General features: G+C 39.8%; 4 non-coding genes across 4 annotated transcripts; 3 read left to right on the top strand and 1 right to left on the bottom strand.

Annotated features, from left to right (window-relative positions):
* Positions 1 to 3,081: 3,081 nt before the first annotated feature.
* On the top strand, positions 3,082 to 3,185 carry LOC112799491 (small nucleolar RNA R71). Its single transcript, XR_003201069.1, has one exon. It is a non-coding gene; the product is annotated as a small nucleolar RNA R71 (small nucleolar RNA).
* Positions 3,186 to 13,955: 10,770 nt separating this feature from the next.
* LOC112799263 (small nucleolar RNA R71) lies at positions 13,956 to 14,063 on the top strand. The gene has a single exon (XR_003200838.1). It is a non-coding gene; the product is annotated as a small nucleolar RNA R71 (small nucleolar RNA).
* Positions 14,064 to 34,099: 20,036 nt separating this feature from the next.
* On the top strand, positions 34,100 to 34,206 carry LOC112798840 (small nucleolar RNA R71). The gene has a single exon (XR_003200437.1). It is a non-coding gene; the product is annotated as a small nucleolar RNA R71 (small nucleolar RNA).
* A 6,001-nt stretch (positions 34,207 to 40,207) lies between these two features.
* On the bottom strand, positions 40,208 to 40,311 carry LOC112798368 (small nucleolar RNA R71). Its single transcript, XR_003199982.1, has one exon. It is a non-coding gene; the product is annotated as a small nucleolar RNA R71 (small nucleolar RNA).
* Between the last annotated feature and the right edge of the window lie 19,205 nt (positions 40,312 to 59,516).

The raw sequence follows: 59,516 nt of genomic DNA, 5'->3' as shown, positions 1-59,516 counted from the left end.
AAGTCCACAATAAAGAGCAACTTAGATACAGAACATTTAGTTATCCAAAGAGATGCTAGGCATCAATGATCCTAGGAAGAAATAGTGAGCCATGTGTCTGTGGTGGAAAGATGTTGAGTAAAAGAAAAAAAAAATTAAAGCCAAAGGCTACCACTGCAACATTAGACACCAAACCTCCAAAAGAATAAGCTTGTTAAGCATTATAAGAAAGAAAAGATAGCAATGGAGTAATTAAAAAGTAAGTCTTATAGCAGCAAGTTTAGCAAGCCTTTGAGGAAAGATGTATATTATGTAGCAGCAACAATAATTGAGTTATCATTGTCTGCATAAAGACTCCATAAATCAAATTCTGCTATATGCCTAATAAGGATATGTGTTCTTTTCTTGTTCATTTCATTTTCTCTTAGTTTTGATGCTTGCTTGGGGACAAGCAAGATTTAAGTTTGGTGTTGTGATGACAAGTCATCATATACCCATTTTTCAAGCTAATTTCACTTGTTTTATTAGTCTTTATGCACTTTCTTGCATCCTAAGTAAGTGATTTGGAGTGAAAATGCATAACATCTTTAGATCAAGCAACTACCATTAAATTGATGCTAACTCATGAGGTTTAAGCTAATTTTAATTGAATTTTAATTGAGTTATAAGCCTTGTGAATTTAGTGATACTTTGAGTAGTTGTTTTTGTTTATTATAGGTGAAGAAAAGAAGAAAAGAGGAAGCGTGGCTTAAGGAAGCGTGGCCCAAGGAGAAAAAGGCGTGGCACATAAAGGAGGAGTGCAAGCATTGCCCTCCACAAGGGCACACTGCCCTCTAGGAGGGCAACATAAGGAAACGAGTCTTGAGAGGCAACACTACCCTGCCCACGACGAGGGCAGAGCACAAATTGATGCCATGGATCAAGGGGGACAAAAACATTTCCCTGCCCTCCTCAAGGGCAGTATCGGGCTCACCAAAGGGAGAAATTCGAAGAAAAACCTCACCATTGCTTGCCACAAGGATCGAACACGGCACCATGAGGAAGCAAGGAACTAAGCCTTACTTTGGTGCCAAGAAAATCAAAGAAAAGAGGTAGCGTGCGCGTCACACAAGGATCGAACACGGAGCTTCAACCTTGGCACATTGCCCTGCCCTCCACAAGGGCAGGGCAGCATTTTGGTGATGCACACACACGCACCATTCTGGCGCACCAAGGGAAGGCTCGGCAGCATCATTCTAGCGCACAGGCATCACTCGGCAGCACCAGCAGCACGCACAGGCATCATTCTGGCGCACCAAAAAGTTCTGCCCTGCCCTCCGCGAGGGCAGGGTAGCATCCTGCACGCACCAACGCACCACACGCACGCACCATGGGCCAGATGCACAATTTTCTGCCCTGCCCTCCACAAGGGCAGGGCAGCCTCCTGGGAGCTATTTTCTTCATGGGCTAAAATTGGATTAAAAATCCAATAAAATTCATTTCTTCACCAAATCAAAAGCCCATCCAAATTCCAAAATCCAAGAATAGAAAGTGTATAAATAGGAGATAGTTTGATGTAATTAGGACCCTTTTCTTGACTTTTGAGTTTTGAACTTTCCCTTTGAGCTTTGAATCCTTTTCTTTTATTTTTGACTTCTGAACCTTCTCTTAGAGATTTCAGAGAATTAAGGAGGAGAATTGATCTCTCTTCTTCCTCGTTCTTGCTTGAGTATTTTTACTTTTCTTGTTTTGAGTTTTGGGTGTGAAGAATTGAGGAAATTCTGTCTCAATCTCTATTCAAAATCTCTTTAAATCCTCTTCTGCATAATTGAGTTTAATTTCATTTCCTTTACTGCTTCTTCTTCAATTTCTTGTTAATTGCTTTGTGAACTTGGATCTGGGAAGGCAATTGAGATCTAGAATTTGCTATCTAGTCTATTGAGTCCTGAGATCCCATTTTCCTTTTTGGTTCTTCTGTGAACCCCTGCTGCAATTAAATTTCATTTCCTGTTTGAATTCTATTTGCTCCCAATTCATCTTCTGCTTTATTAATTGTTGCAATTCACTTCCCCTTGCTGAAATTCTGAATTCCCAAACCTCAACTCCCATTTCCATTCAAGCAATTTACATTTCTTGCATTTTAAGTTACTGCAATTTACATTTCTTGCCCTTTAAGTTTCAGTCATTTAATTTCTTGTTCTTTAAGATTCAGCATCTTTACTTTCCGCTCTTTTTAATTTCTGCAATTCACCCCTCTCCCTTTACATTTCCTGCTATTTACTTACTATTGGCTACAAAATCACTCAACCAATACTTGATTCGCTTGACTAAATCAACCACTAAACTAAAATTGCTCAATCCTTCAATCCCTGTGGGATCGACCTCACTCCCGTGAGTTTTATTACTTGATGCGACCCGGTACACTTGCCAGTGAGTTTTGTGTTGGATCGTTTTCCACACATCACTTGTGCGTCCAAATTTCTAATGAAGGATCTTGTTTCACTCATGAAACTTAAAGTGGCCTTAGACAGATCAGAGACTATGTTTGATAAGTTAGAGGGGCTCTGTTCAGAATTCTCTGTCTGTTGCTGAGAAGATGATGGAAAAGGCTTGTTATTGCTTAGCCTGTTTCTTCCACCATTATTAAAGCCTTGTTGAGGCTTTTGTTGATCCTTCCATGAGAAATTTGGATGATTTCTCCATGATGAATTATAGGTGTTTCCATAAGGTTCACCCATGTAATTAACCTCTGCTATTGCAGGGTTCTCAGGATCATAAGCTTCTTCAGAAGCTGCCTCTTTAGTACTGTTAGATGCATTTTGCCATCCATTCAGACTTTGAGAGATCATGTTGACTTACTGAGTCAACACTTTGTTCTGAGCCAATATAGCATTCAGAGCATCAATTTCAAGAACTCCCTTCCTTTGAGGCGTCCCATTATTCACGGAATTCCTCTCATAAGTGTACATGAATTGGTTATTTGCAACCATATCAATAAGTTCTTGAGCTTCTGCAGGCGTTTTCTTTAGGTGAATGGATCCACCTGCAGAATGGTCCAATGACATTTTGGAAAACGCAGATAGACCATAATAGAATATATCTAATATGGCCCATTCTGAAAACATGTCAGAAGGACACTTTTTGGTCATCTGCTTGTATCTTTCCCAAGCTTCATAGAGGGATTCACCATCTTTTTGTTTGAAGGTCTGAACATCCACTCTAAGCTTGCTCAGATTTTGAGGAGGAAAGAATTTATCCAAGAAGGTCGTGACCAGCTTATCCCAGGAGTCTAGGCTATCTTTAGGTTGTGAGTCCAACCATGTTCTAGCTCTGTCTCTTACAGCAAAAGGGAAAAGCATGAGCCTGTAGACTTCAGGATCTACTCCATTCATCTTTACAGTCTCACAAATCTGCAAGAACTCAGTTAAAAACTGGTAAGAATCTTCAGATGGAAGTCCATGAAACTTGCAGTTCTGTTGCATTAGAGCAACTAATTGAGGTTTCAACTCAAAATTGTTTGCTCCAATGGCAGGAATTAAGATGCTTCTTCCATCAAACTTGGACATGGGTTTAGTAAAATCACCAAGCATCCTCCTTGCATTATTGTTGTTAGGTTCGGCTGCCATCTCCTTTTCTTGTTCGAAAATTTTAGAAAGGTGGCCTCTGGATTGTTGTAATTTAGCTTCTCTTAGTTTCCTTTTTAGAGTCCTTTCAGGTTCAAGATCAGCTTCAACAAGAATGCCTTTTTCCTTGTTCCTGCTCATATAGGGAAGAAGAGAACAAGAAAAGAAAGAGGAATCCTCTATGTCACAGTAAAGAGGTTCTTTATTGTTAGTAGAAGAAGAAAGGGAATAAAAAAAGGAGAGGGATGAATAGTCTGTATAGAGAGTAAGGATAGGGGAGCTGATAAGGGATGAAGAGAATTGTTAGTAAATAAATAAATAAATAGAAGAAGATGAGAGAGGGATTTTCAAAAATATTTTTGAAAATGAGTTAGTAATTTTCGAAAATTAAAGATAAGATATAATTAAAATAAAAAATTTAAAACAATTAGTTAAAAAGAATTTTGAAAAAGGGATGAGATATTTTCGAAAATTAGAGAGAGAAAAGTAGTTAGGTGGTTTTGAAAAAGATAAAAAACAAACAAAAAGTCAAATAGTTAGTTGAAAAAGATATTAAAGTCAAATTTGAAAAGATAAGAAGATAAGAAGTTAGATAAGATATTTTGAAATCAAATTTTTGAAAAAGATAAAATTTTGAAAAAGATATGATTAAAAGATAAGATGAAAAAGATTTAATTTTTAAAATTGAAGATTAATTACTTAACTAACAAGAAACTAAAAGATAAGATTCTAGAATTTAAAGATTGAACCTTTTTTAACAAGAAAGTAACAAACTTCAAATTTTTTAATTAATCACATTAATTGTTAGTGTAATTTCGAAATTTTGAAATAAAATTAAGAAAAAGATTTTGAAACTAAATTTTAAAAATTTCGAAAATTATATGGGTTCAGGAGATGTTGCATTCTCCAGATCAAGTTCATTCTCATCTCTTCCTCAATCAATGCATTCATTGATCTCCTTGGCAATCTTAAGTGATTGGATCCCAATTCCTTGGCAATCCAATCTCTCTAAGCTTGAACAATTTCCCAATTCCTTGATTTAATTGCTCATGGGAAGAGATGAAGTGTGGTCACTGATTATACCACATGTATTTCCAAATCAAAGTGTTGGGAGGATTACATGTCACTATATCCGCCCAAACCCCAATTTGGTCCAACATGAGAAATTATTTCTAGCATGATCTCCTCGTCCCTTTTCCAAGGCTCAAAGGAGATCCAATTATGGAGAGTTTCTTTTCCAAGACAACTAACCAATTGAATTAAGATCGAAAGCTTTCTAGTAAGATCAAGAGAAAAGAAAGAAGAAGAAGAATGAAAACTATAATTGATCCATCAAATTACAATAGAGCTCCCTAACCCAATGAAAGGGGTTTAGTTGTTCATAGCTCTAGAAATGAAAAATGCCAGAAAAGAAGAATCCATGCTAAAAGTGCAGAAAAGTAAATATACAGAGAGTAGCCCCCAAAAGTGCCAAGCTTCTCTATAGTTCAAAACTACTCCTATATATACTACTCCTCTTGATCTTCTAGTGAGTTCTTCAAGTCTTGGATGTGGGCTCTAGATCTTGAGTTGAAGCAGTTCTCATCTTGAGTAGGCCCAGCTTGCAGAGAAATATGAATTAGGCTTGGGTATTTAGTGAGATTAACGTTGAGTGCCATTGTGGGTTTGAGAACGTTAGTGGCATTCACTTTTTCCACTAACGTTCCACCCTTATGTACCAACGTTAACTCCAACGTTAGTGGTCTTAACGTGACCACTAACGTTGCCTTCTCAATTTTTGGCCAATGTTATTGGGACTCATTTTTCCCAATAACGTTGATTTATAGCCCTTCGCGAACGTTATTGGGAATCACTTTTCCCATTAACGTTGCTTGGTGCCTTTTGTTCCTACGTTAGAGTTCACGTTAGAGTAGCTAACGTGACTCTTAACGTGGATATGTCTCACCTTCGAGAGCGTTAGTAACATTCACCTTTGTCACTAATGCTCCAAATGCCCAAATTCACTACATTAGAACTCATGTTAACTAAGTTAACGTGGCTCTTAACGTAGTAGTGATGCCATCTTCCAACGTTAGTGACAAACGTTAGTGACAAAAGTGAGTGTCACTAACGTTGGCTCCTTAATCTCAACTCCACGTTAACTTTCACGTTAATGGTCTTAACATGAAAGTTAACGTAGGCAATGCTAGTTGGTCCAACGTTAGTGACAAAAGTGAGTGTCACTAACGTTGGCTTTCGTTGTCCTCTTCCACGTTAGAGTTCACGTTAACTAAGTTAACGTGACTCTTAACGTGGATCATTTCCAAGTTTTCTAACGTTAGTGGTGTTCACTTTTACCACTAACGTTGGAGAAAAACGTTATTGGTGTTCATGTTTTCTCTTAACGTTGGAGTTCTCTTTTGCTTCTATGTTAACTACCACATTAACTTAGTTAACTTAGTTAACTATCACTTTTCTCATTAACGTTGCAAGCTTTTTACCATTCCATGTTAGTATTCACGTTAACTAGGTTAACGTGAATGCTAACGTAGTTCTTCCTTGCTTCCTTTGCCCTGAAATCAAGCAATTAAAGTGCATCAAGCTCTAGCCAAAGTCATGAGATTAGGTATCATCAATTTATCATGCAATTCTAGCAAAATTCTCATCAAAATCATGCAAAGTTCACAATAGTTGCTTGAATCAAGGTGTGAGTGTATTTTTATCCAAAACTTGCCTTATTCACTAAGAAAATGCATGAAACTACCCTAAAACAGTAAAGAAAAGGTCAGTGAAACTGGCCTGGATGCCCTGGCATCACAACGCCAAACTTAAAGCTTGCTTGTCCCTAAGCAAGTACTGAAGCATAAGAAGAATGAAATGAAAGAACAAGAAGATAAAATAGAAGTAGAATTCCTGGTTTATGGGATTTCATGCATAGCAACTTAGGTTCCTCCCCTTTAGGTTTCAAGCCTTTATCAACTCCTTGGTCACTTTCTTGATTGCATCCTTTGAGACTTCTTTCTTATTGATCCTTCCTTCTTTTTTTCAAAGTTTATTTTTCTTTTTGCTAAGTGCGTTGTAAGAGGGAGACTCTTTATGATAAGCTTTCAGCCAACACTCTGGTGCACGAAATTGTGATCATCAATGGCGCCAACAACATGGTATGCTCAATTGCAATCTCAACTCTTTATCACAACTTCGCACAACTAACCAGCAAGTGCACTGGGTCGTCCAAGTAATAAACCTTACGCGAGTAAGGGTCGATCCCACGGATATTGTTAGTATGAAGCAAGCTATGGTCATCTTGTAAATCTCAGTCAGGTGGATTCAAATGGTTATGGATGATAGATAATTAAAAGATGAATAAAACATAAAATAAAGATAGAGATACTTATGTAATTAATTGGTGAGAATTTCAGATAAGCGTATGGAGATGCTTTATCCCTTCCGTCTCTCTGCTTTCCTACTGTCTTCATCCAATCCTTCTTACTCCTTTCCATGGCAAGCTGTATGTTGGGCATCACATTTGTCAATGGCTACAGTCCTGTCCTCTCGGTGAAAATGTTCAACGCGCTCTGTCACAGCACAGCTATTCAGCTGTCGGTTCTCGATCATGTCGGAATAGAATCCAGTGATTATTTTGCGTCTGTCACTAACGCCCCACAATCGTGAGTTTGAAGCTCGTCACAGTCATTCAATCCTCGAATCCTACTCAGAATACCACAGACAAGGTTTAGACCTTCCGGATTCTCTTGAATGCCGCCATCAATTCTAGCTTATACCACGAAGATTCCGGTTAAGAAATCCAAGAGATATCCACTCAATCTAAGGTAGAACGGAGGTGGTTGTCAGGCATATGTTCGTACGTGAGAATGATGATGAGTGTCACGGATCATCACATTCATCAAGTTGAGGAACAAGTGATATCTTAGAACAAGAATAAGTTGAATTGAATAGAAGAACAATAGTAATTGCATTAATACTCAAGGTACAACAGAGCTCCACACCTTAATCTATGGTGTGTAGAAACTCCACCATTGAAAATACATAAGAACAAGGTCTAGGCATGGCTGGGAGGTCAGCCCCCATGATCTAAGATAGCATAAGACTACTCAAAGATAGCTACCAAGATGAGAATACAATAGTAAAAGGTCCTATTTGTAGAGAACTAGTAGCCTAGGGTATACAAAGATGAGTAAATCACATAAAAATCTACTTCCGGGCCCACGTGGTGTGTGCTTGGGCTGAGCATTGAAGCATTTTCGTGTAGAGACTCTTCTTGGAGTTAAACGCCAGCTTTTGTGCCAGTTTGGGCGTTTAACTCCCATTCTTGTGCCAGTTCCGGCGTTTTACGCCAGAATTCTTGAGCTGACTTGGAACGCCTGTTTGGGCCATCAAATCGCGGGAAAAGTATGGACTATTATACATTTCTAGAAAGCCCAGGATGTCTACTTTCCAACGCAGTTGAAAGCGTGCCAATTGAGCTTCTGTAGCTCCAGAAAATCCACTTCGAGTGCAGGGAGGTCAGAATCCAACAACATCTGCAGTCCTTTTTAGTCTCTGAATTAGATTTTTGCTCACGTCCCTCAATTTCAGCCAGAAAATACCTGAAATCACAGAAAACACACAAACTCATAGTAAAGTCCAGAAAAGTGAATTTTAACTAAAAACTAATAAAAATATAATAAAAACTAACTAAAACATACTAAAAACAATGCCAAAAAGCGTATAAATTATCCGCTCATCACAACACCAAACTTAAATTGTTGCTTGTCCTCAAGCAACTGAAGATCAAATAAGATAAAAAGAATAGAATATGAAATGAATTCCAGAAACATCTATGAAGATCAGTATTAATTAGATGAGCGGGGCTTTTAGCTTTTTGCCTCTGAACAGTTTTGGCATCTCACTTTATCCTTTGAAATTCAGAATGATGGGCTTCTATAGGAACTCAGAATCCAGATAGTGTTATTGATTCTCCTAGTTAAGTATGATGATTCTTGAACATAGCTACTTTATGAGTCTTGGTCGTTGCCCAAAGCACTCTGTCTTCCAGTATTACCACCGGATACATACATGCCACAGACACATAATTGGGTGAACCTTTTCAGATTGTGACTCAGCTTTGCTAGAGTCCCCAATTAGAGGTGTCCATGGTTCTTAAGCACACTCTTTTTGCCTTGGATCACGACTTTATTTTTACCCTTGCCTTTTGGTTAAAAGGGCTATTGGGTTTTTCTGCTTGCTTTCTCTCTTTTTTTTTTCACACATAATCTGTTTTTTTTTTGAATTCACTGCTTTTTCTTGCTTCAAGAATCGTTTTTATAATTTTTCAGATCCTCAGTAACATGTCTCCTTTTTTTCATCATTCTTTCAAGAGCCAACATTCATGAACAACAAATTCAAAAGACATATGCACTGTTCAAGCATACATTCAGAAGTCAAAGTATTGCCACCACATCAAAATAATTAATCTGTTATAAAATTCAAAATTCATGCAATTCTTCTCTTTTTTAATTAAGAACATTTTTCATTTAAGAAAGGTGATGGATTCATAGGACATTCATAACTTTAAGGCATAGACACTAAGACACTAATGATCATAAGACACAAACATAGATAGACATAAGGCATAATTTTCGAAAAACAGGAAAATAAAGAACAAGGAAGTTAAAGAACGGGTCCATCTTAGTGATGGCAGCTTGTTCTTCCTCTTGAAGATCTTATGGAGTGCTTGAGCTCCTCAATGTCTCTTCCTTGTCTTTGTTGCTCCTCTCTCATGATTCTTTGATCTTCTTTAATCTCATGGAAGATGATGGAATGTTCTTGGTGCTCCACCCTTAGTTGTCCCATGTTGGAACTCAATTCTCCTAGGGAGGTGTTGATTTGCTCCCAATAATTTTGTGGAGGAAAGTGCATCCCTTGAGGCATCTCAGGGATTTCATGGTGAGGAATTTCCTCATGTCCATGAGTGGGATCTCTTGTTTGCTCCATCCTTTTCTTAGTGATGGGTTTGTCCTCATCAATGAGGATGTCTCCCTCTATGTTAATTCTAACTGAATTACAGAGGTGACAAATGAGATGAGGGAAGGCTAACCTTGCCAAGGTAGAGGACTTGGCCACCACCTTATAAAGTTCTTGGGAAATAACCTCATGAACTTCTACTTCCTCTCCAATCATGATGCTATGAATCATGATAGCCCGGTCTATAGTAACTTCGGACCGGTTCTTAAGCACACTCTTTTTGCCTTGGATCACAACTTTATTTTTTTCTTTTTCTTCTTTTTTTTCGTTTTTTTTTTGAATTCAATGCTTTTTCTTGCTTCAAGAATCATTTTTATGGTTTTTCAGATCCTCAGTAACATGTCTCCTTTTTCATCATTCTTTCAAGAGCCCACATTCATGAACAACAAATTCAAAAGACATATGCACTGTTCAAGCATACATTCAGAAGTTAAAGTATTGCCACCACATCAAAATAATTAATCTGTTATAAAATTCAAAATTCATGCAATTCTTCTCTTTTTCAATTAAGAACATTTTTCATTTAAGAAAGGTGATGGATTCATAGGACATTCATAACTTTAAGGCATAGACACTAAGACACTAGTGATCATAAGACATAAACATAGATAAACATAGGCATAAAAATTCGAAAAATAGGAGAATAAAGAACAAGGAGATTAAAGAACGGGTCCACCTTAGTGATGGCGGCTTGTTCTTCCTCTTGAAGATCTTATGGAGTGCTTGAGCTCCTCAATGTCTCTTCCTTGCCTTTGTTGCTCCTCTCTCATGATTCTTTCATCTTCTCTAATTTCATGGAGGAGAATAGAATGTTCTTGGTGCTCCACCCTTAGTTGTCCCATGTTGGAACTTAATTCTCCTAGGGATGTGTCGATTTGCTCCTAATAGTTTTGTGGAGGAAAGTGCATCCTTTGAGGTATCTCAGGGATTTCATGGTGAGTGGGATCCCTTGTTTGCTCTATCCTCTTCTTAGTGATGGGCTTGTCTTCATCAATGAGGATGTCTCCCTTTATGTCAATTCCGACTGAATAACAGAGGTGACAAATGAGATGAGGGAAGGCTAACCTTGCCAAGGTAGAGGACTTGTCCGCCACCTTATAAAGTTCTTGGGATATAACCTCATGAACTTCTATTTCCTCTCCAATCATGATGCTATGAATCATGATGGCCCGGTCTATAGTAACTTCGGACCGGTTGCTAGTGGGAATGATTGAGCGTCGGATAAACTCCAACTATCCCCTAGCCACGGGCTTGAGGTCATGCCTTCTCAGTTGAACCGGCTTCCCTCTTGAATCTCTCTTCCATTGAGCACCCTCTTCACAAATGTCTATGAGGACTTGGTCCAACCTTTGATCAAAGTTGACCCTTCTAGTGTAAGGGTGTTCATCTCCTTGCATCATGGGCAAGTTGAATGCCAACCTTTTATTTTCCAGACTAAAATCTAAGCATTTCTCCCGAACCATTGTAAGCCAATTCTTTGGGTCCGGGTTCACACTTTGATCATGGTTCTTGGTGATCCATGCATTGGAATAGAACTCTTGAACCATTAAGATTCCGACTTGTTGAATGGGGTTGGTAAGAACTTCCCAACCTCTTCTTCGGATCTCATGTCGGATCTCCGGATATTCACTCTTTTTGAGTTTGAAAGGGACCTCGGGGATCACCTTCTTCATGGCCACAACTTCATAGAAGTGGTCTTGATGCACCCTTGAGATGAATCTTTCCATCTCCCATGACTCGGAGGTGGAAGATTTTGCCTTCCCCTTCCTCTTTCTAGAGGTTTCTCCGGCCTTAGATGCCATAAATGGTTATGGAAAAATAAAAAGCAATGCTTTTACCACACCAACTTAGAAGGTTTGCTCGTCCTCGAGCAAAAGAAAAAAGAAGAGAGTAGAAGAAGAAGAAGAAATAGAGGAGATTAAGGTGGCTTTGTGGTTCGGCAAAGGGGGAGAAGTAGTGTATTGGTTGTGTGAAAATGAATGGGTGAAGATGGGTTTATATAGGGGTGGAGAGAGGGGTAAGGTTCGGTCATGTGAGGGTGGGTTGGGAGGGAAAGTTGTTTGAATTTGAATGGTGAGGTAGGTGGGGTTTTATGAAGGGTGGATGTGAGTGGTGAAGAGAATAGTGGGATTTGATAGGTGAGGGGTTTTTTTTAGGGAAGAGGTGTTGAGGTGATTGGTGAATGGGTGAAGAAGAGAGAGAGTGGTGGGGTAGGTGGGGATCCTGTGGGGTCCACAGATCCTGAGGTGTCAAGAAAAATTCATGCCTGCACCAAGTGGCGAGCAAAAATGCTCTTTATGCCAATTCTGGCGTTAAACACCGGGCTGGTGCCCATTTCTGGCGTTTAACGTCAGCTTCTTGCCCTTTCCTGGCGTTTAATGCCAGTCTGGTGCCCCTTTCTGACGTTAAACGCCCAGAATGGTGCCAGACTGGGCGTTAAACGCCCATTTGCTGCCCTTACTGGCGTTTAAACGCCAGCAAGTTTTCCTCCAGGCTGTGCTGTTTTTCTTTCTGTTTTTCATTCTGTTTTTGCTTTTTCAATTGATTTTGTGACTTCCCATGATCATCAACCTACAGAAAACATAAAATAACAAAGGAAATATAGATAAATATAACATTGGGTTGCCTCCCAACAAGCGCTTCTTTAATGTCAGTAGCTTGACAGTGGGCTCTCATGGAGCCTCCCAGATACTCAGAGCAATGTTGGAACCTCCCAACACCAAACTTAGAGTTTGAATGTGGGGGTTCAACACCAAACTTAGAAGTTGGTTGAGGCCTCCCAACACCAAACTTAGAGTTTGATTGTGGGGGCTCTATTTGACTCTGTTTTGAGAGAAGCTCTTCATGCTTCCTCTCCATGGTTGCAGAGGGATATCCTTGAGCCTTAAACACAAGGGATTCTTCATTCACTTGAATGATCAATTCTCCTCTATCAACATCAATCACAGCCTTTGCTGTGGCTAGGAAGGGTCTGCCAAGGATGATGGATTCATCCATGCACTTTCCAGTCTCTAGGACTATGAAATCAGCAGGGATGTAATGGTCTTTAACTTTTACCAGAACATCCTCTACAAGTCCATAAGCATGTTTTTTTGAATTGTATGCTATCTCTAGTGAGATTCTTGTAGCTTGTACCTCAAAGATCCCTAGCTTCTCCATTATAGAGAGAGGCATGAGGTTTATGCCTGACCCTAGGTCACACAGAGCCTTCTTGAAGGTCATGGTGCCTATTGTACAAGGTATTGAGAACTTCCCAGGGTCCTGTCTCTTTTGAGGTAGTTTCTGCCTAGACAAGTCAGCCAGTTCTTTGGTGAGCAAAGGGGGTCCATCCTTCCAAGTCTCATTACTAAATAACTTGTCATTTAGCTTTATGATTGCTCCAAAGTACTTAGCAACTTGCTCTTCAGTGACATCTTCATCCTCTTCAGAGGAAGAATACTCATCAGAGCTCATGAATGGCAGAAGTAAATCCAATGGAATCTCTATGGTCTCAGTGTGAGCCTCAGATTCCCATGGTTCCTCATTAAGGAACTCATTGGAGGCCAGTGGACATCCATTGAGGTCTTCCTCAGTGGCGCTCACTGCCTCTTTCTCCTCTCCAAGTTCGGCCATGTTGATGGCCTTGCACTCTCCTTTTGGATTCTCTTCTATATTGCTTGGAAGAGTGCTAAGAGGGAGTTCAGTGACTTTCTTGCTCAGCTAACCCACTTGTGCCTCCAAATTTCTAATGGAGGACCTTGTTTCAGTCATGAAATTTTGAGTGGTTTTGATTAGATCAGAGACCATAGTTGCTAAGTCAGAGTGGCTCTGCTTAGAATTCTCTGTCTGTTGTTGAGAAGATGATGGAAAAGGCTTGCCATTGCTAAATCTGTTTCTTCCACCATTATTGTTGTTGAAACCTTGTTGATGTCTCTGTTGATCCTTCCATGAGAGATTTGGATGATTTCTCCATGAAGGATTATAGGTGTTTCCATAGGGTTCTCCCATGTAATTCACCTCTTCCATTGATGGGTTCTCAGGATCATAAGCTTCTTCTTCAGATGAAGCGTGCTTAGTACTGCCTGGTGCAGCTTGCATTCCAGATAGACTTTGAGAAATCATATTGACTTGCTGAGTCAATATTTTGTTCTGAGCCAATATGGCATTTAGAGTATCAATCTTAAGAACTCCTTTCTTCTGATTCGTCCCATTGTTCACAGGATTCCTTTCAGAAGTGTACATGAATTGGTTATTTGCAACCATTTCAATGAGTTCTTGAGCTTCTACAGGCGTCTTTTTCAGATGAAGAGATCCTCCAGCAGAGCTATCCAATGACATCTTAGACAGTTCAGATAGACCATCATAGAAGATACCTATGATGCTCCACTCAGAAAGCATGTCAGAAGGACACTTTTTGATCAATTGTTTGTATCTTTTCCAAGCTTCATAGAGGGATTCACCTTCCTTCTGTCTAAAAGTTTGGACTTCCACTCTAAGCTTACTCAATTTTTGAGGTGGAAAGAACTTTGCCAAGAAGGCATTGACTAGCTTTTCCCAAGAGTTCAAGCTTTCTTTAGGTTGTGAGTCCAACCATATCCTAGCTCTGTCTCTTACAGCAAAAGGGAATAGCATAAGTCTGTAGACCTCAGGGTCAACCCCATTGGTCTTGACAGTGTCACAGATTTGCAAGAATTCAGCTAAAAACTGATGAGGATCTTCCAATAGAAGTCCATGGAACTTATAATTCTGTTGCATCAGAGAAACTAATTGAGACTTAAGCTCAAAGTTGTTTGCTCCAATGGCAGGGATAGAGATGCTTGTCCCATAGAAGTCGGGAGTAGGTGCAGTAAAGTTACCCAGCACCTTCCTTGCATTGTTGGCATTGTTGTTGTTTTCGGCTGCCATGTCTTTTTCTTTGAAGATTTCTGTTAGGTCCTCTACCGAGAATTGTGCTTTATCTTCTCTTAGCTTTCGCTTCAAGGTCCTTTCAGGTTCAGGGTCAGCCTCAACAAGAATGCTTTTGTCTTTGCTCCTGCTCATATGAAAGATAGGAGAACAAGAAAATATGGAATCCTCTATGTCATAGTATAGAGATTCCTTGAGGTGTCAGAGGAAAAGAAAAGTAGAAGGAAGAGGTAGAAGAATTCGAACTTAGAAAGATAGAGTTCGAATTATACATGTTAGTCCATAAATAGAAGGATGTGAGAAGAGGGGAAGAAGTCTTTGAAAATAAATTTAAAAAGATTTTAAAAACATTTTGAAAAATTGATTGATGATTTTCAAAAACTATGATTGGGAAAGATATAAAGTGTTTTTTGAAAAAGATTTTGAAATTAGAAGTCAAAAAGATATGATTGAAAACTTATTTTGAAAAAGATGTGATTAAAAAGATATAATTGAAAATATATAGTTTTAAAAAGAAATGATTGAGAAGATATGATTGAAAAACAATTTAAAAAGATTTGATTTTTGAAATCAATGAATTGGCTAACAAGAAAAGATATGATTCAAACATTAAACCTTTCTCAACAGAAAAGGCAACATACTTGAAATGTTGAATCAAATCATTAATTGTTAGCAAGTATTTTTGAGAATGGAAAGAAATTGATTTTGAAAATATATGATTGAAAAGATATGATTTGAAAAAGATTTGATTTTGAAAAATTTTAAAAACTTAAAAAAAATTTGCATTAAAAACAAAATCTCCCTCTTGTGCCATCCTGGCGTTAAACGCTCAGAATGGTATACATTCTGGCGTTAAACGCGCAGCCAGGTGCCATGGCTGGTGTTTAAATGCCAGTTTTCCTTCTTCACTGGGCGTTTTGAACGTCCAGCTTTTTCTGTGTAATTCCTCTGCTGTATGTTCTGAATCTTCAATTCTCTGCATTATTGACTTGAAAAGACACAAATTAAATTTTTTTTTGGATTTTTAATGATGAGGAAAAATCAAAATGCAACTAAAATAAAATAAACAATGCATGCAAGACACCAAACTTAGAAGTTTGTATACTGCTGACACTAACAAATTGAGAATGCATATGAGAAACAACAAAACACACAAAACAAGAGAATTTAAAGATCAGAGCAAGTAAATCATCAAGAACAACTTGAAGATCAATGAAGACACATGATAAATGCAAGAAGAACAGAAACATGCAATTGACACAAAACTTAAAATGAGACACTAGACTCAAACAAGAAATATTTTTGGTTTTTATGATTTTGTAATTTTTTGGTTTTTTCAAAAATTATATGGAGAAGAAAATAAAGAGATTCAAAATTTTTAATAAGAATTCCAGGAATCATGCAATGTTAGTCTAAAGCTTTAGTCTAAAGGAATTAGACATGGCTAGCCAAGCTTTAGCAGGACATTACATTCAAGAGCTAAATTGATGAAGATCAATCAGATTTGGTGATGATAAGAACATCACCTTGAAACACTAGAATTCATTCTTAAAAATTCTGAAAAATACCCAATCTAAGCAACAAGATTAACCGTCAGTTGTCCAAACTCAAACAATCACCGGCACCGGTGCCAAAAACTTGGTGCACGAAATTGTGATCATCAATGGCGCCATCAACATGGTACACTCAATTGCAATCTCAACTATTTATCACAACTTCGCATAACTAACCAGCAAGTGCACTGGGTCGTCCAAGTAATAAACCTTACGCGAGTAAGGGTCGATCCCACGGAGATTGTTAGTATGAAGCAAGCTATGGTCATCTTGTAAATTTCAGTCAGGTGGATTCAAATGGTTATGGAGGATAGATAATTAAAAGATGAATAAAACATAAAATAAAGAAAGAGATACTTATGTAATTCATTGGTGAGAATTTTAGATAAGCGTATGGAGATGCTTTATCCATTCCGTCTCTCTACTTTTCTATTGTCTTCATCCAATCCTTCTTACTCCTTTCCATGGCAAGCTGTATGTTGGGCATCACCGTTGTCAATGGATACAGTCCTGTCCTCTCAGTGAAAATGTTCAACGCGCTCTGTCACAGCACGGCTATTCAGCTGTCGGTTCTCGATCATTCGGAATAGAATCCAGTGATTCTTTTGCGTCTGTCACTAACGCCCCACAATCGCAAGTTTGAAGCTCGTCACAGTCATTCAATCCTCGAATCCTACTCAGAATACCACAGACAAGGTTTAGACCTTCCGGATTCTCTTGAATGCCGCCATCAATTCTAGCTTATACCACGAAGATTCCGGTTAAGAAATCCAAGAGATATCCACTCAATCTAAGGTAGAACGGAGGTGGTTGTCAGGCACACGTTCATAGGTGAGAATGATGATGAGTGTCATGGATCATCACATTCATCAAGTTGAGGAACAAGTGATATCTTAGAACAAGAATAAGCTGAATTGAATAGAAGAACAATAGTAATTGCATTAATACTCGAGGTACAACAGAGCTCTACACCTTAATCTATGGTGTGTAGAAACTCCATCGTTGAAAATACATAAGAACAAGGTCTAGGCATGGCCGAGAGGCCAGCCCCCATGATCTAAGATAGCATAAGACTACTCAAAGATAGCTACCAAGATGAGAATACAATAGTAAAAGGTCCTATTTGTAGAGAACTAGTAGCCTAGGGTTTACAAAGATGAGTAAATTACATAAAAATCCACTTTCGGGCCCACTTGGTGTATGCTTGGGCTGAGCATTACAGCATTTTCGTGTAGAGACTCTTCTTGGAGTTAAACGCCAGCTTTTGTGCCAGTTTGGGCGTTTAAAAACAATGCCAAAAAGCGTATAAATTATCCGCTCATCACACTCCCAAACCAGTTGGTTTAAGATGCTAGGTGTTAAGACACCAATAAGGACTTACTTCCTCAAGTCTCTTTCCTTCATACATACACACCACAAGCACATGGTTTGTTATTTTCCTTTCTTGAGACCTTGGTGTCCAGCACCTCTTTGGGTTACTAAGTCTTCTATAGCAAAGGTTACTCTTGATAGTGGACTTTCAGCTGATAATCTCGGATTAGTTAATCCAAGTTACCAAGTCATAAGGCACCCCTAAGAGCTTATTCATCCAAGTATATCTCTTGTACATAAACACCACAGACACATGCCTCAATTTTGAAGCCCTTGGTGCCTAGCATTGTTTCTTATTGTGTTTCTTTCTTTTTCACTTTTATTGCTCTTTCTCTTTTCTTATTGGGATCTTATTGTTTAGTTAGTCTCAAAGGATGTGTCTCAAACATAGGACTTAGGATAGATAGTTACTTTCTTTCCTTATTTGGTGAACCAACTTAGCTTACTAATTATCCTACCACAAACATTCAGAATGCACTTCACAAAATAACTCCACTCTTGTTCTTTTCATAACATTTTCTTTTTGATTAACTTAAAGAGACAAGCATACCAGTAAGAAAGATGAAAGTGAACACTCAAGATATTAAGCTAGCACCATTAACCTAAGCAACGAAACTTAAATGCAGAATTGAAAGCCCTAAACTACTCATGGAAGCATGTTCTATTTCATACATGATTTTCCTTATTTAAAGCTTTGAAAAAGGTAAACTAAGAAGGAACTTCACCACCTTTAATAATCATGTTCCTTTGTCTTGGGGTCCTCCTTGACTGCTTGAATCTCAATTCCCCTTGCTCTTTCCTATCAGCTTTTTCCAGAAACTAGCATCCTCCATCTTCTTCTTTAACGCTTCCATTTGCTGTTTCACCTTTCCCTCTTCTTGCTCTGTTAAGTTCTTGCGAACTGCCTCATAACTTGGGATGTCAGGGTGCATGTTATGCATATGCTCAATCATATAGTTTAACCTTGCCTGAGTGTTGATGCTGAATTCTTCTCGATGTAGTTGCCTTCCTTCATTGGGCACACTGAATTCGTTGAATGCTTTCATCTGAGCCATCTGGCGTTGATTGAGTTCCTGGAGGCATTTTTCTTAGCTTTCTTACCTTTCAGACACTTGATTGATGGCTTGAGTCAGCTGAGAGTAGTGCTCTTGTTGTTGCTCCCTTAGCTGTTTCTGCCATTTCCCTTGTTGATTCATCCAATTTGTTAGCATTTCCTCTTGACGATCCATTCTCTGAGATTAAAATTGTAACTGTTGTTCTTGTCCTTCCATGTATATTCTTGATAAATCGTCAATGGCTCCTCGGATGTGACCCAAATTGATGTTGGTTGGGTCATAATACCCTTCTTGATGATGTTTTGTTGGTTGGGGTTCTTCTTGGAGAGGTTATTTTCCTTATGTCCTCTTCCTTAGATGGGGTCTTTTCTGCTGTTGAGTTGGTGTCAAATGCATTATGCGTTGAAGTGTAAGTGACCTCCCAAGACCTACCCACATTGGATTACTGTCCTGGAAGACTACTGATGTGTGGAAAACGATCCAACACAAAACTCACCGGCAAGTGTACCGGGTCGCATCAAGTAATAATAACTCACATGAGTGAGGTCGATCCCACAGGGATTGAAGGATTGAGCAATTTTAGTTTAGTGGGTGATTTAGTCAAGCGAATCAAGTTTTGGTTGAGTGGTTTGTGTTTAACAGAAAGTAAATGACAGTAAATGTAAAGGGGAAAAGGAGAAGTGCAGTAAATTGAAGAACAGAATTGTAAATGTGCAGAATCTTAAAGAGCAAGAAAGTAAATGACTGAAACTTAAAGTGCAAGAAACTTAAATTGCGGTAACTTAAATGGCAAGAAAGATAAACTGCTAGAAAGTAAAAGGGAATTCAGGAATGGGATTGCAAGATCTAAACAAAGCAGAAGTAAATTGTAGCAAGAGATTGAGCAGAATTTAAAGCAGAAGCAAGTAGCATTCAAACAGAATTGAAATAAAATGCAGCAGAGGTTCACAGAAGAACCAAGAGTGAATTATGATCTCAGGATCCCAAGGGCTTAGGTAGCAGAGCCTAAAACCCAATTTCCTTCCCAGATCTGAATTAACTAAGCAATTGACAAAAAAATTTAAAGATAAAGCAGTAGAAGAACAGAATTGAGATTCAATTATGCAGAAAATAAAATGCAAAGAGCTTGAATGGGATTTGGGACAGAATTTCCCCAATTTCACACACCCAATGCTCAGAAAACAGAAGAGTAGAATTGCCCAAGAGAAGTGAGGAAGGATATCAATCAATTCTCCTTTGATCCTCTTGGTGCTCGGACAAATCTCTCAAGAAAGCTCAAAGACAAAAGTTAAAAGCTCCAAATGAAAGCAAAATTTCAAAGCTCAAAGTAAAGGTAGCTAAAGGTCCTAATTACATCAAACTAAGTCCTATTTATACACTTTCTATTCTTGGATAATGGGATTTGGATGGGCTTTTGGATTGGTGAAGAAATGAATTCAAATGAATTTTTAATTTGAATTTTGGCCCAAAAACCACTCCCAGGAGGCTGCCCTGCCCTTGTGGAGGGCAGGGCAGAAAAATGAAGCTTGGTGCATGGATTTGGTGCGGCCATGTGCGAGTTGGTGCGGCGTGTTGTGATTCTGGCGCGTCCTGGTGCGAGTCTGGCACGAGGTTGGTGCGCCAGAGGCTGCCCTGCCCGCGCCAAGGGCAGGGCGGGAAAGTTTGGTGCGCCAGGGAGCGTTAGTGCGTGCGGATGGTGCTGCCAGGAATGAAAAACGCTGCCCTGCCCGCGCCAAGGGCAGGGCAGGATCGGTTTGGTGCGCCAGGGAGGAAACGCGCGCGCCAGATGCTGCCAGGACGAGGAAATTGGTGCGCCAGAGTGAGAAATGGTGCGCCAATACCGTGCCAATTCAAATGCTGCCCTGCCCGCGCCAAGGGCAGGGCAGGGTTGCCATATTGCACGCCCGTGTTCGAACCTGGGCCGATGCAAACACGCTTCTTTTTCTCTTGGCTTTTTGGCACGCTAGTCACCCTTAGTCTTTGGCTTCCTCATGGTCCCTTACTCGAGCCTTGTAGCATGCATAGTTGATATTTTCTTCTTGATTTTCTTCCTCATGGAGCCCGATTCTGCTCTCCACAAGGGCAGGGCAGAGTTTGCTTCTCTTGGTTCCAAGGCATCATTTTGTGCTCTGCCCTTGAAGTGGGCAGGGCAGAGTTGCCTTCCTTGGCTTGGTCACTTAATGCTGCCCTCCTAGAGGGCAGTCTGCCCTTGTGGAGGGCAAGGTTGCTTCCCTCATTAGTTGCGGCACGCTTCTCTCCTCTTTGGCCACGCTTTCCTTTTCTTGTGTCACGCTTCTTAGGCCACGCTTTTCATTTTCTTTTCTTTTCTTCACCTAAAATAAACCAAACAACCACTCAAAGTATCACTAAATTCAAGAGGCTTATAAATCAATTAAAATGCAATTAAAATTAGCTTAAACCTCATGATTTAACATTAATTTCATGGTGGTTGCTTGATTTAGAGAAGTTGTGCATTTTCACTCCAAATCACTTACTTAGGATGCAAGAAAGTGCATAAATGCTAACAAAACAAGTGAAATTAGCTTGAAAAATGGGTATATGATGACTTGTCATCACAACACCAAACTTAAACCTTGCTTGTCCCCAAGCAAGCATCAAAACTAAGAGAAAATGGAATGAATAAGAAAAGTGTATATATCCTTATTATGCAGATAGCAGAACTTGATCTATGGGGCATTTATGCAGACAATGACACTCATTTATTGTTGCTGCTGCATAATACACATTTTGCATCAAAGGTCTGCTAAGCTTGCTGTTATAAGACTCTTCTTTTGATTACTCCCTTGGTAACTCTTTTTATAATGCTTTAACAAGCTTATTACTTTCTTATAGGTTGGGTGTCAAATGCTGCAGCATAGCCTTTGGCTTTATTTTCTTTTCTTTTGCTCAACATCTTTCCACCACAGACACTTAGCTCATTAATTCTTCCTAGGATCATTGATGCCCAGCATCTCTTTGGATCACTAAGTGCTTTGTATCTGAGTTGCTCTTTATTGTGGATTTTCAATTGGCCATCCCAAATCAGTTGATCTAAGTGACCGGGTTTCAAAATACCCCTTAGAATTTACTCATCCAAGCAGATCTCAGTACAAGAACACCACAGACATTTGTCCTAAGGTTCAAGCCATTGGTGTCCAACCTTTATTCTTTGTTTTTCTTGCCACTTTGGCTTTTTCTTTCTTCCTTTTCTTTCTGTTTTTGTTACCAAGGGTTGTTTCATTCTTGATATGAGTTTTTATGACAGCAAGCTAACTCACAATTGAATGAGAATGATATTATGCAACACTTATTTCATGAGTTATGCATTTAATCAAACACATGTGCCACCACCAACTTCCATTCATACTCATGCAACATTGGACATTTTACTTTTCAATTCAAACCAAACTCTTTTATTTAAGCAATTGGGAAACAAAGCAATATTTAAAGCTAAATGATGGATACAAGCATTATGCAGACTTATCATTTTTAACAAACCATTTCACTTGTAGCTAAATGAACACTTTAGCAAGAAATACAATGACTTCCAGTTTCGAAACATCACACAGCAGCAAGGATTAAGTTCAGATACAACCTTTGAAGTTGCAGCTCTTTGATTTTTCCTTCTGTTGTGTCCTCTTTGAGTTAAGATGCATAATGTCTTCAATTATTGACTCTGTCCTGCATAATCCTCAAAGTTGCTTGCTTCTCAAGCCCTTAATTATATGGTTAGTAAGCATAATACTGAGTGTGGTTTTAGGATTTGTTTTGGTGTGTGAACACCAAACTTAATTGTTTTGCCACTGTCTCAGATGTACCAAGTTAACCATATTTGAAACCATGTATTCTTGCTAAAGGTTAATGGAATTAGAGCTAGAAAATAATTCAACAGTTGAATAATAGGTTTGATTACTTGGAGCTAGAATCATGCAAGAGGTGAGAATGTGTTAATTGATATTTTTGGTGGAACACCAAACTTAGACGTTTTCATTCTCCCTCAAATTGTTTTTGGTGTGCAACACCAAACTTAGCTCCTTGCAATGCACAACAATTACTCAACATTTTTATTGAAAAGCTATGAAAAGAAACTACCTCAGGTTGGGTTGCCTCCCAACAAGCGCTCTTTTATTGTCATTAGCTTGACATCTTCATTTTTGCTTCAAGAGGGATTCAGGTTCTGGACCTCCTTCTCTTTGTTCCATTGCCCTCCTAGGTACAATTTTGCTCTATGACCATTTGCTGTAAATTGATTCTTTGTTGCTTCATCTAGTAATTTAATGCTCCCATAAGGAAAAACCTTAGTCACCAAATATGGACCAGTCCATTTAGACTTAAGCTTGCCAGGGAATATCTTGAGCCGTGAATTATACAAGAGTACTTGTTGTCCTGGTTTGAACTCTTTCTTCAAAATCTTCCTGTCATGCCATTTCTTAGCTTTCTCCTTGTATATCTTGGTATTTTCATAGGCTTCTAGCCTAAACTCATCTAGCTCATTCAGCTGCAACAATCTTTTCTCTCCTGCTGCTTCAGAATCCAAATTTAGAAGTTTAGTGGCCCAAAAGGCTTTGTGCTCAAGCTCTACAGGGAGATGACAGGCTTTGCCATATAACAGTTGAAATGGAGACTTCCCAATAGGAGTTTTAAAAGCTGTTCTATATGCCCAAAGTGCATCTTCCAACTTCCGAGCCCAATCCTTTCTTGTGCTACCAACTGTTTTCTCTAGGATCTTCTTTAGTTCCCTGTTTGCTAATTCTGCTTGACCATTAGTTTGGGGATGATATGGTGTGGCTACCTTGTGAATAACTCCATATTTGTGGAGAAGCTTCTCCATTTGTCTATTACAAAAATGGCCACCACCATCACTGATGAGACCCTTGGGCACCCCATATCTAGTAAAAATGTGCTTCTTTAGGAATTGAAGGACAACTTGTGCATCACAGGTAGTTGTGACTATGGCTTCCACCCATTTTGAAACATATTCTACTGCTACCAAGATGTATCTAAATGAATAGGAGGGAGGAAAGGGTCCCATGAAATCAATGCCCCAAAGATCAAATAATTCTACTTCCAAAATGAAGTTTTGTGGCATTTCGTTCCTTCTTGTTAATCCTCCTGCTCTTTGACATTCATTACATTGGTGGACAAACTCCCTGGTATCTTTGAAGATGGTTGGCCAATAGAAACCACTTTGTAGAATCTTTGCTGCTGTTCTTTCTGGACCAAAGTGTCCACCATAAGCTGAGCCATGGCAATGCCATAATATATCTTTTGTTTCACTTTCAGGAATACATCTCCTGATTATTCCATCAGAGCATCTTCTGAACAAATAGGGTTCATCCCATAAGAACTTCTTTGCTTCATTGATTAGTTTCCTCACTTGTTGCTTAGTGAATTCTTGTGGTATCTTTCTCCCTACTTTGTAGTTTGCTATATCAGCAAACCATGGTGTTTGTTGGATTTGCATGAGATGTTCATCTGGGAAGCTTTCATTCACAGGTAATGCAGCCTTTTGAATTGTCTCTGGTGGCAGCCTTGACAAGTGATCAGCAACTAGATTTTCAGTGCCTTTCCTGTCCCTCACCTCAATATCAAATTCTTGTAAGAGTAGAATCCATCTGATAAGCCTTGGTTTAGCATCCTGCTTTGACATCAAATACTTGAGAGCAGCATGATCAGTATAAACCACAATTTTAGATCCTATCAAGTACGATCTAAACTTATCAAATGCATAAACCACAGCTAACAATTCCTTCTCTGTTGTGGTGTAATTTTTTTGAGCTTCATTTAATACTTTACTTGCATAATATATGACATGATGCAGGTTTCCCTTTTTCTGTCCAAGTACAGCACCAATTGCAATTTCACTTGCATCACACATAAGTTCAAATGGTAAGTTCCAATCCGGGGGTGTGATGATTGGTGCTGTTGTGAGTTTCTGTTTTAAAGTTTCAAAAGCATGCTGGCAATTTTTATCAAAAACAAAAGGTTGATCATTCATCAAAAGGTTACTCAAAGGTTTGGCTATTTTAGAAAAATCTTTGATGAACCTTCTATAAAATCCTGCATGCCCCAAGAAACTTCTAACAGATTTCACATTAGTTGGTGGAGGGAGTTTTTCTATTATTTCAACTTTTGCCTTGTCAACCTCTATTCCTCTTCTTGAAACTTTATGACCAAGAACAATTCCCTCAGGTACCATGAAATGGCACTTCTCCCAATTCAAAACCAAATTAGTTTCTTGGCACCGTTTCAAAACAAGAGTTAGATGGTTTAAGCAAGTATTGAAATTATCACCAAAAACAGAGAAGTCATCCATGAAAACCTCTAAGAATTTTTCAACCATATCTGAGAAAATGGAAAGCATACACCTTTGAAAAGTGGCTGGGGCATTGCATAATCCGAATGGCATTCTTCTATAGGCAAAAACCCCAACTGGGCATGTGAATGAAGTCTTTTCTTGGTCTTTTGGATCCACCACTATCTGATTATACCCAGAATAGCCATCAAGGAAGCAATAATAAGCATGGCCAGCCAACCTTTCAAGCATTTGATCAATGAAAGGAAGTGGGAAGTGGTCTTTGCGTGTGGCATCATTCAACCTTCTATAGTCAATGCACATCCTCCACCCTGTCACCGTTCTGGTGGGAATGAGCTCATTCTTTTCATTAGTAATGACTGTCATCCCTCCTTTCTTTGGTACCACTTGGACTGGGCTTATCCATGAGCTATCGGAAATGGGATATATAATTCCTGCATTCCATAACTTCATCACTTCCTTTTGGACAACTTCCTTCATTGCAGGGTTTAATCTTCTCTGAGGTTGAATTACTGCTTTGGAATTGTCTTCCAAAAGAATCTTATGCATGCATATTATAGGGCTGATGCCTTTTAGGTCATCAATGGTCCATCCTAAGGCATCCTTGTGGGCTCTGAGAACATCAAGAAGCTCTCCTTCTTCTTTCTTTGTCAAGGATGAATTGATGATCACCGGGAGGCTTTCTGAAGTCCCAAGAAATGCATATTTGAGATGAGAAGGTAATGGCTTCAGTTCTTGCTTTTGCACCTCTTCTTTCTTGCTTGGTTCCACTCCTTTGTTTATGAAAGCTTCAGCCACATGTTCCTCTATTGTTTCTTGGTTGTCCTTTTCTTGCTCATGTTGATCAATGTCTAACATTTCTTCTACCAAGCTTTCTATCATATCCACCCTCAAATGATCTTCCTTCTCTGGGGGGTGTTGCATTGACTTAAAAACATTGATGATCATTTGCTCATTGTGTACTCTGAAAATCATTTCCCCTTTTTCCACATCAATAATGGCTCTTGCAGTTGCTAGAAATGGTCTGCCCAAGATGATTGAATTGTTGCCTTCCTCATCAGTATCAAGGATTACAAAGTCTGCAGGGAAGATAAACTCTCCAACCTTTACTAGCAAATTCTCCACAATTCCACTTGGTATCTTGATTGACCTGTCTGCCATGACTAGTGACATCTTGGTGGGTTTGAGTTCTTCTATGGCAAGCTTTTTCATCATGGACAAAGGCATCAAGTTAATACTAGCTCCAAGATCACAAAGGGCTTTATCCAAGGATAGTTTGCCTATAGTGCATGACACTACAAAACTCCCTGGATCCTTGAGTTTTGGTGGGATTCCCTTTTGGAGCACAGCACTACATTCCTCATTGAGCATCACTGTTTCCTTCTCATTCCAATCCCTTTTCTTGTTGATGAGCTCCTTTAGAAACTTAGCATACAAGGGCATTTGCTCCAAAGCCTCTGCCAAAGGTATGTTAATTTCCAATTTCTTGAAAGTCTCAAGAAATTTGTGGAAGTGCTGGTCCTTTGTTTCCTTGTGAAATCTTTGTGGGTAAGGCAGTGGTGGTGTTGAGCTCTTCACCACTTAATGCTGTTTTGGAATTGGTTCCTCCATGATTTGCTTGCCTTTCTTTAAATTCTGTGGCTTGTTGTCTTCCTCTGTGAGCTTTTCTGAAGCACTCTTGCTTATCTTGTCTTGGTTGATGGTTTCATCCTTCTTTGTTGGCTCAGTGTCATTCTCCATAAGCTTCTTTGTTGCTCCTTGGTTACCATCTGTCAACACCCTTCCACTTCTTACTTGCACAACCTTGCATTCTTCCTTTGGGTTGGGAATGGTGTCACTAGGTAGTGAACTTGATGGCTTCTCAACAGAGATCTTCTTAGAGATTTGTCCAATCTGCCTCTCTAGGTTCTTCATGGAGGCTTCTTGATTTTTGTTTGTCAATTCTTGGCTCTTCATTAGTTTCTCCAAGAGTAGCTCTAGATTGGTGATTCTCTGTGAGTCTTGGGAGATGGTTTGATTTTGGGGTGTTGATGGATGAATATAAGTGTTTTGGTTAGTTGGGTGGTTATTGGGTGGGTATTGGTTAGAATTTGGGTAGTTGTTTTGTGGTTTTCTGTATGTGTTTTGGTTAGTGTTTGGCTGGGAGTTATGGTTTGTGTTTTTCCAATTATTTTGGCCTGTGTTTCTTTGCCATGGTTGTTGGTTTTGGGTATGGTTGTCTCCCCATCTAAGGTTGGGATGGTTCTTCCAAGATGGGTTGTAGGTATCACCATAGACTTCATTTGTTCCAGGATTTTGGTTGTGCATGTATTGGACTTGCTCTTGTTGTTGCTCCTCTTGAGTTTCTTCATTTTGCACCCAAGTGGTTGGAGGTTGGCTTGTGGTGTTCACTGCTGCCACTTGCAAGCCATCAATTCTCTTAGCCATTTGCTCAAATTGTTGTTGAATCTGTTGCTGCATCATCTTGTTTTGAGCTAAGATTGAATCAACTCCTTCCAACTCCATGACTCCTCTTCTCTGTGATGGTTGGCGTTGTCTTTGATGAGCAAAGAAATATTGGTTGTTGGCCACCATCTCAATGAGGTTTTGAGCTTCCTCTGTGGTCTTCATGAGTTGTAAAGAGCCTCCGGCAAAGTGATCAAGAGCTTCTTGAGCTTTAAGGGTGAGGCCTTCATAGAAGTTTTGCAGCTTGTCCCACTCAGTGAACATCTCTGGTGGACACTTCCTCAATAGAGCCTTATATCTCTCCCATGCTTCATATAAGTTCTCGGCCTCCATTTGAGTGAATGTTTGAACCTCTGTCTTCAACCTTAGGACTCTTTGAGGGGGGTAGAATTTGGCAAGAAACTTGCTCACTAAGTCATCCCAAGTGTTGATGCTTTCTTTTGGAAAAGTCTCTAGCCATTGAGTGGCTTTATCTCTGAGAGAGAATGGGAAGAGTAGCAACTTGTAGCTATCAGGAGGCACACCATTTGTCTTCACTGTGTCACAGATTCTCAAGAAAGTGGACAAATGTTGGTTTGGATCCTCCAAAGGCCCTCCTCCAAAAGAACAATTGTTTTGAACCAGAGTGATGAGTTGTGGCTTGAGTTCAAAGTTGTTTGCATTGACATTGGGAGGAAGAATGCTACTCCCACAATGCTTGGCATTTGCAAATGTGTATGAAGCCAAAACTCTTCTCTGTTGTTGATTATTGTTGGCTCCGTCTCCTGGTTGATTGGTATCTCCTTCCATATCTTGGAATTCCTCCTCAGATTCTTCTTCTTCTCCAACAATGTACTTCCCTCTTTCAGCTCTTCTTATTCTCCGAATAGTCCTTGGATCAATTTCAGTGATGATAGGAGAGGATCTCCCTATACCTGACATACAAACACACAACAATAAACACACAAACCCAGAAAGCCAATGAAACTTCAATCTATAGCTAGAATGAAGGTTCAGTTAGTTTAAGCAAAAATTCAAACAGTTAGTGTGTTAGTGAGAGTTAGAACAACAGAAAAGAAAAATGCTTAATCTAGACCTCCACTTCACTTAATCATTGTCAATCTATTTCAATCCCCGGCAACGGCGCCAAAAACTTGATGTGTGGAAAACGATCCAACACAAAACTCACCGGCAAGTGTACCGGGTCGCATCAAGTAATAATAACTCACATGAGTGAGGTCGATCCCACAGGGATTGAAGGATTGAGCAATTTTAGTTTAGTGGGTGATTTAGTCAAGCGAATCAAGTTTTGGTTGAGTGATTTGTGTTTAACAGAAAGTAAATGACAGTAAATGTAAAGGGGAAAAGGAGAAGTGCAGTAAATTGAAGAACAGAATTGTAAATGTGCAGAATCTTAAAGAGCAAGAAAGTAAATGACTGAAACTTAAAGTGCAAGAAACTTAAATTGCGGTAACTTAAATGACAAGAAAGATAAACTGCTAGAAAGTAAAAGGGAATTCAGGAATGGGATTGCAAGATCTAAACAAAGCAGAAGTAAATTGTAGCAAGAGATTGAGCAGAATTTAAAGCAGAAGCAAGTAGCATTCAAACAGAATTGAAATAAAATGCAGCAGAGGTTCACAGAAGAACCAAGAGTGAATTATGATCTCAGGATCCCAAGGGCTTAGGTAGCAGAGCCTAAAACCCAATTTCCTTCCCAGATCTGAATTAACTAAGCAATTGACAAAAAAATTTAAAGATAAAGCAGTAGAAGAACAGAATTGAGATTCAATTATGCAGAAAATAAAATGCAAAGAGCTTGAATGGGATTTGGGACAGAATTTCCCCAATTTCACACACCCAATGCTCAGAAAACAGAAGAGTAGAATTGCCCAAGAGAAGTGAGGAAGGATATCAATCAATTCTCCTTTGATCCTCTTGGTGCTCGGACAAATCTCTCAAGAAAGCTCAAAGACAAAAGTTAAAAGCTCCAAATGAAAGCAAAATTTCAAAGCTCAAAGTAAAGGTAGCTAAAGGTCCTAATTACATCAAACTAAGTCCTATTTATACACTTTCTATTCTTGGATAATGGGATTTGGATGGGCTTTTGGATTGGTGAAGAAATGAATTCAAATGAATTTTTAATTTGAATTTTGGCCCAAAAACCACTCCCAGGAGGCTGCCCTGCCCTTGTGGAGGGCAGGGCAGAAAAATGAAGCTTGGTGCATGGATTTGGTGCGGCCATGTGCGAGTTGGTGCGGCGTGTTGTGATTCTGGCGCGTCCTGGTGCGAGTCTGGCACGAGGTTGGTGCGCCAGAGGCTGCCCTGCCCGCGCCAAGGGCAGGGCGGGAAAGTTTGGTGCGCCAGGGAGCGTTAGTGCGTGCGGATGGTGCTGCCAGGAATGAAAAATGCTGCCCTGCCCGCGCCAAGGGCAGGGCAGGATCGGTTTGGTGCGCCAGGGAGGAAACGCGCGCGCCAGATGCTGCCAGGACGAGGAAATTGGTGCGCCAGAGTGAGAAATGGTGCGCCAATACCGTGCCAATTCAAATGCTGCCCTGCCCGCGCCAAGGGCAGGGCAGGGTTGCCATATTGCACGCCCGTGTTCGAACCTGGGCCGATGCAAACACGCTTCTTTTTCTCTTGGCTTTTTGGCACGCTAGTCACCCTTAGTCTTTGGCTTCCTCATGGTCCCTTGCTCGAGCCTTGTAGCATGCATAGTTGATATTTTCTTCTTGATTTTCTTCCTCATGGAGCCCGATTCTGCTCTCCACAAGGGCAGGGCAGAGTTTGCTTCTCTTGGTTCCAAGGCATCATTTTGTGCTCTGCCCTTGAAGTGGGCAGGGCAGAGTTGCCTTCCTTGGCTTGGTCACTTAATGCTGCCCTCCTAGAGGGCAGTCTGCCCTTGTGGATGGCAAGGTTGCTTCCCTCATTAGTTGCGGCACGCTTCTCTCCTCTTTGGCCACGCTTTCCTTTTCTTGTGTCACGCTTCTTAGGCCACGCTTTTCATTTTCTTTTCTTTTCTTCACCTAAAATAAACCAAACAACCACTCAAAGTATCACTAAATTCAAGAGGCTTATAAATCAATTAAAATGCAATTAAAATTAGCTTAAACCTCATGATTTAACATTAATTTCATGGTGGTTGCTTGATTTAGAGAAGTTGTGCATTTTCACTCCAAATCACTTACTTAGGATGCAAGAAAGTGCATAAATGCTAAGAAAACAAGTGAAATTAGCTTGAAAAATGGGTATATGATGACTTGTCATCAACTACCTTGGCTTTCATGCATAATCTGAAAATGGTGCTAGGATACCAAAGTCTAGCACCCGAATCACTCTTCTCTGCTGATTCTTGAATTCCCTCAGCTATGATTTCGTGCACATTGATGCCCCCACCCTGTATTAAGCAATGTACCATAGTGGCTCTAGCGATGTTGACCTCAGAATTGTTTGCAGTTGGGAGGATGGATCGTCTCACGAACTCAAACCATCCCTTGGCTTTCAGGGTGAGGTCCCCTCTTTTGATGAACCGGGGCCTCCCATCCGAATACCTTTCCCAGTCAGACCCCAAAAGACACATGTCGCCCACAATTTCTTCCACTTCATCATCGTTAGGGCCATTATTTATTCTTTCTTGATAGCTGAGCTCAACAAAACGTGGTGATTTCAGCTGGAGAACCCTTGTTATGGCATCAGGGCTGAAATCCACCTCTGTTCCTCTTAGTAACTCTTGAAGGTGGGGTTCTTGGTCTTATCTTCTCTAACCACATTTGCATAGAATTCCTTAATGAGGTTTGCATTAATTCTTGTTTCCGGATTGATGAGCCTTTGCCAACCTCTTTGCTCAATCTTCTCCCAAATTTGTGGACATTTATCTTCGTTGAACTGGAATGTTGACTCAGGCAGTATCTTTTTGTCCTTTATTCTTTCAAACTCGAGCTCATGGAAAGCTGTTTTGAATCTCCTTCCGTCAAAGGGATTGCTCTCCATTGGTTCCTTCCTCTTTTGTTTCTTGGAGCTTGATGATGCCATGAGTGAGAATTGAATTATGAAGATAGTAAAGGCTAGGAGTTTGAAGATATAGTTCGGTTGGGTTGAGGCAGAATGTGTCTTGGAGGAATGTGTTTTGAGAGAAGAAAAAGGGTGAGTTGGATGAATATTTGAGAGGGGGCTAGAGTAGTGAGGGTTCCTTATATAGGCTGGTGGTGATAGTTGAATGGTGTAAATCAATGGCACGACCTTGATAGTGGACGGTTGGGGTTTGGTACAAGGTGAGCACAAGGATCATCATATTTATGAACTGATTGCTTTGGTTTCCATGATGACCCTTTTTCATCATTTTATGACAACATTTTCCAAAGGGGTCTCCTTGAAGACAAGTGTATAACCCTCTTGACTAAAGTGGTCAAACCTCTTTCCATTAGTTGTTCCATCAATCTACTCCAATCCCCCTTTTTCATTTCCTATATATGACAAAAGGAATACAAAAAGTTAATTGAAATTTTGGTGGGAAGATTTAAAATATGACAAAAGAAAAATATTTTATATTTTTTTTCGATGATCTTCGTGAAGGCAAAACAACTGACTCCCTTAATGTTCATATATGCACATTGGTGACACCAAATTTAGTTTGTGATCATGTGGTGTTCAAGGATTTAAATCAAGATTCTTAGCCCAAAATGACATAATTTGTGTTCACGCCATCTTGATGTGCCTTGAACACCAAACTTGTTGTTCACTATATGTTGCATATAAGAATTTTGTTAAATGTTTGTCAAAGTTATTTTGAAATTCATGATCTTACTTTATTAACTAACACTAAAGAATTTAAAAGAAGGCATAAGAATCATGGGTTACCTCCCATGAAGCACTTCTTTAACGTCATTAGCTTCACGGTTGGCCCTTATTAGGGTGGTTGGTGGTGCTTGGAATCCTCCCCTCTTGCAGTGTGTTTGTCTCCAGTGGATTTGTTGAGAAGTTCATCTCCTGGGGAGAAATCCTCGATAGGGGTCTTCTTGTTTCTCCATCTTCTGGGTACTTTCTTCGTTGTATCTCTTGATGCTCTCTTGCTTTCTATAGATTCTTTCTCTAAGGGATTCTTGTTGTTGACTCTGCATGACTCTGGTGGTTTTGGTTCCCTTCGGGTCAACTTTGAATGTGGTTCTTCCTGAATATGTGGCTTTCCAACCCATGGGATTTCCAGTTGTGTTGTTTGTGCTTCACTGCTTGTTTCTTGCATTAGTGCTTCATTTTGCTCTTCTTTTGATTCTTTGTTTTCTTGACTTGCTTCTTATGAGAGGTTGAAAACATTGAAAGTGATCTGCTCATCATGTATTCTCAGTACTAGCTCTCCTCGCTCTACATCTATGAGTGCTCTGGCTGTGGCTAGGAATGGTCTTCCCAAAATGATGGGGTAAATAGGATTCTCATCCATTTCCAGAACAACAAAGTTTGTGGGAAGATAGTAGCTCCGAACCTTCACCAGCACATTTTCAACCACTCCAATTGCTTGTTTTTGAGTTTTGTCAGCCAATCTGATATTTACATCAGAATGAGTTAGTTCATTGATTTGGAGCTTCTTCATGAGGGAGAGAGGCATTAAGTTGATGCTTGCTCCCAAGTCACAAAGCCCTTTGTCAATCATTGTTTCTCCTATGGCACAAGGAATGTGGAAACTCACTGGATCCTCCTTCTTTGTGGGCGGCTCTGGTCGAATGAGAGCACTGCAATCCCTGTTCATCTTTATTGTTTGTCCACCCTTCAATGGACTTTTTCTGGCTAGTAGCTCCTTTATATACTTGATGTAGAAAGGCATTTGCTAGATGGCTTTAATGAATGGTATATTTACATCAAGAGATGCAAACATATCAAGGAACCTTGAATACATTCTCCCTGCTACACCACCTTTAAGTCTGTGGGGGAAAAGGTGCATATGGGTTCAATACCTCCTTCTTCTTCAGCTCTTCCTTGGATGTAGGTTAGGGTGTATAGCTTCCTTCCTCTTGGCTTTCCTTTTGATTATTTTGGAGGTGTTCTACTCCATTCATACTCCCCTCATCACTTGTGGTTATCATTTTGCATTCTTCCCATCTCACTTTCTTTGTTTTTCCTCTTGGATTCTTCTCTGTATCACTGGAGAATCCATCAGTGGGTTTGGGAATTTGTTGAGATAGATACCCTACTTGGGACTCCATTCTCTTGATGTTTTCTCCTTGGTTCTTGATATTGGCTCACACTTCTTCCTTAAACACTTTGTTGTCTTGGACTTCTCTACATAAGTTTTCAAGTAGAGCCTCAATCTTTGAGAGACTATCATCTGTTAATGATGGTGGGTTGAGATTAGGTGGTTGAGAAGATTGGTTAGATGGATGTTGGTAAGATCTCTGTGAGGTGTGTTGATGAGTTGCATTGTTGTTGGAGTTGAGGTTGTGGCGTCTCTGATCTTGCCCTTGGTCTTGTTGGTGTCCCCATCGAAAGTTAGGGTGATTTCTCCATCCCGAGTTGTAAGTTTTGGAGTATGGATCATGGACTTGTCTAGGTGAGTTTCCAACATAGTTGGCTTGCTCCCAGTCACCTTCTTCTCCTATGTTCGCTCCTTTTTGAGCTGATGATGAAGTGATGGCTGCTGCAACTTGGTTTTCCTCCACTTTCTTGGTAAGATCTACTAGCTGCTTGGTGATCATCTTATTTTGAGCTAACAATGCATCCATGTGGTTCAGCTCCATTACTCCTCTGGTGTTGCTTCTTTTGGAGGCATAGAAGTAGTCATTCTCAGCAACTGTTTCAATAACATCTATGGCTTTTTCAATGGTTTTCTTCTTGTTTAGAGAGCCTCCTGATGAATGATCCACAACCTTCTTTGACCCATAGGAAAGACCTTCATAGAAGATGTGAAGTTGAACCCATTCATTGAACATATCTGGTGGGCATCTTCTTGTTAGGTCTTTGAATCTCTCCCATGCTTCATAAAGAGTCTCACCATCTTCTTGCCTGAAAGTTTACACCTCAGCTCTCAGCCTGTTGATCCTTTGAGGAGGGTAAAATCTTGCCAAAAACTTGTTCACTACATCTTCCCAATTTGTTAAGCTCTCCTTTGGGAAGGATTCAAGCCATTTGGATGCCTTGTCCCTGAGTGAAAAAGAGAACAAGAGCAGCCTATAGACATCCAGATGGACTCCATTAGACTTCACAGTGTCACAAATTCTCAGGAAGGTGGTTAGATGTTGATTGGGATCTTCTTGAGCACTTCCTCCAAATGAACAATTGTTCTGAACAAGGGTGATGAGCTGGGGTTTTAGTTCGAAATTGTTGGCATGTATGGTGGGCTTCTGAATGCTACTTTCACAGTTTCCTGGATTGGGATTGATATAGGAGCCTAGAACTCTCCTTTCTTGCCCAGCACGATTTGCATGGCCTTCTCTAGCATGGTTGTGAGCTTCTTCTTCATGATTGTTCTCCAAATTCTCTTCCATATTGGGTTCAAAGTATTATTCCTCTTCCTCAGCACCAATAATTCTTATCCCTATTGCTTCCCTTCTTAGTCTCCAAAGGGTCTTTTCAGGTTCTGAATCGAAGGATGTTGAAACTCCTTCTCTTCTCCCTGTCATACAACAGACAGATTGCACAACAGTAGATAAAATAAAAAAACTATTCTTGTAAGAGTAATTGTTAGTGTGAGTGATGCAACTTATCAAACAGTTAGTGGGTTAGTGAGCAGAATTGTAATTATCAAAGAAAGAAAGAACAAAAAAAAATAAAAAGGGTGAAGGGGTAGAGGAAGAAATTGAAACAAACTAAAAGAAATTGACTGAATCAAATAAAAAAAAAAGAAAAATGCTCAATCTAGTGATCTTCAAACTTAATCATTGTTGATTCAAAATCAATCCCCGGCAACGGTGTCATAAACTTGATGCATGAAAACTTGTCTCTCAACAAATTTCCCTTCGGCAAGTATACCGAATTGTCGTCAAGTAAAACTCACAATAGAGTGAGGTCGAATCCCACAAGGATTGATTGGTCAAGCAACTTTAGTTAGAAGAATATGCTAGTTGAGCTAAACAGAATTTAGATTGGGAACTTGCAGGAATTTAAATGACTGGAAAGTAAATAACAGAAATTAAAGTGCAGAATCTTAAATGGGGATTTGGGGTAATGAGCATGAAAATAAATGACAAAAAGTAAAGAGAATGGGTAAGATCAGAAATGGGGTAATCGTTGGGTTCAGGAGATGTTGCATTCTCCGGATCAAGTTCATTCTCATCTCTTCCTCAATCAATGCATTCATTGATCTCCTTGGCAATCTTAAGTGATTGGATCCTAATTCCTTGGTAATCTAATCTCTCTAAGCTTGAACAATTGCCCAATTTCTTGATTTAATTGCTCATGGGAAGAGATGAAGTGTGGTCACTGATTATACCACATGTATTTCCAAATCAAAGTGTTGGGAGGATTACATGTCACTATATCCGCCCAAACCCCAATTTGGTCCAACATGAGAAAGCTTTTCTAGCATGATCTCCTCATCCCTTTTCCTAGGTTCAAAGGAGATCCAATTATGGAGAGTTTATTTTCCAAGACAACTAACCAATTGAATTAAGATCGAAAGCTTTCTAGTAAGATCAAGAGAAAAGAAAGAAGAAGAAGAATGAAAACTATAATTGATCCATCAAATTACAATAGAGCTCCCTAACCCAATGAAAGGGGTTTAGTTGTTCATAGCTCTAGAAATGAAAAATGCCAGAAAAGAAGAATCTATGCTAAAAGTGCAGAAAAGTAAATATACAGAGAGTATCCCCCAAAAGTGCCAAGCTTCTCTATAGTTCAAAACTACTCCTATATATACTACTCCTCTTGATCTTCTAGTGAGTTCTTCAAGTCTTGGATGTGGGCTCTAGATCTTGAGTTGAAGCAGTTCTCATCTTGAGTGGGCCCAGCTTGTAGAGAAATATGAATTAGGCTTGGGTATTTAGTGAGATTAACGTTGAGTGCCATTGTGGGTTCGAGAACGTTAGTGGCATTCACTTTTTCCATTAACGTTCCACCCTTATGTACCCACGTTAACTCCAATGTTCGTGGTCTTAACGTGACCACTAACATTGCCTTCTCAATTTTTGGCCAACGTTATTGGGACTCACTTTTTCCAATAACGTTGACTTATACCCCTTCGCGAACGTTATTGGGAATCACTTTTCCCATTAACGTTGCTTGGTGCATTTTGTTCCTACGTTAGAGTTCACGTTAGTATAGCTAACGTGACTCTTAACGTGGATATGTCTCACCTTTGAGAGCGTTAGTGACACTCACCTTAGTCACTAATGCTCCAAATGCCCAAATTCTCTATGTTAGAACTCACGTTAACTAAGTTAATGATGAGCGGATAATTTATACGCTTTTTGGCATTGTTTTTAGATAGTTTTTAGTAAGTTTGAGCTACTTTTAGGGATGTTTTCATTAGTTTTTATGTTAAATTCACATTTCTGGACTTTACTATGAGTTTGTGTGTTTTTTTGTGATTTCAGGTAAATTCTGGCTGAAATTGAGGGACTTGAGCAAAACTCTGAAGAAGGCTGACAAAAGGACTGCTGATGCTGTTGGAATCTGACCTCCCTGCACTCAAAATAGATTTTCTGGAGCTACAGAACTCCAAACGGCGCGCTCTTAATGGCATTGGAAAGTAGACATCCAGAGCTTTCCAGCAATATATAATAGTCCATACTTTATTCGTAAATTGACGACGTAACTTGGCGTTGAACGCCAAGTACAAGCTGCTGTCTGGAGTTAAACGCCAGAAAAACGTCATGATCCAGAGTTGAACGCCCAAAACACGTCATAACTCGGAGTTCAACTCCAAGAGAAGCCTCAGCTCGTGGATTAATCAAGCTCAGCCCAAGCATACACCAAGTGGGCCCCGGAAAGTGGATTTATGCATCAATTACTTACTCATGTAAACCCTAGGAGCTAGTTTATTATAAATAGAACATTTATCTATTGTATTAGATATCTTTGATCACTTTAGGTCTTTGATCAGTCGGTCTTGTGACCACATGGGGGCTGGCCATTCGGCCATGCCTAAACCCTTTGCTTGTGTATTTTCAACGGTGGAGTTTCTGCACACCATAGATTAAGGGTGTGGAGCTCTGCTGTACCTCAAGTATTAATGCAATTCTATTCTCTTTTATTCAAATCTCTCTTATTCTTATTCCAAGATATTCATTCGTACCCAAGAACATGATGAATGTGATGATAAGTAACCCTCATTATCATTCTCACTTATGAACGCACGTGATTGACAACCACTTCCGTTCTACCTGCAACAGAGCTTGAATGTGTATCTCTTAAATTCTCCAACAGAATCTTCGTGGTATAAGCTAGATAGATGGCGGCATTTATGAGGATCCGGAAAGTCTCACCTTGTCTGTGGTATTCCGAGTAGGATCCTGGGAATCCGGAAAGTCTAACCTTGTCTGTGGTATTCCGAGTAGGATTCCGGAAATGAATGACTGTGACGTGCTTCAGACTCGCAAGTGCTGGGCGTTAGTGACAGACGCAAAAGAATCAAGGGATTCTATTCCAGTAGGAGCGGGAACCAACCAGTGATTAGCCGTGCTGTGACAGAGCGCGTGAGCGTAGTTTTCACTGCGAGGATGGGATGTAGCCATCAACCATGGGTGATGCCTCCAGACGATTAGCCATGCGAGTGACAGCCGCAGAGGATCATTTTCCCGAGAGGATTGAAAGTAGCCACTGCTGATGGTGAACCCCTATACACAGCTTGCCATGGAAAGGAGTAAGAAGGATTGAGTTGAAGAAGTGGGAAAGCAGGCGTTATTGAGCCATACAGTATCTCCATTCGCTTATCTGAAATTCCCAGTACACTTGCTGGTTAGTTGAACGGAGTTGTGTTCACTCGTGCCAATTTCAAATTCCATAATTTTACAATGAGTACAACTTAAAGAATATGGATCACAATTTCGTCCACCAAGTTTTTGGCGCCATTGCCAGGGATTGTTCGAGTATGGACAACTGACGGTTCATCTTGTTGCTCAGATTAGGTAATTTTCTTTTCAAAAACTTTTTCAAAAATTTTTCTTTTCTTTTTCGTTTTTCCAAAAATGTTTTTGAAAAAAATCAATAAAAATACAAAAAAATTAGAAAATCATAAAAATCAAAAATATTTTGTGTTTCTTGTTTGAGTCTTGTGTTAATTTTAAGTTTGGTGTCAATTGCATGCTTTTAAAATTTTTCTTGCATTTTTTCGAAAATCTCATGCATTCATAGTGTTCTTCATGATCTTCAAGTTGTTCTTGACAAGTCTTCTTGTTTGATCTTGATGATTTCTTGTTTTATGTCTTTTGTTGTTTTTCATGTGCACTTTTGCATTCATATTTTCCATGCATTAAAGATTTCTAAGTTTGGTGTCTTGCATGTTTTCTTTGCATAAAAAAAAAATTTTCAAAATTATGTTCTTGATGTTCATCATGATCTTCAAAGTGTTCTTGGTGTTCATCTTGACATTCATGGCATTCTTGCATGCATCCATTGTTTTGATCTAAAAATTTCATGCATTGAGTATTTTTGTTGTTTTTCTCTCTCATAATTAAATTTTCAAAAATCAAAAAAATATCTTTTCCTTATTTTCCTCCAAAATTTTCGAAATTTTGGGTTGACTTGGTCAAAAATTTTTAAAATTAGTTGTTTCTTACAAGCAAAGTCAAAATTTCAATTTTAAAAATCTTATCTTTTCAAAATCTTTTTCAAAAATCATATCTTTTTCAATTTTTTTTATAAATTTTGAAAATTTCAAAAATCTTTTTCAAAATATTTTCAAAATCTTTTTCTTATTTTTATATCTAATTTTCGAAAATATGCTAACAATTAATGTGATTGATTCAAAAAGTTGAAGTTTGTTACTTTCTTGTAAAGAAAGGTTCAATCTTTAAATTCTAGAATCTTATCTTGTAGTTTCTTGTTAGTTAAGTCTTTTTAAAGATTAAATCTTTTTCAAAATATCTTTTTATTAAAATTTTTATCTTATCTTTTTATCTTTTATCTTGTCTTTTTCAAAAATTTTATCTTTTTCAAAATTTGATTTCAAAATATCTTATCTAACTTCTTACCCTCTTATCGTTTTCAAAATTTGATTTCAAATCTTTTTCAATCAACTAACTAACTTTTTGTTTGTTTCTTATCTTTTTCAAAACCACCTAACTACTTTTCCCTCTCTAATTTTCGAAAATTCTCCCTCTCTTTTTCAAAAATTCTTTTTGTTTTAAATTTTAATTTTAATTATATTTTGTCTTTGATTTTTGAAAATTACTAATCTCTTTTTCAAAAATTATTTTCGAAATCTTCCTTCTCTTTTCTTCTTCTATTTAATTATTTAATTACTAACACTTCTCTTCACCTCTCTTCATCCAAAAATCCGAATCCCCATCTCCATTCTTCTAACCCCTTTCTTCTTCTACTAACATAAGGGAATCTCTATACTGTGACATAGAGGATTCCTCTTTCTTTTCTTGTTTTCTTCTCTTTCCTATGAGCAGGAACAGGGAAAAAGGCACTCTTGTTGAAATTGATCCAGAACCTGAAAGGACTCTGAAGAGAAAATTAAGAGAAGCTAAATTACAACAATCCAGAAACAACCTTTCAGAAATTTTCGAACAAGAGAAGGACATGGCAGCCGAAAATAATAATAATAATGCAAGGAGAATGCTTGGTGACTTCACAAAGCCAACGTCCAAGTTTGATGGAAGAAGCATCTCCATTCCTGCCATTGGAGCCAATAACTTTGAGCTTAAGCCTCAACTAGTTGCATTAATGCAACAAAACTACAAGTTTTATGGACTTCCATCTGAAGATCCTTATCAGTTTTTAACTGAGTTCTTGCAGATCTGTGAGACTGTAAAAACGAATGGAGTTGATCCTGAAGTCTACAGACTCATGCTTTTCCCTTTTGCTGTAAGAGACAGAGCTAGAATTTGGTTGGATTCACAACCTAAGGATAGCCTGGACTCCTGGGATAAGCTGAGAGTAGATGTTCAAACCTTCAAACAAAAAGATGGTGAATCCCTCTATGAAGCTTGGGAAAGATATAAGCAGTTGACCAAAAGATGTCCATCTGACATGTTTTCAGAATGGACCCTATTAGATATATTTTATTATGGTCTCTCTGAATTTTCGAAAATGTCATTGGACCATTCTGCAGGTGGATCTATTCACCTGAAGAAAACGCCTGAAGAGGCTCAAGAACTCATTGACATGGTTGCAAACAACCAATTCATGTACACCTCTGAGAGGAATTCCGTGAATAATGGAATACCTCAGAAAAAAGAAGTTCTTGAAATTGATGCTCTGAATGCCATATTAGCTCAGAACAAAATGTTGACTCAACAGGTCAACATAATCTCTCAAAATCTGAATGGATTACAACATGCATCCAACAGTACTAGAGAGGTAGCTTCTGAAGAAGCTTATGATCTTGAGAACCCTGCCATGGCAGAGGTTAATTACATGGGTGAACCTTATGGAAACACCTATAACCCATCATGGAGAAATCATCCGAATTTCTCCTGGAAGGATCAACAAAAGCCTCAACAAGGCTTTAACAATGGTGGACGCAATAGGCTGAGCAATAGTAAGCCATATCCCTCATCTTCTCAGCAACAGACAGAGAATTCAGAACAAAACACTTCTAATTTAGCCAATATTGTCTCTGATCTGTCAAAGGCCACTTTCAGTTTCATGAATGAAACAAGATCCTCCATTAGAAATTTGGAGGCACAAGTGGGCCAGCTGAGTAAGAAAGTCATTGAAACTCCTCCCAGTATTCTCCCAAGCAATACAGAAGAGAATCCAAAAGGAGAGTGCAAGGCCATTAATGTGATCAATGTGGCCGAATGCACTAGGGAGGAGAAGGACGAAAATCCTAGTGAGGAAGACCTCCTGGGACGTCCTTCAAGCAAGAAGGAGTTTCCTATTAAGGATCCAGAGGAATCTGAGGCTCATATAGAGACCATAGAGATTCCATTAAATCTCCTTCTGCCATTCATGAGCTCTGAAGACTATTCTTCCTCTGAAGAGGATGAAGATGTGACTGGAGAGCAAGTTGCTCAATATTTAGGAGCTATCATGAAGCTGAATGCCAAGTTGTTTGGTAATGAGACTTGGGAAAGTGAACCTCCCTTGCTCATTAGTGAACTAGATACTTGGATTCAGAAAACTCTACCTCAAAAGAAACAAGATCCTGGCAAGTTCTTAATACCTTGTACCATTGGCACCATGAGCTTTGAAAAAGCTCTATGTGATCTGGGGTCAGGGATAAATCTTATGCCACTCTCTGTAATGGAGAAGCTGGGGATCATTGAGGTACAACCTGCCTTGTTCTCATTACAATTGGCAGACAAGTCATTGAGACAAGCTTATGGAATAGTAGAGGACGTGCTAGTAAAGGTTGAAGGCCTTTACATCCCTGTTGATTTCATAATCTTAGACACTAGGAAGGAAGAGGATGACTGCATCATCCTTGGAAGACCTTTCCTAGCCACAGCAGAAGCTGTGATAGATGTCAACAGAGGTGAGTTAGTCCTTCAATTGAATGGGGACTACCTTGTGTTTAAGGCACATGGCCATCCCTCTGTAATAAAAGAGAGTAAGCATGAAGAGCTTCTCTCAGTTCAGAGTCAAGAAAAGCCCACACAGTCAAACTCTAAGTTTGGTGTTGTGAGGCCACAACCAAACTCTAAGTTTGGTGTTCAAACCCCATATCCAAACTCTAAGTTTGGTGTTGGGACTACACACTAACATTGACCTGATCATCTTGTGGCTCCATGAGAGCCACTGTCAAGCTATTGACATTAAAGAAGCGCTTGTTGGGAGGCAACCCAATTTTAATTATCTAATTTTTATTTTATTGTTATTTTGTGTTTTTTATTAGGTACATGATCATGAGGAGTCACGAAAAAAATAAAAAAAAAATAAAAACAGAGTCAAAAACAGAAGAAAAAAAAAATTTTCACCCTAGAGGTCGCGTAGACTGGCGTTCAACGCCAGTAAGATGCATCTGGCTGGCGTTCAACGCCAGAACAGAGCACCATTCTGGCGCTGAACGCCAGAAACAAGCAACATCCTGGCGCTGAACGCCAGGAATGTGCCTAGAGGAGACAAACTGGCGCTGAACGCCAGTAACAAGCATGAAACTGGCGTTCAAAGCCAGAAACATGCATTACATGGGCGTTGAACGCCTAGAACGTGCACCAATGGGCGTTTAAACGCCAGAATGATGCACGAAGGCATTTTACATGCCTATATGGTGAAGGAATGGTATTTCTTTTCACCTCAGGATCTGTGGACCCCACAGGATCACCTCAGGATCTGTAGGACCCCACAGGATCCCCACCTACCATATTCCCACCTTACCTTTTAATCCTAATCACACTCTCCTAATCCTATTTCACTCTTCCCCATATCACACTTCCCAAAAACCTTCACCAATCACCTCAATTCCTCTTCCCAATTACCCCATTCACCATTCACATTAAACCACTCTTCCCCATAAACCCCACCTACCTTCATAAAATTCAAATTCAATTCCCCACCCATTCCCACCCAAAATAGCCGAACACCCACCCTCCCCTCTTCCTATAAATACCCTTCCATTCTACTTCATTTTCACACAACACAACCTCTTCTTCTCCCCCTTAGCCGAACCTACCTCTCTCCCTCTCTACCATTCTTTCTTCTTCTTCTTCTTTTCTTTTTTTCTTTCTTGCTCGAGGGCGAGCAAAATTTTAAGTTTGGTGTGGTAAAAGCATAAGCTTTTTGTTTTTCCATTACCATCAATGGCACCTAAGGCCGGAGCATCCTCTAAAAAAGGGAAAGGGAAGACAAAAGCTTCCACCTCCAAGTCATGGGAGATGGAAAGATTCATCTCCAAGAGCCATCAAGACCACTTGTATGATGTTGTGGCAAAGAAGAAGGTGATCCCCGAGGTCCCTTTCAAGCTCAAAAAGAATGAGTATCCGGAAATCCGACATGAAATCCAAAGAAGAGGTTGGGAAGTCCTAACCAACCCCATGCAACAAGTCGGAATTTTGATGGTTCAAGAGTTCTATGCCAATGCATGGATCACTAGGAACCATGATCAAAGTATGAACCCGAATCCAAAGAACTATCTCACAATGGTTCGGGGGAAATACTTAGATTTTAGTCCGGAAAATGTGAGGTTGGCGTTTCACTTGCCCATGATGCAAGGAGATGAACGCCCCTACACTAGAAGGGTCAACTTTAATCAAAGGTTGGACCAAGTCCTAATGGACATATGTGTGGAAGGAGCTCAGTGGAGAATAGATTCCAAAGGCAAGCCAGTTCAACTAAGAAGACTGGATCTCAAGCTTGTGGCTAGAGGATGGTTGGAGTTCATTCAACGCTCCATCATTCCTACTAGCAAACGATCTGAAGTTACTGTGGATCGGGCCATCATGATCCATAGCATCATGATTGGAGAGGAAGTAGAAGTTCATGAGGTCATCTCCAATGAACTCTACAAAATAGCCGATAAGTCCTCCACCATGGCAAGGCTAGCTTTTCCTCACCTTATTTGCCATCTGTGTTACTCAGCTGGAGTCATCATAGAAGGAGATACCCCCATTGAAGAGGATAAGCCCATCATCAAGAAGAGGATGGAGCAAGCAAGAGAAACCATGCACGGTTCTCAAGAAGTGCATGAGGAAGCTCATTATCAACAAATTTCATGAGATGCCTCAAGGGATGCACTTTCCTCCCAACAACTATTGGGAGCAACTCAACACCTCCTTAGAAGATTTGAGCCACAATGTGGAACAATTAAGGGTGGAACATCATGAGCACTCCATCATTCTCCAAGAAATAAGAGAAGATCAAAGAGCAATGAGGGAGGAGCAACAAAGGCAAGGAAGAGACATAGAAGAGCTTAAGGACATTGTTGGTCCTTCAAGAAGAAGACGCCACTAAAAGGTGGATTCATTCCTTGTTCTTTATTTCTTTCTGTTTTCGGTTTTTAATATTGTGTTTATCTATGTTTTGTGTCTCTACTTCATGATCATTAGTATGTAACCATGCCTTAAAGCTATGAATAAAATCCATTAATCCTTCACCTCTCTTAAATGAAAAATGTTTTAATTCAAAAGAACAAGAAGTACATAAATTTCGAATTTATCATTGAATTTAATTTAATTATATTGATGTGGTGACAATACTTTTTGTTTTCTGAATGAATGCTTGAACAGTGCATATGTCTTCTGATATTGTTGTTTATGAGTGTTAAAATTGTTGGCTCTTGAAAGAATGATGAACAAAGAGAAATGTTATTGATGATCTGAAAAATCATGAAATTGATTCTTGAAGCAAGAAAAAGCAGTGAAAAAGAAAGCTTGCGAAAAAAAAAAGTGGCGAAAAAAAATAGAAAGAAAAAGAAAAAGCAAGCAGAAAAAGCCAATAGCCCTTAAAACCAAAAGGCAAGGGTAAAAAGGATCCAAGGCTTTGAGCATCAATGGATAGGAGGGCCCAAGGAAATAAAATCCAGGCCTAAGCGGCTAAATCAAGCTGTCCCTAACCATGTGCTTGTGTCATGAAAGTCCAAGTGAAAAGCTTGAGACTGAGTGGTTAAAGTCGTGATCCAAAGTAAAAGAGTGTGCTTAAGAGCTCTGGACACCACTAACTGGGGACTCTAGCAAAGCTAAGTCACAATCTGAAAAGGTTCACCCAGTTATGTGTCTGTGGCATTTATGTATCCGGTGGTAATACTGGAAAACAAAGTGCTTAGGGCCACGGCCAAGACTCATAAGTAGCTGTGTTCAAGAATCAACATGCTTAACTAGGAAAGTCAATAACACTATCCAAACTTCTAAGTTCCCAGAGACGCCAATCACTCTGAACTTCAAAGGAAAAAGTGAGATGCCAAAACTGTTCAGAAGCAAAAAGCTACAAGTCCCGCTCATCTAATTACAATTAATATTCATTGATATTCTGGAATTTATAGTATATTCTCTTCTTTTATCCTATTTGATTTTCAGTTGCTTGGGGACAAGCAACAATTTAAGTTTGGTGTTGTGATGAGCGGATAATTTATACGCTTTTTGGCATTGTTTTTAGATAGTTTTTAGTAAGTTTAAGCTACTTTTAGGGATGTTTTCATTAGTTTTTATGTTAAATTCACATTTCTGGACTTTACTATGAGTTTGTGTGTTTTTCTGTGATTTCAGGTAAGTTCTGGCTGAAATTGAGGGACTTGAGCAAAACTCTGAAGAAGGCTGACAAAAGGACTGCTGATGCTGTTGGAATCTGACCTCCCTGCACTCAAAATGGATTTTCTGGAGCTACAGAACTCCAAACGGCGCGCTCTCAACGGCGTTGGAAAGTAAGTAGACATCCAGAGCTTTCCAGCAATATATAATAGTCCATACTTTATTCGGAAATTGACGACGTAACTTGGCGTTGAACGCCAAGTACAAGCTGCTGTCTGGAGTTAAACGCCAGAAAAACGTCATGATCCGGAGTTGAACGCCCAAAACACGTCATAACTCGGAGTTCAACTCCAAGAGAAGCCTCAGCTCGTGGATTAATCAAGCTCAGCCCAAGCATACACCAAGTGGGCCCCGGAAGTGGATTTATGCATCAATTACTTACTCATGTAAACCCTAGGAGCTAGTTTATTATAAATAGAACATTTATCTATTGTATTAGATATCGTTGATCACTTTAGGTCTTTGATCAGTCGGTCTTGTGACCACATGGGGGCTGGCCATTCGGCCATGCCTGAACCCTTTGCTTGTGTATTTTCAACGGTGGAGTTTCTGCACACCACAGATTAAGGGTGTGGAGCTCTGCTGTACCTCAAGTATTAATGCAATTCTATTCTCTTTTATTCAAATCTCTCTTATTATTATTCCAAGATATTCATTCGTACCCAAGAACATGATGAATGTGATAATAAGTAACCCTCATTATCATTCTCACTTATGAACGCACGTGATTGACAACCACTTCCGTTCTACCTGCAACAGAGCTTGAGTGTGTATCTCTTAGATTCCCCAACAGAATCTTCGTGGTATAAGCTAGATAGATGGCGGCATTTATGAGGATCCGGAAAGTCTCACCTTGTCTGTGGTATTCCGAGTAGGATCCTGGGAATCCGGAAAGTCTAACCTTGTCTGTGGTATTCCGAGTAGGATTCCGGTAATGAATGACTGTGACGTGCTTCAGACTCGCAAGTGCTGGGCGTTAGTGACAGACGTAAAAGAATTAAGGGATTCTATTCCAGTAGGAGCGGGAACCAACCAGTGATTAGCCGTGCTGTGACAGAGCGCGTGAGCGTAGTTTTCACTGCGAGGATGGGATGTAGCCATCAACCATGGGTGATGCCTCCAGACGATTAGCCATGCGAGTGACAGCCGCAGAGGATCATTTTCCCGAGAGGATTGAAAGTAGCCACCGCTGATGGTGAACCCCTATACACAGCTTGCCATGGAAAGGAGTAAGAAGGATTGAGTTGAAGAAGTGGGAAAGCAGGCGTCCTTGAGCCATACAGTATCTCCATTCGCTTATCTGAAATTCCCACCAATGAATCTGCATAAGTATTCTATCCCTTTTATTATTTATTTTCTTATTTCTATTTTCGAAACCATAAATCAATTTAATCTGCCTAACTGAGATTTACAAGGTGACCATAGCTTGCTTCATACCAACAATCTCTGTGGGATCGACCCTTACTCACGTAAGGTTTATTACTTGGACGACCCAGTACACTTGCTGGTTAGTTGAACGGAGTTGTGTTCACTCGTGCCAATTTCAAATTCCATAATTTTACAATGAGTACAACTTAAAGAATATGGATCACAATTTCGTCCACCAGTTAACGTGGCTCTTAACGTAGTAGTGATGCCATCTTCCAATGTTAGTGACAAAAGTGAGTTTCACTAATGTTGGCTCCTTGATCTCAACTCCACGTTAACTTTCACGTTAATGGTCTTAACGTGAAAGTTAATGTAGGCAATGCTAGTTGGTCCACATTTAGTGACAAAAGTGAGTGTCACTAACGTTGGCTTTTGTTTTCCTCTTCCACGTTAGAGTTCATGTTAACTAAGTTAACGTGACTCTTAACGTGGATCATTGCCAAGTTTTCCAACGTTAGTGGTGTTCACTTTTACCACTAACGTTGGAGAAAAACATTATTGGTGTTCACGTTTTCTCTTAACGTTGGAGTTCTCTTTTGCTTCTATGTTAACTACCACGTTAACTTAGTTAACGTGGCAAGTACGTGAGCTATGGATGGCTTCACAGGCGTTATTGGTGATCACTTTTCTCATTAACGTTGCAAGCTTTTTACCATTCCACGTTAGTGTTCATGTTAACTAGGTTAACGTGAATACTAATGTGGTTCTTCCTTGCTTCCTTTGCCCTGAAATCAAGCAATTAAAGTGCATCAAAGCTCTAGCCAAAGTCATGAGATTAGGCATTGATGCCAGGGCATCTTGGCTAGTTTTACTAGCCATTTTTTGTATGCTTTAGGATGGTTTCATGCATTTTCTTAGGAAATATCAAGTATTTGGGTGAAAATGCAAGCAAACATTGTGAATTTTAAATGATTTCATGAGAATTATGCATGAATTGAATGATAAATTGGATGATGCATGATCCCATGATTAAGAGCAAGACTTTGATGCACTTTGTTTGATTGATTTCAGGTAACAAGAAGCAGAGAAGAGCCACGTTAGTGGCTACGTTAGTGCCACTAACGTGGCCGTTAATGTGGAAGAAAAGAGAAGCCCCAACGTTAATGAGAAAGTTAGTGGCATTAACTTTGAAGAAGGAGAGCATGGAACGTTAGTGGTAAAAGTGAACGCCACTAACGTTTGCGAAGCAAAGAAGGCCTACGTTAGCTTTCACGTTAGTTACATTAATGTGGGAACTAACGTGGAAGGAAAGGGAAACGCCAACGTTAGTGGAAAAAGTGAGTGCCACTAACGTTTACGAAGAAAAAAGACCCACGTTAATGGCCATGTTAACTACATTAATGTGGTAGTTAACGTGGAAGGAAAGGGAGATGCCAACGTTAGTGGAAAAGGTGATCTCCACTAACATTTTCAAAGCAAAAAGACCCACGTTAATGGCCACGTTAACTACATTAACGTGGTAGTTAACATGGGCAAAAGTCTCACCTGGCAGCCTGACCATGCCTTTTTCAAATAAGAATAACTTGAGCCACAAAGCTCCAAATGAGGTGATTCCAAAGGCATTGGAAAGTCAGATTCCAGAGCTTTCCAAGCATATATGGCACTACAAGGTGGACACTGAATTTGAGGGAGAAAACCTGCCCCGAAAGTGCAAAGATGGACATAGTATCAACCTGTAGTAAGGCTAGCTGACCTCTTCACCTTCCAAGAAGTGTAACTCGAGCTGTAGAGCTCCAAATGATGCGCTTTGAATAGGATTGGAAAGTAGACATCCAGGACTTTCCAACAATATATAATGGTATGGGGTGAACATTGAGTTTGAGCTCCAGAACCTGGCAATATTAAGCCCCTGATCGCTAGCATTATTGTGACTTACGTTTTCCAGTAACACTAGCAACTATGCTAGCGACCATGTCTACTTCAAAGGAGCATAACATGAGTTACAGGTTGCGTTAGAAAGATGACATTTATAGCTTTCCAAAGATATATAATAGTCTATAGTGGGCATCAAAATTGGAGCACAAACTAGAGGCATCTTTTAATCCCCAAAAATACCAATTGGTAACAAGTGCAACGTTAGCCACAATAACTTTGGCATTAACGCCACACTTGTGGCGTTAGTGTGGCTAGCGGTAGCACTAACTTCAGTTTGTAATTTAGGAGAGCCTATATAAAGGCCTTAGTTTGTACATTCAAGACAGGCTATAGATTGGAGATTGAAGAGGGGTCTTCGGACTCCCTCCCCTCACACACTTTTCCTTCTCTTTCTTTTTCTTTGTACTTTTCATTTATGAATTTGGAAGTTTCAATGTTAGTTTTAATCTTCATCTTTACTTTTCTGCACTTCCTTCTTTTCTATTTTGGTAGAGCAATGATCAACTAACTCTTTTCATTGGGTTAGAGAGCTCTATTGTGATTCAATGGATCAATTGTAGTTCTTATTCGTCTTCTTCTTTCTTTTCTCTTGATTTTTTGAGAGAGCTTTCGATCTTCATCCAATTGGGTAATTGTCTGGGAAGAGAAATTGCTCATACTTGGATTTCCTCGGAACCTTGGAAGAGGAATGAGAAAATCATGCTAGAAATGCTCTCTCACATTGGATTAGGTTGGGAGTTGGATGGATATTGTGACATTTAATCCTACCAATACTTTGATCTATGAATGTGTGTGGTATAATCAGTGACCAAACTTCATCTCTTCCCATGAGTGATCGGGGTAAAACTTGTCTCTCAACAAATTCCCATTTGGCAAGTGTACCGAATTTGTTGTCAAGTAAAAACTCACAATAGAGTGAGGTCGAATCCCACAGGGATTGATTGATCAAGCAACTTTAATTAGAGGAATGATCTAGTTGAGCGAATCCATGAATAGAGTTGATAATTGCAGAAATTAAAATGGCGAGAAAGTAAATGACTGAAAGTAAATAGCAGAATTGTAAATGAGAATGGGGGAATTGCTCATAAAAGTAAATTGCAGAAAATAAAGAGAATGGGTAAGATCAGAAATGGGGAGTTCATTGGGCTTAGGAGATGTTGCATTCTCCGGATCAATTTCATTTTCATCTCTTCCTCAATCAATGCACTCATTGATCTCCTTGGCAATCTTAAGTGATTGAATCACAATTTCTTGCAATTCAATCTCTCAAATCTTGATCAATAGCCAATTCCTTGGTCAATTGCTCATGAGAAGAGATGAAGTGTGGTCACTGATTATACCACATGCACTTCCCAAATCAAATGCTTAGAGGGTTATAGCCACATACCTATCCACACTCAATTTGGTCCAGCATGAGAAAGCATTTCTAGCTAATCTCTTCATTCCTCTTTCAAGGATCCGAAGAGATCCATGTTTGAATAGCTTCTTTTCCAAGATAACTATCCAATTGGATGAAGATCGAAAGCTTTCAAGTAAAATCAAAAGGAAAGATAGAAGAAGAATAAGAAAATTAGTATTGATCCATCAAATTACAACAGAGCTCCCTAACCCAATGAAAGGGGTTTAGTTGTTCATAGCTCTAGAAATCAAAATCAAAGATGGAGAATACATGATAAAGCTAGAAGTGTCAAGAAAGTAAATACAAAGAGTAGTCCTCTTTCCTAGCTCCTCCCAAAAGCTCCTCTCTATTTCAAAACTACTCTTATATATACTACTCTTCTCAGCTTCTAGTTAGCTCTTCAAGTCTTGGGCCTCTGGATCTTTGAGCTTGAAGCAGTTCCTTTCTTCAATTGGGCTTGGCTTACTTGCAGAGAGAAAGTGTGAAGTGGGCAGAGACATTAGCTCAAGACGTTAGGGGTGTTTAACATTTGATGAAAATACAAGTTCGAGAACGTTAGTGACACTTAACATTGTCACTAACGTTGCCATGCACCCCTTTGCCTCACGTTAAAGCCCACGTTAACTGTGTTAACGTGGCTTTTAACTTTGCCTTGCTAGCCTTCGAGAACGTTAGTGACACTCAACATTGTCACTAACGTTCAAGTGTGCCCCTTCTTGCTTCACGTTAAAGCTCACGTTAACTAGGTTAACGTGGCTTCTAACGTGGCTTTTGCCAACCTTCGAGAACGTTAGTGACACTCAACATTGTCACTAACGTTCAAGTGTGCCCCTAGGTCTCACGTTAGAGTCCATGTTAACTGGGTTAATGTGGCTTCTAACGTGGCCATTCTTAGCCATCCCAACGTTAGTGACAATGTTGAGTGTCACTAACGTTGGCTCATTCTTCATTCCTCATCGTTAGCTTTCATGTTAACCAAGTTAACGTGGATGTTAACGTGGCTCTTGGAGGTTGTGTGGTTGCTCCAATGTTAGTGACAATGTTGAGTGTCACTAACGTTGTCGACAACTCTCCATCTCTTACGTTAGCTCCCACGTTAACCAAGTTAACGTGGGAGTTAACGTGGCTCTTTGCACCTTAGGCCAACGTTAGTGACATTGTTGAGTGTCACTAACGTTGGCTTCTCTTCCCCCTTTAACGTTAGAGGCCACGTTAACTAGGTTAACGTGGCTCTAATGTGGCCATTTGTGAGCAATTGCCAACGTTAGTGACAATGTTAAGTGTCACTAACGTTGGCTCAACTTCTCTTCTCCACGTTAGAGTTCACGTTAACTTAGTTAACGTGACTCTTTAACGTGGGCATTGATGGCTTTTGAGAGTATTTTTGGCAATCACTTTTCTCCTTAACTTTGCAAGTTACCTCCCATTCCTTGCTTCCTTTGGTCCTGAAATCAAGCAATAGAGTGCATCAAAGTTCTAGTCCACGTCATGGGTAATGCAATATACAATTTTGTCATTAAAATCATGCAAAATCCTCATGAAATAATGTAAAATGCACAATGTATGCTTGAATCAAGGTCTGAGTGAATATTTGCCCAAAACTAACTTATTTCCTAAGAAAATGCATGAAATTACCTAAAAACAGTAAAGAAAAGGTCAGTGAAACTGGCCAAAATGCCCTGGCATCACAACACCAAACTTAAAGCTTGCTTGTCCCTAAGCAAGTATTGGAACAAGAGAATGATGAATGGAATCTCCAGAGAAATGAGTCATTCATGTGGAAGTCATATTACTGATTTTATGGTGGTTTCATGCATAGCAACTTAGGTTCATTCCACTACTGGCTTTCAGACCTTTATCATCTCCTAAAATACTCACTTTGTTATATCCCATGAGACCTTTATTTATTGATCCTTTTATTGTTATTTCAGGGGCTTATTTGTGTTTTTAGGCTAAGTGTTTTGTAAGGGGGCAACTCTTTAGGATAAGCTTTCAGCCAACACTCCTGAACCAGTTGGTTCAAGGTGCTAGGTGTTGAAGCACCCCTAAGGACTTACTTGCTCAAGTCTCTCCCCCATACATACACACCACAGCATATAGTTTATTTATTTTCTTTCCTTCAGACCTTGGTGTCTAGCACCTCTTTGGGTTACTAAATGCTCTGTGGTGAGGGTTACTCTTGATAGTGGATTTTCAGCTGATAATCCCGGGTTAGTTAACCCAAGTTACCAGGTGATGAAGCACCCCAAAGAGCTTATTCATCCAAGTAGATCCCTCACACAGGAGTACCACAGACACATGTCTTAGGGTACATCATTGGTGCCTAGCCTTATTGCTTACTCTTTTTCTTTTGTTTTTCACTTCCATTGTTCTTTCCCTTTTCTCTTATTAGGATCTTGTTGTTATCTTAATCTCATGGGTATATCAAAAGTAAAGCATTCAGGATAGATAGATGTCATCCTAACCTTGTGGTTGAACCAACTTAGCTAACTTATGACTACCCCAAAGATTCATGAATGCACTTCCACATTATGAGCCATACTCTTCTCTTTTAAAACATAAAACATTCCCTTCTTCAAACAAATAGACAAGCTTACAAGTAAATAAGGGAAAGATGCAGTGACACTTAAACCAGAATCACAGACCATGCTCAACAACAAGGTAGAGTAAAAAAAAAAACATGTTTAGGCCTCACTGGTAATCATTAATCAAGATTGCATTTGAGCTTCCAATGTTCGAACTGTAAATATATGGAATTAAGTGACAATACAACCTTCATGTGACAACTTCTAATCGCCTTCTTTTCGTTCTCCTCTTGCTCTTTGCTTCCTTGAGCGAAGGGGCACCATAAGGTTCCTGTAAAGTTATTGGAAGTTGCTTGTTCCCAAAGCACTTGAGGAATAATTAGCTTGCATGTGCTTGTGTCTTATGAACTTGATTTGGTGTGTGAACACCAAACTTAGTTCCTTGTTTAGTACAGAATCTTGCACATACGCTGATGGTGCGCGAAATTGTGAACAATACTTTTTCACAACTCTCATAATCCCCGGTCATGAACCCCAAAAACTTGGTGTTCAATACCATGGCATTACACAACTTCGCACAACTAACCAGCAAGTGCACTGGGTCGTCCAAGTAATAAACCTTACGCGAGTAAGGGTCGATCCCACGGAGATTGTTAGTATTGAAGCAAGCTATGGTCATCTTGTAAATCTTAGTCAGGCAAACTCAAATGGTAATGGTGATGAACGAAAATAACATAAAAGATAAAGATAGAGATACTTATGTAATTCATTGGTAGGAACTTCAGATAAGCGCATGAAGATGCCTTCCCTTCCGTCTCTCTGCTTTCCTACTGTCTTCATCCAATCCTTCTTACTCCCTTCCATGGCAAGCTTAAGCAAGGGTTTCACCGTTGTCAGTGGCTACCTCCCATCCTCTCAGTGAAAGCGATTGCATATGCTCTGTCACAGCATAGCGGAATTCATCTGTCGGTTCTCAATCAGGCCGGAATAGAATCCAGTGATTCTTTTGCGTCTGTCACTAACGCCCCGCCCTCAGGAGTTTGAAGCACGTCACAGTCATTCAGTCATTGAATCCTACTCAGAATACCACAGACAAGGTTAAACCTTTCGGATTCTCTTGAATGCTGCCATCAGTTCTCGCCTATACCACGAAGACTCTGATCTCACGGAATGGTTGGCTCGTTTGTCAGACGAGCACTCGGTTGTCAGGCGATCAACCATGCATCGTGCAATCAGGAATCCAAGAGATATTCACTAGAGCCTTGATCGCTTGTAGAACAAGAGTGGTTGTCAGTCACCTTGTTCATGAGTGAGAATGATGATGAGTGTCACGGATCATCACATTCATCAAGTTGAAGAACAAGTGATATATTGGAACAAGAACAAGCGGAATTGAATGGAAGAACAATAGTAATTGCATTAATACTCGAGGTACAGCAGAGCTCCACACCTTAATCTATGGTGTGTAGAAACTCCACCGTTGAAAATACATAAGCATGAGGTCCAGGCATGGCCGAATGGCCAGCCTCCCAATGATCTAAGAACTAAAATGTCCAAAGATGATCTAGAGATCTAAAGTGATCAAAAGATTTCTAATACAATAGTCAAAGGTCCTACTTATAGAAAACTAGTAGCCTAAGGTGTACAGAAATGAGTAAATGACATAAAAATCCTCTTCCGGGCCCACTTGGTGTGTGCTTGGGCTGAGCAATGAAGCATTTTTCGTGCAGAGACTCTTCTTGGAGTTAAACGCCAGCTTTAGTGCCAGTTTGGGCGTTTAACTCCCATTTGGGTGCCAGTTTGGGCGTTTAACGCTGGGATTTCTGAGGGTGACTTTGAACGCCGGTTTGGGCCATCAAATCTTGGGCAAAGTATGGACTATCATATATTGCTGGAAAGCCCAGGATGTGTACTTTCCAACGCCGTTGAGAGCGCGCCAATTGGGCTTCTGTATCTCCAAAAAATCCACTTCGAGTGCAGGGAGGTCAGAATCCAACAGCATCTGCAGTCCTTTTTGGTCTCAGAATCAGATTTTTGCTCAGGTCCCTCAATTTCAGCCAGAAAATACCTGAAATCACAGAAAAACACACAAACTCATAGTAAAGTCCAGAAAAGTGAATTTTAACTAAAAACTAACAAAAATATACTAAAAACTAACTAGATCATACTAAAAACATACTAAAAACAATGCCAAAAAGTATACAAATTATCCGCTCATCACAACACCAAACTTAAATTGTTGCTTGTCCCCAAGCAACTGAAAATCAAATAAGATAAAAAGAAGAGAATATGCAATGAATTCCAAAAACATCTATGAAGATCAGTATTAATTAGATGAGCGGGGCTTTTAGCTTTTTGCCTCTGAATAGTTTTGGCATCTCACTCTATCCTTTGAAATTCAGAATGATTGGCTTCTTTAGGAACTTAGAACCCAGATAGTGTTAATGATTCTCCTAGTAAAGTATGATGATTCTTGAACAAAGCTACTTATTGAGTCTTGGCTGTGGCCCAAAGCACTCTGTCTTCCAGTATTACCACCGGATACATACATGCCACAGACACATAATTGGGTGAACCTTTTCAGATTGTGACTTAGCTTTGCTAAAGTCCCCAATTAGAGGTGTCCAGGGTTCTTAAGCACACTCTTATTTGCCTTGGATCACAACTCTTATTTCTATTTTTTTTTTCGTTTTCTTCTCTTTTTTTTTTCATAGCTTTTTCTTGCTTCAAGATTCATTTTTATGATTTTTCAGATCCTCAGTAACATGTCTCCTTTTTCATCATTCTTTCAAGAGCCAATCATTCATGAACCACAAATTCAAGATACATATGCACTGTTTAAGCATACATTCAGAGAACAAAAAATATTGCCACCACATCAAAATAATTAACTGTTATAAAATTTAAAATTCATGCAATTCTTTCTTTTATCAATTAAGCACATTTTTATTTAAGAAAGGTGATGGATTCATAGGACATTCATAACTTTAAGGCATAGACACTAAGACACTAATGATCACAAGACACAAACATGGATAAACATAAGCATAAAATTCGAAAAACAGAAGAATAAAGAACAAGGAAATCAAGGAATGGGTCCACCTTAGTGATGGCAGCTCTTCCTTGCTCTTGAAGATCCTATGGAGTGCTTGAGCTCCTCAATATCTCTTCCTTGTCTTTGTTGTTCCTCCCTCATGATTCTTTGATCTTCTCTAATCTCATGAAGGATGATGGAGTGTTCTTGATGCTCCACCCTTAGTTGTCCCATATTGGAACTCAATTCTCCAAGGGAGGTGTTCAATTGCTCCCAATAGTCTTGTGGAGGAAAGTGCATCCCTTGAGGAATCTCAGGGATCTCATGATGAGTGGGATCTCTTGTGTGCTCCATCCTCTTCTTAGTGATGGGCTTGTCCTCCTCAATGGGGGTGTCTCCCTCTATGTCAACTCCCACTGAATAACAGAGGTGACAAATGAGATGAGGAAAGGCTAACCTTGCCAAGGTAGAGGACTTGTCCGCCACCTTATAGAGTTCTTGGGCTATAACCTCATGAACTTCTATTTCTTCTCCAATCATGATGCTATGGATCATGATAGCCCGGTCTATGGTAACTTCGGACCGGTTGCTAGTGGGAATGATTGAGCGTTGTATGAACTCTAACCATCCTCTAGCCACGGGCTTGAGGTCATGCCTTCTTAATTGAACCGGCTTTCCTCTTGAATCTCTCTTCCATTGGGCGCCCTCTTCACATATTACTGTGAGGACTTGGTCCAACCTTTGATCAAAGTTGACCCTTCTAGTGTAAGGATGTTCATCTCCTTGCATCATAGGCAAGTTGAACGCCACCCTCACATTTTCCGGACTAAAATCCAAGTATTTCCCCCGAACCATAGTAAGATAATTCTTTGGATTCGGGTTCACACTTTGGTCATGGTTCTTGGTGATCCATGCATTGGCATAGAACTCTTGAACCATCAAGATTCCGACTTGTTGAATGGGGTTGGTAAGAATTTCCCAACCTCTTCTTCGGATCTCATGTCGGATCTCCGGATATTCACCCTTTTTGAGTGAAAAAGGGACCTCGGGGATCACCTTCTTCAAGGCCACAACTTCATAGAAATGGTCTTGATGCACCCTTGAGATGAATCTCTCCATCTCCCATGACTCGGAGGTGGAAGCTTTAGCCTTCCCCTTCCTCTTTCTAGAGGTTTCTCCGGCCTTGGATGCCATAAATGGTTATGGAAAAACTAAAAGCAATGCTTTTACCACACCAAACTTAAAATGATTGCTCGTCCTCGAGCAAAAGAAGAAAGAAGAGAGTAGAAGAAGAAGAAATGGAGGAGAGGGAGATGGCTTTGTGGTTCGGCCAAAAGGGAGAAGAAGAAGTGTTGAAGGTGTGTGAAAATGAAGGAGTGAAGGAGGGTGTATATAGGAGAGGGGTAGAGATAGGTTCGGCCATTTGAGGGTGGGTTTGGGTGGGAAAGTGGTTTGAATTTGAATGGTGGGGTAGGTAGGGTTTTATGAAGGATGGATGTGAGTGGTGAAGAGAAAGATGGGATTTGATAGGTGAGGGGTTTTTGGGGAAGAGGTGTTGAGGTGATTGGTGAAGAAGAGAGAGAGTGGTAGGGTAGGTGGGGATCCTGTGGGGTCCACAGATCCTGAGGTGTCAAGGAAAAGTCATCCCTGCACCAAATGGCATTCAAAATCACGTTTTGTGCCATTTCTGGCGTTAAACGCCGGGATGGTGCCCATTTCTGGCGTTTAACGCCAGCATCTTGCCCTTCTCTGGCGTTTAACGCCAGTCTGGTGCCCCTTTCTGGCGTTAAATGCCCAGAATGGTGCCAGACTGGGCGTTAAACGCCCACCAGCTAACCTCACTGGCGTTTAAACGCCAGTGGGTGCGTCCTCCAGGGTGTGCTGTTTTTCTTCCTGTTTTTCATTCTGTTTTTGCTTTTTTCATGGATTTTGTGACTTTTTATGATCATCAACCTACAAAAGAGATAAAAATAACAAAAAAAAATAATTAATTATAAAACATTGGGTTGCCTCCCAACAAGCGCTTCTTTAATGTCATTAGCTTGACAGAGGACTCTCATGGAGTCTCACAGATACTCAGAACCGTGTTGGGACCTCCCAACACCAAACTTAGAGTTTGAATGTGGGGGTTCAACACCAAACTTAGAGTTTGGTTGTGGCCTCCCAACACCAAACTTAGAGTTTGACTGTGGGGGCTCTATTTGGCTCTGTTTTGAGAGAAGCTCTTCATGCTTCCTCTCCATGATGACAGAGGGATATCCTTGAGCCTTAAACACCAAGGATTCTTCATTCACTTGAATGATCAACTCTCCTCTATCAACATCAATCACAGCCTTTGCCGTGGCTAGGAAGGGTCTGCCAAGGATGATGGATTCATCCATGCACTTCCCAGTCTCTAGGACTATGAAATCAGTAGGGATGTAGTGGTCTTCCACTTTGACCAAAACATCCTCTACAAGTCCATGGGCTTGTTTTCTTGAGTTGTCTGCCATCTCTAGTGAGATCTTTGCAGCTTGCACCTCAAAGATCCGTAGCTTCTCCATTACAGATAGAGGCATGAGGTTTACACTTGACCCTAAGTCACACAAGGCCTTCTTGAAGGTCATGGTGCCTATGGTACAAGGTATAGAAAACTTCCCAGGATCCTGCCTCTTTTGAGGCAGTTTCTGCCTAGACAAGTCATTCAGTTCTTTGGTGAGCAAAGGGGATTCATCCTCCCAAGTATCATTTCCAAATAACTTGTCATTTAGCTTCATGATTGCTCCAAGGTATTTAGCAACTTGCTCTTCAGTGACATACTCATCCTCTTCAGAAGAAGAATACTCATCAGAGCTCATGAATGGCAGGAGTAAGTCCAATGGAATCTCTATGGTCTCAGTTTGAGCCTCAGATTCCCATGGTTCCTCATTGGGGAACTCATTGGAGGCCAGTGAGCGCCCAGTGAGGCCTTCCTCAGTGGCGTTCACTGCCTCTCCTTCCTCCCAAAATTCGGCCATGTTGATGGCCTTGCACTCTCCTTTTGGATTTTCTTCTGTATTGCTTGGGAGAGTACTAGGAGGGAGTTCAGTAATTTTCTTGCTCAGCTGACCCACTTGTCCTTCCAAATTCCTAATGGAGGACCTAGTTTCAGTCATGAAACTTTGAGTGGTTTTGATTAGATCAGAGACCATGGTTGCTAAGTCAGAGGTATTCTGCTTAGAACTCTCTGTCTGTTGCTGAGAAGATGATGGAAAAGGCTTGCTATTGCTAAACCTGTTTCTTCCACCATTATTATTGTTGAAACCTTGTTGAGGTCTCTGTTGATCTTTCCATGAAAGATTTGGATGATTCCTCCATGAAGGATTGTAGGTGTTTCCATAGGGTTCTCCCATGTAATTCACCTCTTCCATTGAAGGGTTCTCAGGATCATAAGCTTCTTCCTCAGATGAAGCTTCTTAGTACTGCTTGGTGCATTTTGCATTCCAGACAGACTTTGAGAAATCATATTGACTTGTTGAGTCAATATTTTGTTCTGAGCCAATATGGCATTCAGAGTATCAATCTCAAGAACTCCTTTCTTCTGACTAGTCCCATTGTTCACAGGATTTCTTTCAGAAGTGTACATGAATTGGTTATTTGCAACCATTTCAATCAGTTCTTGAGCTCAGTAGGCATCTTCTTCAGATGAAGAGATCCTCCAGAAGAGCTATCCAAGGACATCTTAGACAGTTCAGAGAGACCATCATAAAAATCCTATGATGCTCCATTCAGAAGCATGTCAGTGGGACACTTCTGATTAATTGTTTGTATC

Source organism: Arachis hypogaea, chromosome 4 (assembly GCF_003086295.3).
Source record: "Arachis hypogaea cultivar Tifrunner chromosome 4, arahy.Tifrunner.gnm2.J5K5, whole genome shotgun sequence".
NCBI lineage: Eukaryota > Viridiplantae > Streptophyta > Magnoliopsida > Fabales > Fabaceae > Arachis > Arachis hypogaea.
This window is presented reverse-complemented; position numbering and strand designations above follow the sequence as displayed.